Genomic DNA, 72,089 nt, shown 5'->3' on the forward strand with positions numbered 1-72,089 from the left:
TTCTTAATTTGAAGATCATAAAAATTCACAGCATCTATTTATTATTTTGTATGGTTTCCTCAAGCAGTATCTAGTTGCCTGGATGACAACAGAAGGAAAACGAGTATTTGGTTTCATTCAGGGTTGGCATTTTTCAAAATGGGTATAAGGAATAATAGAGAGGACGTGTTTGGCAAGAATGTTTTTGAAGTGGTAAACCCAATAATCTAAACTGGATAATGAGAGAATTAGTGAAAGGGGAGAGTTACTGAATTGGAAACAAGGAAAGGAAATTAGTCTAGGTACAGAGGCAGCAATTCACCAAGCCAGCTGGAGTAATAGGGGGTCTGTGAGTATAGAGTCTGAATTGAAAGGGTTCAGAATGGATTTTAAATAATGGGTTAAAGAGGAGTTTTTGTGGGAAGAAAGATAAAGATGCTCTTTGGACCATAGTGTTGACTGGGGTCGGGGGCCAGAGAAAAGTGAGATTAGTGATTTTGAAAGTGGAGCTGTTTCAGGTGATGATAAGTTCTAGGATGTGAATCTGAGAACAGGCGGTTAAAGCATCAGTTGGAAGTGATCATCAGAGTTGAGGAAGTCAAGAAGGTTGAGGACTATAGTCTGGATAAGTTAACCACCATGTGAATGACAATAAAGGTAGAAAAAAAGAGTTTTCAAAATATCAAAGTTTTTGATGCAGGACAGACAAGAATAGAACTCCTGAGAATAATGGTACCAGGAGAGGGGAAAAAGAGGAAAGTGGTCGAGTCAAATGACTATAATGACTATAGCTCTTCAGATAAGCTTTTATTTTTATTTTTTGGCCATGCCCCTGGCCTGTGGAATGGATTAGCAATGAGAGCCTGCTGTATACCACTTTGAACTATGTCTAGTCACTTACGATGGAGCATGATAATGTGCTAAAATAGAATGTGTACATGTATGTGTAACTGGGTCAGCATGCTGTATAGTAGAAAAAAAATTGTGTTGGGGAAATAACTATTAAAAAAAATCAGCCAAAAAAAAAAAAAAACAACCTGTGACACAGTATTGACCCAAGCTGCTACAGTGACACACCAGATCCTTAGCTCACTGCACCACAAGAAAACTTCAAAAGCAGCTTTTCATAAGAGTGGGAAAGAGCATCAGAGACTAACTAACTAATCCCATTTCTTCTTCTTGGTCACATCAGAAGACAACAGTTCTCATCTTCCTTTGCAGTTACATTGGGCCAGGCAACAGAGTTCTGGGCATTGATATGGAAAAAGAAGTGATATTGTCAGCCTTAACAAGATGATGAAATAACATGTCTCTCCCCTTTGATGTCTTCCTTCCATAAGCTTCTGCTGATATTTTCAGAATTAAAATAAAACTGTAAGATATAAGGACCAAAAGATAAAAATAGACTTACTCTTGAGTGACTTCTTAGAAGAGAAATGTTTAAACTGCATGTATTAGACAGGGCAATGATGTAACTAAGAAAAAAAATTTCCCAAAAGAAGCCAAGGCCCATGGAGACATATGGACAAGAAGTATCTCCCAGGGAGCTAGAATCATAAACCCTGTGGAGGACATTTTCACTTTGTCTTCCAGCCACCCTGCAGAATTGCTGTACCAATGAGAGTGGTGAGCTTTTTTTTAATCTCTAAAAGGAATACCTACTGATGATAATGTCCCTGTTCCTCTACTGTGTGTGGTGTGTGCACTTGGGTGGGTAGAAGATAACAACATTTTAGTCCAAAGTTGCTGGAATCAGGATTAACCATACTCAAGGATGAGAGAGGAGGCTGGACTTATCCTTTAGCCAGAAGGATGGAGTCTTTGGGTTATTTTGTTATGAGAAAGTATTTTGTATGCATATAGGCAAATATTTGTTGACCAGAAGGCTGAACTCTGGTAGAAATGGGTTGAATCTCATCAATTTCATGTCCTTTTTCTAGGAATAGAGAAGACTAGATTTCCCAACCTCCTTTGCAATTAGGAAGGAGTCATATGATTGGTTATGTTCAAGTAAATGTGGGCAGAAGTACTGTAGGCCATCTCCAGGCCTGAATTCTCAAACCAGTTGAAAACTCTGGCCCATTGTCCCTATTCCAAACTGTGTGGGTGGAAAAAGGATTCTGAGATGACAGGGACATGTGATAGAAGAATAGAGGGTCTGTGAGTGACACTTTGAGGGAAGCTCTCAGGAAATCTTAACTTTCACAGTGAGGCATGAGTGAGAGTTAAACTTCTATTATGTTACATCATTGAGTTTGAAGGTTTAGGTAGCTCTGTAGCTTTTATCTTGAGCAGAAGTTAATCGATATCACCAAAAGCAAAACAAAACAAACAAAAAACAAATATATGGCACTGGCTTACAGAAGGAAAGCAGGGATGACATACCATTGGAAACTTGGGAAAAGGCAGCTTGTGCTTTATTGGGGCAAAACATTTGGAAAATTGTCACTTTTGGTAACACATAGGAGACATTTAATTGGCCTGAGTTAGCAAGTGTGTGGAAGAGATTTGAAAGAAAATCATATAATTAATTTGAGTTGGACGTTATTGACTGCATTTGGCAAAGTGTTATAAGAGGTTACATGATGAAAAGTTGGTTTTTTAGCAGAAATGAAAGGGGATATATGGAATCCAAAAATATGGGCCTTGTTGGATCAGAAAAACCTCATTTTAGACTCCAAATAGAAAGAAATAGGATTAAACTTTTTGTCTTTTTTTTTTTTTTTTTTTTTGGTAAGGGCTGCACTCATGACATATGGAGGTTCCCAGGCTAGGGATTGAATCGGAGCTGTAGCCGCTGACCTGTACCACAGCCACAGCAATGTCAGATCCAAGCCACATCTATGAGCTATACCACAGCTCACGGCAATACCGGATCTTTAACCCACTGAGCAAGGCCAGGGATCAAATCTGGGTCTTCATGGATATTAGTCAGATTCATTTTCTCTGAGCCATGATGGGAACTCCAGAATTAAACTTTTTTTGAGTGTCAAAATCTAGTTCAACTTTTCATTTTACCGAAATGGTTAAGGGTGAAGATGAAATAAATTTTATGGTCTATGTTTGTATTTATTTCAAGAGAGCATCAAGGTAATAGTCTTTAAACATAGAGAGAGCCACAGATCAACAATTATATCTAGAAAGAACTTTGGGGAGTTCCTGTCATGGCTCAGTAATTAACGAATCTGACTAGGAACCATGAGGTTGTGGGTTTGATCCTTGGAATAATCAAAATTCCCCATAATCAAGAAGTTTTGGGTTCGATCCCTGGCCTTGCTCCAGTGGGTTAAGGATCTGGCATTGCCGTGAGCTGTGGTGTAAGTTGCAGACGTGGCTCGGATCCCACGTTGCTGTCGCTATGGTGTAGGTCGGTGGCTATAGCTCTGATTGGACTCCTAGCCTGGGAACCTCCATATGCCTCGGGTGTGGCCCTGGAAAAGACAAAAAGACAAAAAAATTAATAATAATAAAAATAAAATAGAAAAAACTTGGGATGTAACTATTGGGCCAACAGTTGACTAGAAAGAGACAAAATCCAAGCCTTACATGTTTTGAAAACAACAACAACAACAAAACTGTATTGCCAGGAAAACCTCAAAAATATCTAGTGTGGTCCAAGGTATGACAGCTACTTGCAGTTTCCCACAACTTCTCTGGTTCCCCATAATCAAGAGGCAGCCTTCAATGCTGCGTTGCCTCAAGGAAGTCACACTAACTAACCCTTATTTAGATGTGGCCATGTAAGATAGGGGGAAGGAAAACACTTACCAAAGAAGAACATCAGGTCATAGAGAGCTTTGTCCAAAAGACATCCTTCTACAGACTCAAACCGGTTCCTGGACTGTCAGCTGCCTCTCACACAAGGATCATTCCCATCACAGGACTTTCATGAACCTGTGACTGCTGTGTCTCCCATTATCTCCCTACCCATTTCTCTTTGAGTGAAAGTGTCTAATGTGGCTATCTTTCCCATGCTCCAACATTGTATATTGAAGTGAGATAGGTATTTTACCTAAATGAAAAAGCCACATGTGGACTTGATGTAGAGGACTGCGACTCACCTGGAGATCCTGATTTTGAGCTAGAAACAGGGACTAGATGGTAATTTGGCCTGTCCCTCTTAGGAATAAAGAATATATTCTATGTGCTGGAGAAAGGACAGAGTAGCTATCTGTTGACCAGAATACTGTGGTGTAGCAGGTACACAGTCTTATTTCTTCTTCCTGGGAAATAAGAAGTCTGTATTTCAAAGCCACTATTTTTGTTAGTTCACTGCCACATGACTGATTGATGCCTGATGAGATGTAAGATGAAATACCATGTCACTTTCTGGCTAAGGTGAGTGCTTGTATGTATTCTCCTCAATATTTTTCCCTTCTTGTTGGCTGAAAGATGCCAAGATGACCTTAATGTCAAAAGATGATTAGAACAATCGCAAAAAGCAGCCATTTAGAAGAAAGTCACTTGACCTCTTCAGACTGTTTTTTGAGCAAGAAAGAATTTTCTGTATCATACCCTGAAATTTCACATATCTTTGTTACTGAAGCTTATTCTAGCCTGTCTTGACTGATATAGGGGATTAACACTCTGTGAATACCAAGGCTTAATGTGAATAAAAGCGGAACAAACAAACAAACAAGAGGCTTTTTCTCCTCAATCTTGAACTTTCAGAGAAGACAGAATCAGCATGGGAAACCATACCTTTAGGAAAAAGTCGTATTTTCATAAAGCAGGGAAGTAAAGAAGAAGCAAAGGGAAAAGATCAAAGATAAAAATGAGCTTGTTTTTTATAGAGTAGTGTTAGGAGAGGAGAATGAAAAGTTTGAAAAGGTAAACAGTACAAACTGCTAATTAGAATCAAGGAAATATAGAGCATATTGATGACGGCAGCTCTTAAGACAAGACGGTCAGGGTGATGGGAAGACTTTCATGACAAGGATGAAAGGTTTGGTTGCCCAGTTTTATTGTTGGTTTAATTAAACAGTGTGGCTGTGAGGTCTAATTGCTGGAGGAATTGTGTCACCCCAACTGTGGTGAATGGCTGCCAGCTCTTTCATTCTTAGTACCCCTGAAGCTCAGAGTGGTGGCAGTCCCTGGAGCAGTTATGCTTGGACAGCAGTTAATGACAGCAAAAATAATTTTGATCCTTGTGTCTTACTTTCATCAGTTCTTGGGTTGACTGCCCCTAATCTTTCTCTAGAGGCTTTTCAAAGGTCAATGTGTCATTGAGATGGTCACTGGCTTCCTGAAGCATCTTCAGGCCAATTATCAACTTCTTTACCATGCCATTAGAATTTCTTGGTTGTGACAACTCTTTCCTGAAGGTACCATTTTTGATATTCTGAAGCTAATGAGTAGTTTTCAAAGAAGCCATGATTTCTTTCAGTCTTGTTTTCTTCCGAAAATCTAAAGTTGGATTTCCCTCAAGCTTTATACATCTTCCCTTTCTCTAGAAAGTTTGAAAATGACATTATTTACCACATTGAATGGGGCATGCTTCATGAGGGCCTGATATAGAAAGTCTCTATGATCTTGGTATGAGTAGAAGGTGCTTTTCCTGGGGTTTTATTCTGCCATAGATAGTACAAATCATATCATGTTTACCTATTGGCTAGAAAGCTTTCATGGGAACCTGTGGGTCATATCCCTTGCATGAAAATTATTTTGGTACTAATTTCACTTTGGGTTCATCTTTGCTTTCTTTCTTTTTGTTTTTTAAAACTTTCATTCGCCCACCCTTCCTTCCTTCCTTTCTTCTTTCTTTCTTTCTTTCTTTCTTTCTTTCTTTCTTTCTTTCTTTCTTTCTTTCTTTCTTTCTTTCTTTCTTTCTTTCTTTCTTTCTTTTTGTCTTTTTACCATTTCTTGTTTGGACTTATATTTTAATAATAAATCCTTTTTATGGGTGAGCGAATTCATAAGTTTTCAGAAAATAAAGTATGCTGTTGAAGCTTTGGGAAAAGTCCCAAAGTCTTTTTTTTTTAAATTAGTCTTAACTGAGGTAAAATTGATATATCAAAAACTGCACATGTTTAATGTATATAATTTGATGTGTTTAGACATGTGCATTCACTTATGAGTCTATCACCACAATAAAGTAATAAAATATCTATCATCTCTAAAAGTTTTCTCGTGCTCCTCCTTTTATAAGATAAGAGAGCCTTACATGAGATGCACCCTCTTTTTTTTTTTTTGTCTTTTTTGCCTTTCTAGGGCGGCTCCCGCGGCATATGGAGGTTCCCAGGCTAGGGGTCCAATCGGAGCTGTAGCTGCCGGCCTACACCAGAGCCACAGCAATGTGGGATCCGAGCCACATCTGCAACCTACACCACAGGTCACAGCAATGCCATATCCTTAACCCACTGAGCAAGGCCAGGGATTGAACCCAGCAACCTCCTGGTTCCTAGTCGGATTTGTCAACCACTGAGCCACAGCAGGAACTCTAATTTGCCCACCCTTTAGATTCTTTAGCTTTAATGTATTGTTTAAATGTTCTATGGATATATATCGATGGATTTAAAGCCTTACATGGTGGCTTTGGTGTTAGAAAGAATGAGGGAAAGAAAGAACTAGTTTAAGAAAGAAAGAATACCTACTGTCAGCCCTCTGTCCATATTCCGTCCAACTCTACTATTTTAATGAAGGCTGGCTGACTCCCAACTGCTAGTATCCATATCTGTGCTGAAGTCACTTCCTGGAAATGCAGAAGGCTGATGCTCATGAGCATGAAAGGCTGGAAGGAATTAATTACCCCTGTGAATATGTCTTTACCAGTGACTCTCAGGTTAGTATATACATACCTCACCTCCCTCACCCCTTGGTTTGGATAATTGCGAATTGTTTTGCATCATCTCCTGTTTTGCATCACTTCCCAGTTTACCCACTGGATTGAGCTCTAGTCACTCACTGTCGTGCTAAGCTGTCTTTTCTTCTGTGTATCATTTTTCCACTCTCCTGTCACTGTTCCCTTCTCAGAAATGTCAAATACTTGTGTTAGGTCTTCTAGGAAGACCCAAATAAAAGAGAGAAAGAGAGCAAGGGAGGGAGAGAGAGATGGAAGGAGACAGAAGTAGGGCAGAGGGAAGGAGAGAGAAAGAGAAAATGAGAGACAATGCATATCATATGAATAATATGTATTCATTTTGTTACCTGCAAGATCTTCACTCTTCTTAGATGAAGTGTTTTTATAGCTTTAAGTATGCATTTTTCCCCGTTGATGAAGAAATAAACTAAAACAATTTGAATCACTTCATTAGGTGTTTGAAACATTAGATGTTTTTGGCATATAAACGTATATACCAAAAGTTTCTCTAGTTTAGTAATATGTAACTTTAAAGGCTTATCTAATTCTGAATGCTATTCTTATTGTTTTTATTCATACATTTTTTCATAACCTCAATTAGAACTAACTTCATACCTGACCCATCTCTTGTGCACTCTGATAAAGTGATGGGCCAGATTTGGCCACCACTAAAAATATCATTCACCTTTGGCCTTGTCTTTGGTAAAGGCACAACTAGAACCATATTCCCTTAGCATTTGACAAATTCTAGGTAATAAAAAGTCTTAACCTGTGACATATACCTTCCAGGACCAGGAAAAATGTAACATTAATCCAGCTTTTTAAAAACACTTATTCTGAACAAAGCATTTATGCCTAAGGATACAAAAATGCATAGTGCATAAGCAACTTGAATTTAAGAAGGAAAGACATACCACTTATATTTATTTATTCATTTTTTAAAACAGCAGCACTGAATTGGATACTGTAAGCAATGAATGTTACTCTGAGCTAACTGGACTCTAGCTGTATGGGTGTGCTAGCTTCATGAATAGTTATTTATCCAGGTATACATTTCTGTTTTACGTCCTTTTCTGTGCTATACTATTAAGTTGTGCATCTGTATGTGTGTGTGTGTGTGACAGAGAGAGAGAGAAATCAGGCATATTTTAACTTTGAGTTCTTATCTACTAGGAGGGATGTGGTACATAAACCCATACTTTAAATTTCATGTTAAAAATATCAAGAACCATAAATATGATACAAGCTGAAGGTCCTAGAATTAAAAACAAGATAGAATTGCTTTTCCACTTGGGTAGAATCTGAAATGCTTAATGGAAGTAATGAATACATTTTTGAGATTAGCCTGGAAGGGAGAATGGAAGCGTCTGGTAGAGGAACAATAAGCAGAAATGTGCTGGCATGTTCTACAGACACATTTCCTATGTGGTCTGGGCATTAGGACATTTGGAAGATAAGCCAGATGAGAAGTTGGTGCTGGATGATGGAAGCCTTCACCAGTAGACTGAGGAATTTTAGTACGTTTTTTTGAGTGCCAGTGTTTTGGGGTATAACCAGTGCAATCAGAACCCTCCCTAAGAATTCAGTGAAATAACTAAGAAATACAAAAGGTTGGTGTGAGGGAATCCTCAATGAGGGTGGCCAGAAAGGACATATGGAAAAGATACAACTCACTAGACTTGACAGCTGGTTTAGGTGACAACAAAGGCCCCAAACTGAACCTGTTATTTTTATAGTTGATTAAGTATGGTTTAGAGAGAAGGAGATTATGTGACTCCATTTGGGGCAGATTGAGTTTGAGCGGACAGCAAGTTGTTTAGAGGTTGGGCAAGTACTTTGTAAACACAAGCCTGGAGCTCATGAAAAAAGCTGAAATTCGAATTTGGGAGTCATCTACATAAGTATGATTGAAGTGATCAAGGATCAAGTGAAGAAAAAAATAATAAACATTATGCTGCATCTTTGTAACTTCACATCCAGTGCTGTAAAGAAATTTAAGTCAAATTAGTAGAAATATAGCTAATTGGTCCACAGCAATAGCAACAACAATGATACTGTGTAAATTTCTTGAGTATGCGACATGTGTCTTGTTACCCATCGTATTTACCGTCCTTTCACAGGTCCTGGCCATTGTTGCCATTTGATGAATGTGTTTTAAGTTTTACATTTGTGTGTACATTTGCATAATGCTTTATTTACCATTTTTAAGTTCCATTATCAGTCTACTTAACACTTCAACAACTTCTGTCATTTATACCATAAAAACACTATGTAACAATTAAAAATTAAAATACTTATAAACAATATATATATATATATATATTAGAAAGGAATCATATTTTCATCACACTTTTCTATAGTTAATGAGCAACCTCCTCCCATTTATCCTGGCTCTAGTATAAGGCAAGTACATTTCACAGTGGCCTTCACAAGGGAAACTCTGTGAGAGAAACATAGCTGGTCCCACTTTAGAGAGTGTGTGTTTTGTCACACTGCAGACCAGTATCTGTTAAAAATTAGTGCAGTTTTTCTAAAAAAAGTTCCAGCAAGATGTTACACTGCAGTTTCTCTAGAAAAATAGCTGTAATTATGTGAACTTTACAGGGATATACTGAGGGGTCAGTGCGCTGGAGCTTGTAAGCACGGAGAGGAAATTCTTAAGCACCTAGGAGAGGTGACGCAAATGTTAGTTTTCTTATTACCTTTAGCAAGTCCATCAGTTACCTGGGCAACAGCAATAAAACTCTTCCAAGAATATCCACAGTAAATCCCCTAGTGGAGAAACATAAAGTTACCTGAAGCCCAGGGACCTAATTCCTAAATGGACCATAACTCTAGTGGTACAAGTTCTTGACCCTCCTTGCCTTTGGGATACACAGAATGTCCATCATTACACCTGCTTCTTGTTATTACCTAATGATAAGCGTGATTTCTCAGCAGAAGTCTGTTCTTCTCTTAAAGGTCAAACCTACAACATGAGTGTTAATAGCATGCACCTCATGATCTGATGACAAAAACATTCAGAGTATTTTTATTTACACTGACCGAATTCTTTTTTTTTTTTTTGTCTTTTTTGTTGTTGTTGTTGCTATTTCTTGGGCCGCTCTCGCGGCATATGGAGGTTCCCAGGCTAGGGGTTGAATCGGAGCTGTAGCCACCGGCCTACGCCAGAGCCACAGCAACGCGGGATCCGAGCTGCGTCTGCAACCTACACCACAGCTCACAGCAACGCCGGATCGTTAACCCACTGAGCAAGGGCAGGGACCAAACCCGCAACCTCATGGTTCCTAGTCGGATTCGTTAACCACTGCGCCACGACGGGAACTCCTACACTGACCGAATTCTAATCCCTTAGTAGAAAAAGAATAGCAATCTTGTTCTGGTCAATATTTTAAGTCATTAATTAGCCTTATAATCTCTTTGCAAATTATAACATGTCAACAAGAGTAAATGTCGTAGAACTCTATTCCAATTTCCATATTAATCAAGACAAACTAGAATGACAGCCATGAAGATGCCATTTTGGTGTTATGAGTTATCCTCATATCTCCTGTCCATTCCTTTTATACAGTCTTTTAACCTTCACTGGAGGTCTCTCTGTTCTTCTTCTGGGCTTCCTTTTATTCTGCCTTTATCCTAACTAATAAATATAGATGGATAGATGATTGGGTAGATAGATAGATGGACAAGCATATAAATATATGCATGCATATATAGATATATGTGCAATATATAACATATTTTGTACATAAATATTTTATTTTCATAGTTTTTAATTTGCAAAACAAAAAATTATAGATCATACTATTCTTAGAGCTATTAATTTTGTGATGGAGATAATTTTTAAGACTAGACAATTTATAATCTCCTTCATTGTTCTGAAGATTCTGAGATTTATACCACATATATTTTTCACATTTGACAGGTGAAAAGATGAGCGTTATAGATTCTAAATGACTTGGCTGAAGGTCATACAATCAGTAATGAATAACTTGATCTTATGTCAATAAGGGTAGTTTTGTAGAGAGCTAAATAAACCTACCTAAGCTAAATAAAGGGAAATATAAACTTGTTAGACTTGAAGGTGCTCACCAAAAGCTGAAGAATCCAGCTCATAAAGCAACTTACAAAGCCTCTTTGTAATCACCTCAAGAACGTTGCCAGAGCGAATGATTTCTGTTAAGTCCACTTTGTCTTCTCTCAGGATTCAGATTCTGTGGAGGAGGATCTTGCTGGTCTGGTTTAGGCGATGTGTCTACTTTTTCTGCAGAGGTGTGCTTGACACCTTGATGAAGTCCTACCACACTGTCACATAGGAGGAGGGTCCCCTCAAGGAGGTAGAGTAAATGCTGATTAGGTGCAATGGTGCAAGTGTCCTTAAAGCCTATAGTCTAGTTTTCTGTTCCCAATTCTAATACCTTTTCTGTGATAGCAATAGATTTTTACCCTTTGGATTCAGCAGCACAAAAGACACATACATATTGGCAGTTAGTTTATACAATTTGAGACATGAGCTAGAGAGTTAGAACTCCTTTAGAATTATGTTAAGATGCATGTACCCTGCTCTCATCAATAACCTCACCCCCTGACCACTGTTTCATGTTTGTGAGGACCAGTCAGATTGCTTTGGGTGGTCTCATTCTAGAGAGAATGAAATACAGGATAATTGGTAAAAGTAATAATACCACTGTCCCAGAAAGGATAAGTCATGTGTAAATGGTAAGCTGTATTGTAACAAGGTAATATGTTCTCCAGATTTAATTAGCCTGGAATGTGAGTTATAACTTCTTTGTGAAGGAGGGGATTAATTAAATTCTTTGCAGGAGGGAAAAAGCAATCTGAAAATTTTCAACACAAATAGTATTTTTTTCATATTAATTAAAGCCAGTTCTCATTATTTAAACCTTAGGGCCATCATTGCTAATCTTTATTTTTGCAAGTAGAAGACAAGGCAAATGGAAGGAGGAAATAAATTAGAAGAAGAAACAAAAAGATAAGGAAATACAGAAGATTCAATAAACTTTAACTTTCTGGCAGTGATATCTATAGCCCACCACTTATTCCTTCATAAGTATCAATGTGGGGGAGGAAAAATAATTTTCCATCTACCCTTTTAGGTTCTTGTCTAAGACACTTCCTGTAATAAATGACAGATTAATAGGAGAAAAATAAGGAGAAATTTAATAACATGTATACCTCCTGTCTGCATGGAAGAGACCCAGAAAAACTGAATAACTCTCCAAAAAATAGGCCAAGCTACCACCTCAAATAACATCTAAAGACAAAAGAAGATGTTGGGACTGGTGGGAGAACCAGTTATATGGGGGCTGTCAGGAAAGCACAGTAAACAAGGGTATGGCTGTTATGCGGAATTAAGTCCCTGCCTTCTCCACAGATAAGAGTTTCCAGAAACTTGATCATCCTCCTTTTATGGTAGAGAGAGAAAGATACCCATACAAATGAACATTTGCCTTATAAGTGTAAATATCTCTTACAAAAGAGTAAATTTTACTGGTTTTCAGAGCTTCTATTTATGTGCAATTTCTAAAAATAACCAACACAAGTAATCAGTATGCCAAAGAGGACCATTTGGAGTGGCAGTTTCTGTTCTCCTTCACCAATCAACAAGTTTTCTAAGGGAACCAAAACAGAAAAAATAATAAATGCCTAACTCTGAAGCTATCTGCATTATTTTACTTATTGAATTTATTAAATAACAGGTTTATTTGTTTCCAGGATTGGTGGTCAGAATAAATACTTTTTTTTTTTTTTTGGTCATACCCATGGCACATGAAAGGTCTCAGGCCAGGGACTGAATCAGAGCCGCATCTGTGACCTATGCCACAGTTGTGGCAACAAGGAATCCTTAACCCACTGCACTGGGCAGGGGATCAAATGAGTGCCTCAGGAGTGACCTGAGCTGCTGCAGAGACAACTTCAGATCCTTAATCTGATGTGCCAAAGCGGGAGCTCCTTAAATACACTAAATTTCCTTACCTACTCATTTGCCCAGACCCAGAAGTTATCATGGAATGGTAAATTTATATGACTTTGAAGTAAGATATCTGGTTCATTTATTTAGTCCTTGATATTTACATAGGCTTGGGAACATTTGTTAACCTCTGAGCCTCAGTGAAATCATTAGTAAAATAGTGATTATAATTCTGGTGATAATGATTTCTGTAGGTTTATTGAAAAATGAGTATGTGAAAACTTTCATACATATTGGGTAATTGCAAACATTTCTTCAAATTTGCTCATAGTGCCATAGGGAATACAGATATTTAAGACCACATCAGTAATTTAAATTCTAACTCAAAAATGAAATAACACAATGAATCAGTCAGACTAGACTCCCTTAAATCAGAAATTTTATCTAATGTAAAGCTTTATTAATAAAGTCATTGTATAGGAGTAACCAGAAAGTCCCTAGGACCACAGTTCCCCAGGTTCCTATTTTTCATTTCAGAGGTACAGTAACCTTGTTTTTTGGTCTCTTTAGGCCCACACCCATGGCATATGGAGATTCCCAGGCTAGGGGCTGAATTGGAGCTGCGGACACTGGCCTACACCACAGCCATAGCAGTGCTGGATCTGAGCTCTGTCTGCGACCCACACCACAGCTCACAGCAGCGTCAGATCCTTAACCCACTGAGTGAGGCCAGGGATCAAACCCACATCCTTATGGATACTAGTAGGGTTCGCTAACCACTGAGCCCTGACGGGAACTCCGATTAACATGAAATTCTTAAACAATATGAGTGGCTTACATCACTGACTCAGAAGATGTCTATCTCAGACATGAAAAATTTCCATGTTCTACTCAATGAAGTGGGTCGTATGATGTTTTCTAGGAAAATATGTTTTCTTTTACAATTGTGAAAAAAAATGTCAATAAATTAAAATTAAAATCTTCTGCTCTGCAAAAGATAAGAGAGTGAAAAGACATGCCACGGACTGGCATGTTAAGAGAGTGAAAAGACATGCCACAGACTGGGAAAAAAATATTTTAAAGATATATATCTGATATAAGACTTGCATCCAAAATATGTGAAAGCATCATAAAACTCAATGATAAGAAAACAACCTAATTAATTATGGGTGAAAGATCTGAATAAATACCCCACAAAAGAAGATATGCAGAGGGAAATATGCATATAAGAAGGTATTCCGTACCATATTTTATTAGGCAATTGCAAATTAACAAGAGATATCACTGTGTATCTGTTAGTGTATCTAAAAGCCAAAACACTGAAACACCAAATGTTGGTGAGGATGTGGAGCAGCAGAAACTCTGAACTGTCATTGCTGGGAATGCCAAATGATACAGCCACACTGAAAAACATTTTGAGAATTTCTTACAAACCTAAACATATTCTTATCATATGGAATATCAATTGTGCTCCTAGATATTAACCCACTTAGTTGAATACATATTTCAAAAAAACCCACAACTGCTTGTGTATATTTATTGCAACTTTTTATACAGTTGCCAAGAACTGGACATAACCAAGATGTTCTTCGATAGTTGAATGAATCAACCAACTCTGGTATATCCATTCAATGGATTATTAGTCAACAATAAAAAGAAAAATGCTATCAAGCCTAAAAGACATGTGGGAACACTAAGTAGACATTTCTGCAAGAAAGAATCCAGTCTTAAAAGGATGCATACTGGATGATTCAGATTATATGATATTTGGGAAAAGACATTGAATGAAGTAAAAAGATAAATGATTTCCAAGTTTTCAAAGTTCAGGACATGTGAAAAGATGAAGGACAGGGGACTTTTATGATGGTGAAACTATTCCTTATCATACATGTATCATATATCACAGTATGTATTTTGAAAATGCATAGAACTTTACAGCACAAATAATACACTCTAATGTATATGCAAATTTAAAAAATTATTTAGGATCTCAAGGTATCATAGGAAAAATGTAGACTGTGCCAAATATATCCATCTGTATTACAAATGTATGAAACAACCTCAGTGAAGAAGGTAAAGGGGCAAAAGTGCTGACCCAAGTAACTGGAAATGAATGGAACCTAGAATACTAAAGACAAAAAAATAAAATAAACTGCATAGGCTCACTATACCGTGGTTGACAAGATTGTTTCCCTTGGGACGAGGGGTTAACACTTCTGATTCTTGTGTACATGTATACTGGAATTGAAGAATTAAGCAAATGGATGGTGGATTGTGGGAGCCAGGTTTCACTCTGTGGTGGTGGGGATTTGTAGATGTGCAGGAGAAAGGAGGCTGAAATAATCCATGTGGTAATGCATTAGATACATTTTGTTTATATGTGTATATACATGAGTTAGTTACATATGTATTTCTTTCTCTGTCTGTTGAGAAGGTCTAGAAGAAATGCCACTGCAGTAGCAATGTGCGTACCTACTACCCAGATCTTTATTTCTGGTACCTTTTACTAGAAAAAGAGAACCAGTGGTCCCTGGAGAAATGACTGATTCTAGGCACTATGTGAGATGATCCTGGAACAGAGTATAGTGTCAGAAAATATGCAATTGTTCAAATAAAGAAACTGCACTAATGGGGGTGTATCAAAGAAGCACAGGCACCAATTGCAAGAACTCCTAAAGGTCAGGACTGGAATAACTTGAACAACAAAAATAAATGACATAGTATCGGGTTAGAACCCAAAGTATAAAATAAATATCCTTGAATCCACATAGATATAAACAAATACTTTACTAAATTTAAAAACAGGGGAGAAAGAGACAAATCTATGCAGCAGAATTCTAAATAAATTATGTAGATTCTCTGTCCTCAAAGAGAAGGAGCGCAAATCTCCAGTTTTTCAATGTGTATGGTGACTTGCTTCCAAAGAGGACACTATGGAAAAGGGAGAAACGAGTATTTTACAGTGCAGAAATCTGACAAACACTGCCTCAGTCAGATGATCAAAGTCAACCTCCACAGTCATAAAACATGCTGATGGTATGTACCTTTGATATGATAGGAATTAATGCATGAAAATGTATACAGTGTTTGAGCGCTTTTTTATAGTGCTGGGGCCAGCAAATTTGCCTTCATCTGTATACCATAGAATTCTTTTTAACTTAAGAAAAAACTATCACTTTGGACTAAGTGACTTTTCATTGTTTCCTCTCAATTGCATTTTAATGGCATACTAAAGAAATCCAGCATTTTTCTGTTCTTTGATAAGCATGCCTGTGAAAAATGTAAACTGCAGTTGGTCAATTCTAGTCTTCAGAAGCATAATTATGAAAACTGTCTTTATCTGCCATAAAGAAAATCTTCCTTAGCCTCTTTTTTTCTTCTTCTTTTTAGTAGAAAAATCTTTTCAGGTTAAGAGGATCATTTCCGTCTCATTACTCGAAACAGAAACAAGGTTCCGTGAGGCAATGAATTTCTGTTCTTTTGTTGCTGCTGCTGCAGTATTCCCATCTTCTAAACAAGTACCTGTCAAAAAGAGAAGATGTTCAGGAGTTCCCATCGTGGCGCAGCGGAAATGAATCCGACTAGGAACCATGAGGTTGCGGGTTCAATCCCTGCCCTTGCTCAGTGGGTTAAGGATCCGGCGTTGCTGTGAGCTGTGGCGTAGGTCACAGACGCGGCTTGGATCTGGCGTGGCTGTGGCTGTGGCGTAGGCTGGCGACTGTAGCTCCGACTGAACCCCCTAGCCTGGGAACCTCCATATGCTGTGGGTGTGGCCCTAAGAAGACAAAAGACCAAAAAAAAAAAAAAAGAGAAGATGTTCAGTATTTAATAGATCAGTGCATCATTGTATTGCATGCATTTGCCTTTTAAATACTTCCCTCTACCTGGGGAGATGCTAATTGAAGTTATGGAAGTGGCTGGGATTGTTATGTTAAAAGAGATTCTTGGTGTATCTCTGTACTTTGGGTTGAATGAGGAAGAAATAGCGGAAAAACACCTTTAGATAGTATCAAAGAACTGGAAGAGCACTCAGATAATGTAGTGTCAGGGCATCCAAGGGAGGCCAGCATTTCAACAATGAGGTCCTCAATAGTGAATACGTCAGAGAAGAATGAAGAGCAAGCAGGCTGCTAGATTTGTTGATGTGGAAGACAATGATGGATTTTGAGAGAGCATTTCAATGGTGGTAATAAACCACACAGATCCTAAAGTGTTAGTAAGAACCATTGGAAACTGAGGTAGTGAGTGAAGAGTTTACTCATTACTTCATGGTTGTATGTACGTGTGTAAGGTCATATATACTATGCTTCAAATATTTCTTGGCACACAGTAAATGTTGTTGCTATTCCTTATACATTATAATAATCACTGTTTCAAGTGTCTTGAATAGTTTAAGCTCAAAAGTGAGAACATGTACATTATATATTGTTCATGTAGTCTCAGTGGTCCTTCACAGCCTCAAGCATAGTGCTGAGAGTGCAACACACTTTTATATAGACTGTTCATTTCACTTGTCCTATTAATTATTCTATATTCTGATTCCCTTTTTCTTGACATCCACAGTAGTCTTACTTCTGCTGCAAAATAATGGATAAATTATACTTAAATGTATAGAAATAATAATTTGTATTAGAGGTTAACACCTCTATTTATTAAACAGAGAAAAATGTCACAGTAGTTTTGGAATAGTATACAATAGTCCAGAATTCATTTGTGAATCCTTGTATAGTTTGTGGATCACTTTAACTTTCATCATTTTAACAAATTTCACAGCAACTCCATGAGGAAGCCAGGTCTAATACTATCAATTTTTGGAGATGGTAATAAAGTTTATAATTAGGTTTGGATTTAGATAACTTCCATTATTATTCACTGTTTGTATGAGATTAGTCAATTCACTTAACCATTTCTAGTTTTAGTCTCTTAACCTGTAAAACAGGTGAGGAATTTTATGTCTACCTCATGGACTCATTGAGACAATTGAGTGAATTAATCAAATGCTCAAAAAACTGACCTATCCTTCTTTCCATTGCCATACCACGTGCAAGCAGATTCAGACAATTCTGAACTGACTAAAAAGAAATATGGAAACAAATAGAATATGAACTTGTAAAATATAGTAGCTGAGATTAAATTTAGTCCTTTGGATGCTGAAAAGTTTTTCTTGTACCTTCAGTCACCTCGATATTTAGAAGTGATAACATTTGATATATCCTGTATTTATTACATATTGCACTTGATTTTCAGGTTCCTAAATTTATTCAAAGGTATTTTAATAATCATTCTGCTGAAAATCTAATGCAGTTTAAGTCTCTCTAAAGGTAGATTTCTACCCTCTTAATAATAGCATAGAGAAATTACTCAGAAGCTCCTTTTATTCCACAGTATCTCAAAAATTGAGAACAGGTAATGAGAGTGTATTCTCAGTCTTAATGTAGTAATCCCCAGTGGAGATCTTCACATTTTTAATTATTTAACGATGTCATTTAAATATTATCTGTCCGCTATGAATATTTCATGTTCATCAAAAATTCCCTAAAAAAGTAAAAATAACCTGTACATTTGTTAAAGAAGGCAGTATCGATAATAGCATCCAAATGGTATTTCGCTGCCTTTGGCAAGGGGAATAGATTTTAATCCAATGGTTCCAATCAATCATTTAAAGTTTTTGTAAGAGTACACAGACTGAGGGCATGTTAACCAAAAGAATCTTGGAAATAGGGCTTGAATAATGAAATAGGACTGGAAATAAGCTCTGTCTCAAGATTGGATATCCTTCAGGAACAGGTAGAAGAATCTCTAAACGTCAGAGCTGAACCATCTCCATTGACATGACCAGTGTGAATATGTGTTATGGACTGAATTATATTCACCGCAAATTTATATGTTGTAGCTCTAATTTCCAATGTGTCTTTATTCAGAGATATGGATTTTGAAGAGATAATTAAGGTTACATGAGAGTGAGGTACTAATTCAGTAATGACTTGCATCCTTTATGAAAAAGAAGAGACATCAGGGATATGTACCTATAGAGAAAAGGCCATGTGGACACAGCCGGAAGGTGGGCATCAGCAAGCCAAGGAAAGAAGTCTCAGAAGAAACCACCTTGATCTTAGACTTTCAGCCTCCAGATTTGTGATAAAATAAATTTTTGTTAAGCCACTCAGTCTGAGGTATTTTGTTATGGCAGCCCTAGCAAACTAACACGACCTGTTTCCATGAGAAGGCATCATGATCTGTGGACTGTCACGAGCGGCAGAGTAAAGTTAAACAATCATGGGAAATATAGTTAAATAATGTAAGTTAGTATACATGGAACATCTAGTATGTGTTGGGTGGTTGAGACAGATACCTTTTATCTCCAGATCAAACCTTTTAATGTTGGTATTTTTAGTCTTAGGATGCATATGTGAAGACTAAATATTGGAAGAATCAAATAACTTCCTCAAATCAAATTGATGAAAAGTAATTAATAGAAAATTAGAACTAAAGTGATAACCTTGTCATTACATCATAGTTTCACTGTGTGAATTTCATGTAATTCTGGCTTTGGCTCAGTTTTCTTACTCTCTCCTCAGTCTCTCTTTCTCTTTCCTGCTTTCTCTTTTTCTCCCCACCATGCCCTCCCCTGTCCCCCGCATTTCTCTCTCTCTCTCTCATACTTGTCTCTCCTACTCTGCTGTAGTTCTTGCTCAGGCATTGTCTATGCCTAGGAAATTTAGTTCTAAGATGAATACCTCCTTCCAGTTTGCAGAGTGAGAGACCAAGCAGTAGGGAATAGAGTCAGGAAGGACTTTGTTGTGCCTCTTTGATTATTTCCTGAGAACAACTTACATCAACTCACCCTATAACCTATTTTGCCTGCTTCTAACTTTCTTTTCAGTTATTGTTTTACCTTGGCAACAAAGTCAGAAACTTTAAATGCATTAGTCTCATTGTTAATTTAATTAAAATGCAGCTTTTCATTGCGTCAGAAAACAATCAACTGACTCTCCTGTCTTTGAGGAAACAAGTGACAAGTTGGAAACAATTGAAAAGAAAACTATTGGCAGAGCTTTTGAGGGTTATCAGGAGAGGAAGGTGTTAGGAAGCTGTGTTTTTGGAAGAGAAAGCAGGCAGTTAATAGTGGGCATGTTGGCCTTTGCTCTTTCTACTGTTTCTCTCTTTCAGTTTTACCCCCTTTCCTCCTCCCTCTTCCCCGTCTCCTCTCCTTGGCCTCCTCTCCCATAAAGGTACCCCTTCTCTGGAAACCAGAGTCTTGGAATGCATGAAATTGAGCAATTACAGATGTGCCATCTTGGCAATTTTTTCAACATTTTATATTGTTTTGGACTAGAGAAATTTTGATGCAAGTGGCTCAAGATGCTTCTACTCTTTGACACAATGTTTACATGTATTTTCCCTTTTACTATTTGTAACAACCCAAAAGAATTGTCACATGGATTAGTCCCACTGGTCAGATGTAGAAATTGTGTCATGAAGAGATTAATTTACATGTTAGAGACCACATAACCTTAAAGGTAAACTTTAGTAGCCTAAATCTATAAATAGATTTGCTTCTTTATAGTACAGTTTGACTGATATGCAATTTATAATGCTCATTTTATAAAATGTGACAGTAACAACATCCTTCTTTTTTTTTTTTTTATTTTCCCACTGTACAGCAAGGGGGTCAGGTTATCCTTACATGTATACATTACAATTACATTTTTCCCCCACCCTTTCTTCTGTTGCAACATGAGTATCTAGACAAAGTTCTCAATGCTACTCAGCAGGATCTCCTTGTAAATCTATTCTAAGTTGTGTCTGATGAGCCCAAGCTCCCGATCCCTCCCACTCCCTCCCCCTCCCATCAGGCAGCCACAAGTCTCTTCTCCAAGTCCATGATTTTCTTTTCTGAGGAGATGTTCATTTGTGCTGGATATTAGATTCCAGTTATAAGTGATATCATATGGTATTTGTCTTTGTCTTTCTGGCTCATTTCACTCAGTATGAGATTCTCTAGCTCCATCCATGTTGCTGCAAATGGCATTATGTCATTCTTTTTTATGGCTGAGTGGTATTCCATTGTGTATATATACCACCTCTTCCGAATCCAATCCTCTGTCGATGGACATTTGGGTTGTTTCCATGTCCTGGCTATTGTGAATAGTGCTGCAATGGACATGCGGGTGCACGTGTCTCTTTTAAGTAGAGTTTTGTCCGGATAGATGCCCAAGAGTGGGATTGCGGGGTCATATGGAAGTTCTATGTATAGATTTCTAAGGTATCTCCAAACTGTTCTCCATAGTGGCTGTACCAGTTGACATTCCCACCAACAGTGTAGGAGGGTTCCCTTTTCTCCACAACATCCTTCTTAAATGTGCAGTAAGCAACAGATTTTCTAAATTTAAGCTATTCAAAATTGAGTTTATCTGTTCGCTTCTTAAATTTGGTAATACTAACTTCTTAGATACAGACAAATGAGTTTCTTACTAAATTTAGAAATATGGGACGCAATATGAGTATTAGACTATCAGATCCAAAAAAGAGAATATGGTAAATTTACTCCTCTTATTCGTACTTGACCTATATTATATTGTCAGATGTGTACGTGGCTGTGTGTATCTTCTTTTGAGGGTTGGGGGAGGAAGAGTTTATAATTAATGATTAAGAGCATACACTTTGGGATATAAATATCTCAGTTAAGTTAGTAGTAAACATTTCATCTTGGACAAGCTGCTTATCCATTTAGGTCTCAACTTCCTAATTGAGAACAGAGAAATTAATGGTACTTACAATATTGAGTTCTTGTGAAATTAAGTGATAGGATGCGTGTAAAACATTTAACACTTACCACATCTTAATTATTCATGAATAGTTGGCTATTTTTCTTTCCATAGCACTTTATTGCTAGATTGTTTATTCTGTGCAAAGGGTGGATAACAAATTAAGTTCTCATGGGAATAAAAGATTGTCATGCTTATAGGATATGTATCATTTAGATGCACTAAAAGTAATGTTAGTAATGTTTTGATTGTCAGCAGTTGGTTGTCAAAAATTAGCATTTCTTAGCAAAAGGCATTTCAAACCTTGGTTGTCAAGAGTTGTAAGATAATCAGAGTTTGAGTTGCTTGTTCTTGAGTTAGAAAGAAAACTACAAAGTATTATATGGAGCACTTCAAAGTGGCTTCCACCAGGGAAGATAATATTCCTGTTGAGGATCCATACTACACAATCTATTCAAGACTGTCACTCCTGTCTGACTACACACACATACATCCAGAGTATATGGACATATCAGTGTAAATAAAGAGGATATTTTCTTTATCTGGCTAAATAACATTTACATTTTCTGATTATGGAAGTTTATTAACTCCCTAGAATACATGTAATACACAGAAAAAAAAGCATAAAGAAAAAATTATCCATTAACCTTATCATCAAAAATTGTCTGTTGTGAAAAAAAAAGACCACCCAAATGAGAACAAAGACTAGCTAGAACTTTCTATAGCAAGGGAAATAGCCACTATCACTTTTGTTCAGTAGAAACTCAGAGACAGGCAAAGGGGTGGGAAAGCTTGCTAGCTAAAAATGGGAAAGGCATTAGGAATGCTTTGAAGAAGGGCTTTTGGCATGGAGAAACTAACTGTAGGTGAGCTAATTAGAAGTGGGCATCTTACGGGACTGGTTAGAGGTAGATATTTGGCTTTCCCTGGTTGGTCTCCTAAGTTGGAAGTGGGACTAAAAATTAGGGAAGCTGTCACTTATTAGTCACATCTTAGCTATGTTGTTTGCCAATTATGGTTGTTATTGTTTGGCTTCCTGGATTTTTGTCTGACCTTACAAACTGATTTGTAGATAAGTAGTCTGGTTTCCTGGCATGGTTGCTGCTGATTGTGGGCCAGATTTCTGGTTTTATATATGATATGGCCATTGTCCATCTATATATTCAGTCTCTCATCATAGTTAATACAGTGCGTTTTATTCCAGATCTCCTCATCCCACTGCCAGATATGTGTTTTATTGTGGAGTGACTAACAATTTTTATAGGTAGAAAAATGTGTATTAATCATTAAGTATTCACTTCCTCAAAGAATTATGTCAGTGGCTTTACTTATTGTATATACAGAACACCTATTATGTGGCAGGTTCTAATGGGTCCAATAAGTTAATGACGGCAGAGTTTCTTACTTCAGAGAACATAAAATTTTGTAGGAGTGGACATGATATGGGTCTAGATGTCCTTTTTGCTTAAACCATTTTCCACGAATGACGTCAAGCACTTATAGCTGAAGTAATTGTGTATTAATTTATGGTCTTTGACCACAAAATCATAGAGGGCTGTTAAACAGAGAAATATCCAAGTTGAGAATGTGTAATGCTCAAATTTAAATAAGTGTTTAAAAAAAGAACATAATTCCATATTTCAAACTGAAATAATTAGGTCTCTGAAAAAGTCTGTAATTAGGATATCATTTGAATTTGGAATTAATATTGCAGATAGCAAATTATTGCTTATTTCAGATGAATTTTAGTGGCTTAATCAAATGCAATTGAATTCAGTTGGATGTTCTCAATGTGCTATATTGTTTTTATTAATGAAGATTAATTTAAACTTGGATTACGTAATTTGCCTGTGTATACAAAGTTAAATTTATAATTGCTATTAAATACTGACTCAAGAGAATCATGAATGCAGAATTGCAAAGTAATTTAATTTATATAGACCCCAAGTTAAATCCTCACATATGTTAAATATGTACAAATATTTGTAGCATTTATGATTTTTATGTGGAAATCATTCATATTTATTTTGAATGATTGATGACATTAGTTCCCTGAGAATTGATTATTCTAGAAATCAGTAAATCCTGAATTAATCTCTTTGTTTTTGAGTTATGTAATGTTAAAATGAGTTTTTATCCTATAAGGTACTGTGTTGAAAATAAAATATGAGTGTGTGTGTCTGTGTGTGTGTGTGTGTGTGTGTGTGTGTGTCTGTGTGTGTGTGTGCACTCATATGAATGGTTGTATAGTATATATTTTAGGCTGGTATAATCTTTTATCACTGAGAAGATAAAATTCAGGGATATATATTAGCAAAGGTTATTTATTAACTTTGGAAGCCATTCTAGAAACCCAGGCTTTGACTATAAATTTTGCTGTATTTTCTATCCTTCACAAATTAAAAGATTTTTTTTTAAAAATCTGGACTCTCCTAAAAGAATGTATATGTATACACACACACACACATAATTTCTTGAGAAGAAACTCAGTCTTTTCAGTTGAGATGAAATATTTTTATTAAGTACTTAATTATAAATATAGTTATATTAATCTCATGTTATTCTTCCTCTTCCGCTATAATCTTTCAAAGTTGAGACATTTTGGTACAGGACTCATTAACTACATTATTATCAGTTAGTTTACTATCTTTATCTTTATTTGCTACTGCAAAGATTCACATAACTGTTAACATTTCCTTCAGTTGTTAAAATTTTTGGAGGAAACAGACATTTCAATAAATAGCTACAGCAGAGTTTCCTCATCTGTAATGTGGGAATATTAGTTGTGTTTTTATTACTCTATTATTTATCTATTTCTGCATAACAGATTACTCTAAAACTCTCTCCAAGTGTCTGTGGGTAAAGAATTAAGGCAGAGCACTGCAGGTAGGCTTGTCTTTGCCCCATGGTTTCTAAGACCTCATATGGAAGACTCAAAGACAGAGAACCTAATATTATCTGAAAGCCTGTATGTACACATGCTGGTGGCTTGCTATAGGCTTAGCTGGGATTGTTGGCTAGAATATTCCCATGTAACATTTTATGTGACCTGCGCTTCCTCACATCATGGTGGCTGGGTTCCAAGAGCAAGTATCCCAAGTGAAAGAGAACTGCCTCATAAGCGCTGCTGCAAGGATCAAATCAATTAATTACTGTAAAACAGTAAGATCATTATCTAGCACCTAGTGCTTCATGAGAGTTAGCTACTATTATTAATAATAATATTATTAACTGTAACCATGCACATGAAGTATGTTAGTCATAATATTATACATAGACCCAGGGTAATTTAATTCTAATGCATCAGGGGAAGGGTACTTCTATCACCTTGTTGATCACCATCCAAACAAATCTGTTGTTTATTTGGAGGCTGTGCCCCTATTCTTTACTAGTACTCCATGAGCTTCAGCAAGAGATTTTAGCTGACATTGAAAGAGCTAAACAGTGCATTCCAAGAGGATTGTGACAAGTTTTGAGTTCCAGTGAAGGAAAGCTGCCAGGAAGGATGATAAAGAATACTACCATAATCAGAGAAATAAGATAATTTGGGAATTCATGGAACTGTGTCACCAAGTCTCAATGTGGTGATTGAATCCAAGCCATACACTAATGCCTTCATTTGTCAGCAATTTTATTTTCCTGTGTGATGATCATTTCATTCAGCTTTGAAATGAAATTTGTTCCAGTATGTAAGAACATATAAACAATGATTTTCTTCAGTTGGAAGTTATGTATATAGTAGTAAAGAAGAGTACAGAGTCAGGGAATGGAAATTAGAAAAGACACTACTTGACCCATAACATAGATTGCTTTCATCTAATTAACATCCAGTGCATATTACAACTGAACTTGAGTGGCTGATCCCTTCCCAAAGAACTCTTACGGTGACTGCCTATATCTCCATTATTACTCGGGGAGAAAGACAGTGTAACTTGTAGTGATGGTAACTGAATAAATACTTTTCCTATTCTTCTACAAAAATCTGAAGCCATCAGGATTATCTCCTTGATCTTTGGTCAGTGAGTTAATGCTTACATTCATCTTAGTGACTGTCTTCTTTCACCCTGCAGATTAGTTCCGATTCCTTTTATAATGTCATTCACCTTAGGGTTGACAAGTACAGTATCAAAGAGTCCATTGGTCAGGTTTTGCAGAAACCAGTAGTTCTGAATTTGTGATCTCACATTAAGCCAGCATGGTCTAGGGTTTTTTGTTTTGTTTTGTTTTGTTTGTTTTTTGGCTGTACCATGGCATGTGGAAATTCCCAGAAAAGGGATTGATTGAACCCACGCTAAAGCAGTGACCTAAGCCACTGCAGTAGCAATGCTGGATTCATTTCTTTGGGCCGCTCCTGCGGCATATGGAGGTTCCCAGGCTAGGGGTTGATTCGGAGCTGTAGCCACCGGCCTACGCCAGAGCCACAGCAACGCGGGATCCAAGCCGCGTCTGCAACCTACACCACAGCTCAGGGCAACGCCGGATCGTTAACCCACTGAGCAAGGGCAGGGACCGGACCCGCAACCTCATGGTTCCAAGTCGGATTCGTTAACCACTGCGCCACGACGGGAACTCCTCATGTAACTTTTTTTTTAAGTAAAAAGGAACATGTAAGCAAAATAAATTGATAAAATGTTATTGAACTTCATATCCACAGTAACTTTCCTGAGCCTCTTCCAAAATGAGATCATAGATACTGGTTTCCACCAATGTCTTCCTCTGTGATTGAGATAATTAGCATCTTAAAAATGAGAACTCTAGCAGTGACTGCAGGCTTTTTTTTTTCCCGGGACCCAAATACTCATTATTTAGATACTGATGTACCATTAGAAGATAGTAGCCACTATGTCATCACTTGGGTGGTCTGCAGCAATTATAAGATGCATTTTAATTTCAGACATTAAAATATGACAAAGATGCATCTTAGAATTGATGAACTATGTATATGCCTGTGTAAGTAATTATATGATGATAGAGAAAGGTATGGAAGAAAACATGTTAACATATGAGGTATGTGTAGTAGAGCTGGTACGTGATGTGGACAGAAAAGATTAGGAGTGAAAAGAAGTCTGTCAGAAAGGGAAAAAAAAGCCATATTGCACTAAAAACACAGTAGCTCAACACAATATTGAAGGAGAACAAAGCAGACTGCCACTACTAAAATTCAGGACTCACTTTATAGCTACAGTAATCAAGACAGTGTATTGGGAGTTCCTATTGTGGCTCAGTGGGTTAAAGACCTGACATAGTATCCATGAGGATGAGGGTTTGTCCCTGGACTCATCCAGTGGGTTAAAGATTGGGCGTTGGTGCAAACAGCGGCATGGGTCACAGACGTGGCTCTGATCCGATATTGCCCTGGCTGTAGCATGAGCCTCAGGTGCAGCTCCAATTTGAGCCCCAAACCCTGGCACTTCCACATGCTGCAGGTGTGGCTGTGAAATAAAAGGAAAAAAAAAAAAAAGATAGCGTATTGGCTAAACAATAACCAAATAGATCAATAGAACAGAAGAGAAAGCCCCAAAATAGCTTCACATAAATGGAAGCAATTGATCTTTGAAAAAGGAGCACTGGCAATACGATGGAGCCCATACAGTCTTTTTAACGCAAGATACTAGAATAACAGGACATCACATGTAAAAGAAAAAAAAGGAATAATCTATACACCAATTTTTTTTTCACAAAAATTAACTCAAAATAGCTCATAAACTTAAATTGTAAAACACAAAGTTATAAAAATCCTGAAAGGTGACATAGAAGAAAACCTAGATCAACTTGAGTGTAATGATACCTTTTAAATAAAACACAATCCATGAAATAAACAATCGATAAGTAGGACTTTATTAAAATTAAAAACATAAGCTCTGTGAAAGACAATATTAAGAGAATGATACGGCAATCCATAGACTGGGAGAAAATACTTGCAAAAGACACATCCGATAAAGCACTATTAATCAAAACATACAAAGAACAGTTAAAACTCAACAATAAGAAAACAAACAGTCATGTAAAAAATGGACCTAAATCCTTAACAGACACTTCACCAAGGCATATATTCAAGTAGCATATAAACATAACGAAAAGATGCTCATAGATTTTTATTACAGTTTATAAAACAGTTTATAACAACTTTATTTATAATTGTCCAAACTTGGGAGCAACCAAAATTTCCCCCAATACGTGAACAGATAAATAAACTGTGGTACATCCAGACAATGGAATATTATTTGGTGTTAAAAATAATTGAACTATTATCAAGCTATGGAAAAACATGGAGAACCTCATATACATATTACTGAGTGAAAGAAGCCAATCTGAAAAGGCTACATACTGTATGATTCCAACCATACGGCATTCTGGAAAAGGCAAAACGATGGAGACAGTCAAAAGATCAGTGGTTGCCAGGGCTGGGACGGACGAGGCAAGGGGAGAGATGAATAGGCAGAGCACAGATGAATTAGAGGGCAGTGAAACTATTCTGTATACTATTAATGGTGGATGCATGTCATTAGGCATTTTATAGACACATAGAATGTACAACACCAAGAGTGAACCTTAACGTAAACTTGGACTCTGGGTGATTATGGTGTGTCAGTGTGGATTTATCAGTTGCAACAAATGTACCACTATAGTGGGAAATGTGGATAATGCGGGAGGTTGTGCATACATGGGGGTCGGGGGTTTAAGGGACATCCCCGTACCTTCCTCTCAATTTTGTTGCAAAACTAAAACTTCTGGGAAAAAAAAAAAGTCTGAAAAATATGTTCGTTAATTAATTAATTAATACAGTCACAATATATGTGATTACACTTTTGCATTACTGTAACATTATATTTGTTACAGATAAAAAAAAAATTTTTAACTCTTTAAATCCAAGGAAAACAGGCTGTTGAAGGACTTTACAATATGCTCTCTACACTGTATGGTTGCATGAGTTCAGAACACATTTGCAAGTATTAAATTGAGAAAGCATATGAGGTAGTTATAGCAGTTATTAATGTTATTTTTGTCATTGTGTGTGACAAGTAAGAAAATGTGATTTGCTTTTTTTCCCTTTAATTTCTAGGCATTTCTCCATTCCTATCCTGTTTCCCTGAGGGGTTCTGAGAACATAGCTATTTTTCAACACTATTTGTTGATAGAATGATCAATAACAGAAGTTGGCTGGAATCAACTTTTCCTATGGTGAATTTTGTAAAATGTCAGCCATTTAAGATATTCTGTCAAAAAAAAAAAGGCAGTTCCATGATTTTAGTTTTAGGAAAACTCCGATACTACATCTTCTTCTGCAGATTCACAGAGCTTTGCGGAACTTGTAGTAAAATGGTTTTATTGTGCTGGTAATTTTCCAGAACCCTCAATGAAAGAGACTACATTTATTATGTGTAAAGCTTATCATGGTCCAGAATTTTTGTGTTCTATGAAGTAAAAAGATACTGGTTTATAGAAACTGGTTTGGATTACTAAGATGAGCTGGAAGGGTGTGGACATATCACGTATTTGTTAGTACAAGACCTGTAATTTCCTTTAGTATTTTAAGGGCAATGATTTAGGAAGGAATTGGTGTACATTCCTGCACCAAAAGCGAAAGCAGCTTTTTTCAACTATATTTTTTGACATAGGGAACATGGTAAATGACAGAAATCATGGTAATGATGTGGATAATAAGGGAACATGTGTATTTATAACAGGGTTATAAAGTTGTAGTATTAGTTTCCATTTTAGTTTTGCTGTTTTCAACAAGTCTCAGGGATTCATTTGGTGGTCCTAGTAAGAGTAAGTTGAGTTTGAGATCCCGAGTGACTGACTCTCTGTGGATACAGTATCATTTGTGTTATTTGTGTTTTTGCAGTCTTGGCTTTCTTAAAAGAAAAAAAAAAAAGTCAGGGGTGGGGTGGTTATAATTGTCCTTTTGTGATGAGGATAAAGAAAGAAAAGTATCCAGAGAGGATAGAGTAGGGGAAAGCTGGAAACTTTCACAAATGGATCTTTTTCACTCCAAAGTTTTCTGCCCCATTGGAAGTTAGTCAAGCTCTCCTCTCTGAGAAAAGGAGTAGATGGCACTTTTTTGCTTTGGAATTGAGGGGAAAATGTGAAAGCTATATCCGATATAGCTCCTGGGGAATTAACCTTAGGGGAGGCTAAGGATTAAAATGAGAGTCCCAACACAGAGACATCCCTGAGCTCAGCCTCAACTGATTGAAGCCACCTTTCCTCACTGGTCCAGGGGGCTTAAATTTAAAAAACCTACTTTGAATAGCAACAGTGTGTCAGGGAGAGCAAAGGAAGCAATAGTCTGGGACTCTCCCTGATTGGTTCTGTAGGAGCATCCATTGCTTTTATCAGCCTTTGTTTGTTCTCTTGTTTGTTTCAATAGTGTTGGGGGTCCACTCCCCTCTTAGAGAAAAGCACTGGGTTTGCTACTATTCTAGATGCGGTTTTAATAATTATGATTTTAGCAATAAAAAGATGAGACTCTACTTCTACTCCATCTGGAGTGAAGTGGTTCCCATACTTATTATATAGACTGAAATGACCTGGGCAAAATGGCTTAACATTACAGATTCCCCAGAGTCTGGCTGTTTGTTTGTTTTCCCTAGAGAGGCTGATTCAATAGAGTGTGGAATCTATTTATTAACAAGCTTCCAGGTAATGATGAAATAGTTGACCAGAGTACTGAAATTTGGGAACAATAGTTCTGGGCCATTTGTCATTGGAAATGGGGATGTAAATGAAACATGTCCCATCCTCATAATTACTGTAGTTGGCCCAATGGTGGTCTGGCTAAGTATTGTTCTGAAAATTTAGATGGGGTCCTGTGATTTGTGAAAGCTCTAATCACTCTTAGTTTAAATGAGTGATCATGCTTACCCTATGTGTGTTATAATGTAATCAAAATTACAATCATCTTTCTTTAGCCATAGAGAATAAAACTATGTGTGAAACCAGTCTATGCTGAAAAAATTGAGAGGCATGTTAATTAATGAATTACTTCTTTATCATCAGTGTACTTGGGGTGGGAGGCAGCCAGGTATAGGGAAAAAGACTGGATTTTAGAGTCAGAAAGACTTGCATTTAGATTCTGACTCCAATACTTCCTACCTATAGACAAGTCACTTCACCTATCTGAAACTTGGTTCGTGCAGTTGTAAAATAGAGGTGATAGGACCTACCTAAAGAGGAGGCAGTGAGGACTGAATGGAACTAACCACGCTGTGAATTCCAAGAGACTGAATGAATCTTTCTTATTTGCCATTGACCACCCCAAACCCGCACCATGAAGACCATGCCAGACACATAATTCAGGCCAAAAGCACTAACTTTTATTAACATGATCATTATATTCATGGAGAATATTGTACTCACCTGTCAAAACAGCACCAGTAATGAAGTGCTTTCCTCTTCTCTGGTTTTAATGTGCCATAGGATTATGTTTTTGATCCCATATGTACTCTACTAACCACTCACTTGTTCATCCATGGAGATATAAACATGGCCGAGTAAATGTTAAAAGCATGAAACCCAGTAACACTAATGAGAATCATGTCATTCATTTTCTCAGTTCAATGTGGGCCTTTACCTCTCAAAAGTCAAAGGGGAATGAAATGAAAATCACCAAAACACAATCATTGCTCTTCTTCTTCTTCTTCTCTTTCCCAACTCCTTATAAACTACCCTCAATTAAAAATATACATATTTATATGAATGAGTAAATATTTCATGGTAACATCAAGCTTCAGTAATTGAGATCAGGAAACTAAAGGAAAAAAATGAAAAGTATTGCTTTCCTTGCCTTAGACATTGACACATTAGTATGATTAAAACACTGGGAAAATCCCAGGGTGTGAGGAAAAGACCAGGTAGCTTATAATTGGACACCTGGATCTGTGTGTATATTTATGACTGTATTTATGTTTATATCTATATCTATAACATCTCTATCTATATGTCAAGTTAGAGATTATAATAGTCTTTAATCATAATAATACCTAGTACACATACCTAATATTGAATAATATTAAGGACAATTGTAAGCTCTGAAAATCTATGTAAATTAGTTTGTGTGTGCATTTAGGCAGAATAATAATATTCAAAAGTAGGGTTTTCTTAGATTCCCTCATCTTTATTTAAGGTAAAGCTTTATGGGTATGCAATTTTCACCTTTCCTTCAGCCACTGACATATAATTAATGCCCTGAAACCAAAATATTAAAAATATGAGGGAATGGAAAGTTAATTGCTATATTTTGCTTATAATGGCCCTCAAGAAAATTGTGCAACCTGGACCAGTAGAAGCACAGAAGGTATGAGGAAGGGTGTTAGTTTTAGTATAAGTTCCAGAATAGAGAAGATCCCTTTCTTTTGGTCCTGGTACAGTGAAACTGTATCTCTCTCTGCTCTCTCTCTCTCCCTACCTTTCTCTGTGTCTGTTTCTCTCTTTCACACACACTCACATACAAACGCACACAATTGTAAGAATCAGGTGTGTAGAGTATTTCTTATCCCCATTATTTATCTCCCATAGTTTAATGCTTGACACATATTTAAGAATCAATTAAAATCTGTTGATTTTTAAGTGAGCTGGGTTAACATGGCATTATATCATATAAATAGATAGAACTGTGATCCACAGAAATTAGGGGATTAAATGATTTCCCCAAATGATACAGCAGGGTGGGGGTGGGGATCTAGATATCAGAGTGTAGTTACCTTTATCTGGAATGAACAATTAACCTTTCCTCTGGTTAATTGTATAGGCACAGGAAGAAGGACATATTCTGGCCCTCTCTGTGGCAGGCTGATGTGGGAATCTCCATGATCTAGCTTTCGTTATTTGTATTTGCTTTGTAAATAATAATGTAATGGCCACTAAAAATCTTCAAAAGTCTAGAGGGGTGAAAAATATACACATCCAAAGCTTACTATGGTGTTATATGAGAGATCTTATTGTCCAAAGCATTGTCACCTCTCTGAAGGATTGGGTATTTTACTTAGTGTAAAATACACACAGCCTATATTTTAATATAACCCCTTTTTCTAAATTCTTAATATGAAGGGAATATATACCTGTCCAGGTACTATATATGTACTATATATGTAGCTATAAGAATAAGTCTCACCAATAGAATGTTTCTTATGTTCCAGAAACTGCAGAAAAAGGCTTTGTGTTAGTTTAGTCTCCATAGCTATGGGGGTAGTAACTGTTATTAACTCTCTTTGGATGATGCGGTGATTGGGGTGAAGTTACAGACCCAAGATTATAGGAGTACTGAATTGTGAATTAAGAATAAACTGAGCATTTCAAATTGAACCTGTAAACCTAGGTGGTAGCTCCTGAGGTGCTCACTCTCAGAAAGGCAGCCTGGCCTGTAGATCAAAGAGCTTGGGTGTTAGTGCCAGTCCAAACTGGCTTCCACGTCTGACTGCAACACTTACTACCTGTGGAATACTGGGTCAGGATCTTGGTCAGTGTGATCCCCAGGTTCCCCAACTGGAAAAATAGATATAACATATCTTACAGGTTTCTTGGGCAGATTCAGTGAGCTAATGTATTCATTTTACTGACTATTTTCCTGGAACATAGTAGTAGATATACAAAAAAAGCAAACAAACAAAGAAAAAAACAAAAAAAAACCCCAAAAACAAAAACCAAAAAGCTTTTCTATATAAAGTTGCTTAGGCTTAAATAAACTCTACCATTTACTAACAAACTGTCCCTAGGCTTATTGAGAGATTTAAAGCTAGACTGCTAGAGTCCATCTACCCCAGGATAGAAATGCATTTCCATCCCCAAAGGATGGGCAATTCCTTATTCCCAAACATCTGTCTATTTTTTTTTTTTTTTTTTGCTATTTCTTTGGGCCGCTCCTGCGGCATATGGAGGTTCCCAGGCTAGGGGTCGAATCGGAGCTGTAGCCACCGGCCTACACCAGAGCCACAGCAACGCAGGATCCAAGCCGCGTCTGCAACCTACACCACAGCTCACGGCAACGCCAGATCCTTAACCCACTGAGCAAGGGCAGGGACCGAACCCACAACCTCATGGTTCCTAGTCGGATTCGTTAACCACTGCACCACGACGGGAACTCCCCAAACATCTGTCTAATTGCCCATCCTCTGTCAATAAAGAGACTCTGGGGGTCTGTGTCCATCTGATCTTTTACTGCTGCCTATGTCTACAACTCCCAAAGTGTGTGCCAAGGCACATTACGGTGCCACATCAGACTCACAGGGAAGCATTGAGACATCTTAAATTGTTAGGAAAACACAGTGATATTTGACTTTTGTCAGACACTATAGGGATTCCTAGCTCAAGGTACATACATTTCAAAAACAAAACAAAACAGAGAGTTCCCCTTGTGGTGCAGAGGAAGAGAATCCAACTAGTAGCCTTGAGGTTGCAGGTTCGACCCCTGGCCTTGCTCAGTGGCTCAGTGGGTTGGAGATTGGTGTTGCTGTGAGCTGTGGTATAGGTCGCAGATATGGCTCAGGTCCTGTGTTGCTGTGGCTGTGGTGTAGGCCAGCAGCTGTAGCTCTGATTCCACCCCTAACCCTTAGCCTGGAACCTCCAAATGCTGCAAATATGGCTCTAAAAAGCCAAAAAAAAAAAAAAAAAGTAGGTCACATTTTGCACAATCACTATGTTCCTTTCAATAGTGTCATGTCTTTGGGAAGCTGGGTTTTCAGCAGTTACTGAAAAAGAAAAAAAAAAGCAAGCCCCGTGTGAAAGTCAGTGTGAACAGGAAATGAGCATGGCAGTGCCTGATCTGATTCCAAGCTTTGAAAAGTCCAATGGTCACCAACATTTGTGGTAATTGAAGAAGGAAAAAAGGTAATTTTTCTTTCAGCTGATACACATTACTTTTTCAAAGAGCTAATAAGTTGTCAGAATGTAAATACTTAAGTTGTATGGATCTAACTGCCTATTAAGTGGAACTGTTAGGTATTTAACAGCAATTCTTCAAGTATGATTTGTGACCCACCTATACCAGCATGATCTGGAGAAACTTGTAATGAATACTCTTGAAACAGAATTTCTGGACTCTGCATTTCTCAGGTTCTCTGGTCAATTCTTATACATGCTGGAGTTTTAAAATCACATCACCTGGAATCCCCTAGTGGCTCAGTGGATTAAGGATCCAGCATCATCACTGCTATGGCTCAGGTCGCTGCTGTGTTCCTGGCCCCGGAATCTCCCCATGCCAAAGGCACAATCAAAAAAAGTGAAGTAAAAATAAATAAAAATAAATTAATTAATTAATTAAAATCACTTACCCAAATTCATATTTCTATCCAACATCTCAGGTTATATTTTTTTCCAAACCTCTTTTTTTGGAAAGATTTGTTTGCATCCTCAGGGCTCCCTACCACAGAATAGTTTATATTTTCTTTAAAACAATCCCACCCTCTTTTACCTTTCTGTCTTTAAAGCAACAGGAGTGGAGCCACCAAACAATAACCAGGAGTAATACCATTTGAAGGACCCAGCCTAGGTTCTCCCTATTATCATTGTTTATGGGAACAGTCAGGTAGTATTGATTTGTCACCTGGTGATGTTAATTACCAGCCAAGCGTTCAGATTGTTTCTTTCTCTCAGCTCTCAGCTTGATCCTGAAGTTTCAGCATGGAGTTGGGAAGCATTTAATGGAAAGTTAATCAGCCAAATCCTCCCAGTTCAGAAGTTATTCGCTGGTCCAGGCCCATGCCTGGAACACCAGGATATCTATGGACTATGGGTAAGCAATTATTTACGGAATGCTTCCCAGAGGGCCCGAAAGAGGTAATGACCCTCAACAGGGACCTTCTGGAGTGCCTAGGAGCCATTTATATACCGCAGAGAGAATGGCCTGACTCATTATATTTTAAAGATTTGTTTATTCTTGTCAAAGAAGGAAGCAAATAAGCAGAGGGTTGCTTGCTTCTGAAATGCCAACAAAGAGGATTTCTTTTTTCTTCTCTCTCTCTCTTTTTTTCCCCAAGCAACAGCATCCTATCTATGGTCAGTGGAGGGTGATGTTTTGTGCGTTAGAGACACAGGTAATCTGCATTTGATTTGCAGGTTAACTTTTCTGCTTTCAGTCAATAACTGTGCGACAATGTCTCTGGCTAAGCATTTTGGAAATTGATTTCCAGAGAGAATTTGCATTTGATCACTTAAGATATTTTGCACAACTGCTGGCATTTGGGGGAAGAAACAGAAAGTGGTGTGAATGTTATACAAAGAGGATTCGAATCCCCATGGATAAGAATGGTGGTCACTGCTAGAGACCACAGCTTCAAATGCCTGGGACATCAAGCCTTTGGGGGTGATGTCATGCAGTGGAAAGGGTAAAGCTGGCGGTCTGTCTGGTTTTGAGTTCTTATACTGCTCTTGGACAACCCACTTTCCCTCTATTAACCTTAGAATCTCTGATCCATGAATCAGACATAATGATACCCACCACATGAGGTGTTGAATCTCTCCTAAATATCTCAAGGTGTATCCACGTCCATCCTGACCGTCTCTTACCCCCTTTAGTACAGGCCACTATCATCCCTTCCTGAAGGATACATTCCTCCTAGTCCTCTCACCCACTTCTTCTCCACTTGTGCATTGCCCCAATCCCTCTTCTGGACTCTAACTGAATTCTGTGAAAATAAAATAAAAATAAATCTCTATACCTTCAGTGACTTGAAAACTCCCTACAGTGGTTCCTCTGAGCCTTAGATTCAAGGGAATGTCGCTGGTCCAGCCGTGTGGTTCTCCAGTCTCTTTTTCCACAGCTCCTAGCCTAAGCCTGCCTTCCAGCCCCAGCAGTGTTCTGTGGCTTCCCCAAGGGCACTGAAAACACCTTTTACAACAAACCTTCACCTCAGCTGTTTCTTTTTGTTAGAAATCTCAACCTCTGCTTCTTGCCTGGGCATGTTTCTCATTCTTTCAGTCTTAGAGAAAGTTACTCATTTTCTAAAATTTCTCTTTGTCCTTGGAGATTTTAAGTGCCATTCCATGTGCTCCTATGTCATCTCACATATAGAATTTCTAGATAAAACCTGTACATTAGAATTTACAGCTCTGTAATTGCCTTTCTTATACTTTAGACTCTAAAGTACAGGACTCAGCTTTACAAAGTACAGGACCAGCTTTGTGCTGTCTTTAATAAAAGGTAGATTTGATCAGTATTTTTCTCTATAAATAGAGGGTGCATCTCAATAAGATTTTTGTATGAATTAGATAAGGTATTAAATGGAAAATGTCTGCAGCAGATGCTCAACAAATCTGTTTCCCATGTATACTTACAGTGTGGGTTACTGGCTTATGTTTGAGTCATCCATTCATTCTTTCATTCATTCAAAAAAATGTATAAAATGCTACCATGTCCTGGTTACTTTTTCACACACTAAAAACACAGAAACAATACAACATAGCTCATCTTTCAAGCGTTCATATGATCATGGGAAGTTTTGGGCAACGTGGGTATGACTTTGTAGTTGGTTTTGTCAAGTACTACAGAATGCCTTTTTTTTTTTTTGCATTGAACAAGCTAAGTTTTACTGTTAAATATGCTTGACCTTCAAAGATCTGCTCTAGAACTTATCTATATTATCAAACATTTTAATCTTCCCTAGGGTCCTTTTGACCATGTTCTTAGCAACTCAATGAGCCCAATCAAAATTGAGCTGAGAAAGCTTGTGATGCCCTATCAGGGGAACTGGCTTATCCCTAAAGTGCCTGTGGAGGCTCTCTGCATCCCTGTGGGCTCTTCCATGTTTTGTGTATACTTCAGGAATTCAGGAAAAAGGAAAAGGACAGTGAAGAAACTGATGCCTTTTTCAGGGGGATTTTGAGCAATTGTGTGGACCCCAAAAATGTTTCCTCTTTGCTCTTAGACATTGTACTTTCAGATAGGTAATGCTCACTGATTTTCTTTCCATGGACCATCGACCATACAGGGAATGAATCTAATGGTGTCTAATTTAATTGGCAAAGGTTTATTGAGTAACTGCTGGGTACATTTACTATGGCTGAGGCTGGAGGTTATTGGTGAACAAGGCAATCTTATTCCTTTATAAAGCTTTCAGTTCATGGGAGACTTTCAGTTGAAAAGATAACTTGTAAAATACATATTTAGCCACAGCTTAAAACAGTACACAGTGGCAGATAACTGCAAGGTGCAAAGAAAAACAAGACAACACACACACACACACACACACACATGCATGAAATCTCACCTGTTCTGTGGATAAAGAAAGACTAATGTGCTTATTTGAGGAATCTCATTTTAACGGTGAAACCCAAAAGTTGGAAAACATCACTCAGGCAAAAGAAGAGTTGGAGATTGAGAGAGCCTTCCAGATTATGGAAGCATTACAGCTAAATGCCTAGCCATTAGAAAAGGCCTGCAGGGTTTGAGAAACTAAAATAAGGCCAGTATTGGAAAGGTGGAGATGAAATTGACAGCACTAATAACCTAAACCTAGCCAGAACACAGATTGGGACTTGAACCCATGTGCCGGCACTCGAACCCAGCCTAAACCCAATTTGGGACTCGAACCCAGCTAAACCCAGATTAGGACTTGAACCCACAGTTTTAAATTTGAATCATTCACCCTGTGTCTGAACTCACTAAGGTTCAGGTTCTTCATGTCTCTGTGCAGAAGGAATTCAGCAAGAGACAAAGTGATAGGCAAGAAATAGATTTATTAGGATAGGATGCCTGCGAGAGATGCAAGCAGGCAGGCAAGGAAGCTCTGCTCCAGGATCCTGTAGGCTATGGTTTTATCCCCTAAGGGCAGTGGGGATTGGAAAACCTGTCTCTTCCTTTTTGGGAGTAGCAGCTCCTCCTTGGTGTCCCTTAAGGTGTGTATTCAAATCGGCAGAAGGGCAGTCCTCAAACTCTTGCCCTAGATCTGAATCTGAATACAGGCCTCATCCCATCCCCCACCCAACGACCTGAGGCAATTCTCACACTTCCACTAGTCAAGCAGGCCTGCTTTGTTCTAAGGGCTTTTCTGAGCAATTTATTTACTTACAGTGGCTCCCAATGTCCCCTAAGTTTCCTGTTGTCTGTGATCCATTATTGGGCCTTCTAGAACTACCTGTGCCTACTCCATCCCTATCAGAGACTAAGAAACTGGTCCAAATGAGGCTGGCAGGAAAGACAGCAGTCAGCCTGTGCCAAGCCAGATCATGTTCATTTTAAGATGCTATGCTAAGTGCTTAAGTACTACCCACTTTAATTGTCATAACACTTGTACATGTTAATAGTGTTTTTTGAAGGAACCAAATTCAAGCAGCTTATGTGACTAGTCTGAGGTCTTTTAACTAAGAGGTGAAGGATTGGGATTCTAACCAGTCTATCTGATGACAAATTTCTTCTTTGCCTTCTTTCTTCCCCTCTCCCCCTCCTCCCCCTTTCTCTTCCTCCACCTTCTTCTTCACTGTACTGCACTGCCTCTATGCATATAAAACACAAATGGTTTTCACTTGTCCTCAACTTTAACTGTCCAGTAACTAAGGAAGGAAAATTCTTTCTCTGCTTTCCTACCTCACAGGACATCTGGTTTCTCTTCCTTTTTCTTTATGTGTTGTATCAGAATGGGGCTGCTTTGGAAACATACAGAGAAAGAGATATGAGTTCTCTGCTATACAGAAAAACACCTGGTACCCCTGGACCCAGGTGTCCAGGGACAGAATGGGCACTCTGCAAAGACAGCAGCCCCTCCCACCACCAGAGACTTTGTCACCATCTTGGATTGGGAATTCTTAAGTCATCTCTCCCTAAAATGGAATCTCTTTGTGGACATTTCACCTGCATTCTTTTTATATATTCAAAAATTGTTTTCTTTTTCACAGTCCAAGACTCCAGCACAAAACACACAAAAAAAATCATCTCATTAAGAAAAATTGTGCCTCATCCCCATTACTGTGTGACACAACCATCTCCCTAGTCTCAGTCACTTTTTCCTTTTCTCCTGTAAGTACAGCATCCAACATTTACACAAATTATAAAAGCTGTGCCTAGAGTAATCATTTCCATAAGCTCAGCAAGGCTATATTCTTCACTGCATTTGTGTTTGGAATTGCAGTCAAACTGAGTGAACTTCCTCCTTCTCTCTGACATAGCCGCTGCAGATTGTGAATTATGGCTAAATACCAAAGTGTTATTTAATGCAGCCAGGAAGGAATGGCGTGAATTATCGCCCATTACCACTTTACACCCAGAGATCATTCTCCAAGTGTGAGGCTATTCTCTTAGCCATGCCAGAAAAATTACACAGGCTGCTACTAGTTTTTATTCCCCCCTTAGGCAATGCCAGAGCGATAAACATGATGGGAATGAAGTCTGGCCATGTGTATCTAACAGCACCGAAGAGAGTGGCTAGCTCAGTGCTGACACAGCATCCAGCTTATGTTAAAGGTTTAACACATTGCCTAGCTCTCTTTTTGGGTATCACATTCTGGGCAGGAGCACGCTCTGTGTGTCTGGTCACCAGTCTCCTCATATATCCTGTTAAACAACTCAGCTCTGGCTCTGTCACTCTAATAGGAAAGGAGAGCTTTGTATTGCACTCAAACTGCAGTGATGTGGGGCTGATTTTCATGTTCTCAGAGCAAGTAGGGGCCCTGCATAGGCCAAGACTTATCTGCTATCCCACATCTGTGTTTTTGAGGTTCCCACCTCCAGCTCCTTACTCATGATTGTCAACCATATCTGATGCCCAGCCAGTTCTATGTGATCCCACCATCCACAGCTGAGTGGATTTTTCCCCCAAAGGAAGCTAGTTTTAATGTCTTACAGAGGGAACTGCATAAAAACTCTGCTGACCGATGCAGTGGAGATATACTGGATCTAGCAGATCCTCTTCCTGGAGGAATTATAAAGGTAATTAGAAGATTAGTAGAAGGGCCAAAAGCAGATATGACAAGCTATTCAGAGGATAACTTACTTAGGATAATGACAGCACCAGATGGGGATTAACAGTCTCTAGTTGTGTAGATATAGAGGAGTCAATGAGGTCAGCAGATATTTATTAAATATTGACCAACATTTTAGTTGCTAAAATAAGTTTTTATCTCTGTAAAGTGTGTGAATATATGGCCTTTCCTATATTTTTAGATTTCTGATTATGCATTTTTTTCTTATCATCTTGTAAGCTTGTTGCTGTATGGATGTCCTCAGTTTTTGTGAGGCTTGGTACATAGCTAAGATCTATAGTAATTATTTCTGCTGGATGCCTGCAACAATTTTTCTATAAAGTATTTGTTACTATTCAATAAATTGCTTGAGTGGCTTGAGTAACTCTCAGGTTTTTGCAACCAAAACTATCTGATTAACCTCATAAAAATTATGTGAGAAGATATAGGTATGCACACAACATACCTAGCACAGTGGTTCCTCCAGAGGGTCTTTAGTATGGAGTTTCGTGGTAATATTTGTCACCCAGAACCCATTTTTCTCTTATAATATCACTTCATTTTTTTTTGGGGGGGGGGGGAATAAGTGAGATAATCTGTCTGTACCATGAGATGATAAATAACCCTATTGACAAATGGGATTTCTCTGCTTTCATTTAGTTCTGATGAATTGACACACTAAACAAAGCCTTGATACTGAGAAGGACAAATAGGCACATATTAGGGTTCTCCAGAGAAATAGAACCAGTAGGATATAGATATACAGTTGTCCCTTGGTGTCTGTGGGGGATTGGTTCCAGGGCCCTCATGGGTCCTCAAGTCCCTTAATATAAAATGGAATAATATTTATAAATAACCTAGGCACATCCTCCTGTATACTTTAAATTGTCTCTAGGTTTTATCATGATACCTAGAACAATGTAAATGCTCTATAAAAATAGTTCCCTGCATATGGCAAATTCAAGGTTTGCTTTTTGGAATTTTTGGAATTATTTTTTCCAAGTATTTGTCATTTGGCAGTTGGCTGAATTTGCAAATGCAGTACTATGGATACAAAGGGCTGACTATATATGAGGAGATTTATAATGGGAATTGGCTCAAGAGGTTACAGAGGCTGAGGAGCCCCACAATCGGCCCTTTGTAAACTGGTGAACCAGGAAAGTCAGTAGGAGTCAGAAGGCCTAAGAGCAGGACAGCTGCTAGTATAAGACCCTGAGTCTGAAGTCCAGGAGCTTCAGTGTCCAGGAATAGGAAAATATGGATGTCCCAAATCAAGAAGAGAGAGGGGAAACTTGCCTTCCATTTGCCTTTTTCATCTATTTGGGCTTCCAACAAATTGGCTGATGCCAGCCCACATTGGTGAGGGCAGGTCTCCTTAATTAGTTTTCTGACTCAGATGCTAGTCTTTTCTAGAAAATCCTTTCTGTAACAGAAATAATCCAGAAATAATGTTTTACAAGCAATCTGAGCATCCCTTATCCCAGTCCAGTTGACACGTAAAATTAACCGTCACAACACACCATCACAAAATAATTATGTATAACTGAAGATCAGAGCAGAATGGCCATAACTTAGAAGTAGGACCTGACTGGTAGACAGATTAGTGATTCTAGAACAGCTTGAATGCCACCCTAACTCTATAATTCATCTCATAGAGTATGTGGACAGGACTCAGGTATAAAGGAAGAAGCTCTCTAATTAGGGGTCCAGTAGCGTTTCTGTGGCAACCCTTTGTAAAAAAAAAAAAAAAAGATGGAAGTGAGAAAGAAGCAAAAGCATTTCTGTTCTGATGAGGAAGGAGAAGACCTCTAGAGGCCCAATAGAGATATGGGGTGGCCTTGGGAGGTCAGAAACCTGGAGATTGTTGCACTATAGAGTCATGAACTTGTACCTCTGGGCAGCTGAGCAATGACTCAATGTGGGAGAAGAGTGGTAGCAGAAAATTGCCGCCCAAAGATATCAAGGCCTAACTGCGGGGAATGGTAACTGCTACAAAGGGTCTTTGCAGATGTGATTAAATAAGGGTTTTGAGATGGGGATATTAGCCTGGATTAGCTGATTGACCCTAAAAGGAGTCACAGTGTATTTTTAAGTGAGAGACAGGGGATGGGGTTTGAACAGAAGAGGAGAAGGCGAGGCAGAGGCTGGAGTGATGCAGCCACTGTGGAGCTATGACGGCAGCCACTAGGAGCTGAATGAGGCAAAGAACTAACTCTCTCCTACTAGAGACCAAGGGTTCGCTGTCCTGTTGACACCTTGATTTGTCCCATTGAAACTGATTTTGGACTTCTGGCTTCCAGAACTCTGTGGGAATGAATTTCGGTTGTTTTAAGCTACAAAAATTTCTGGTAGTTTGTTACAACAGCCCTAGGAAATAAAAACAGAGGGGAACCACCAGAAAGATGGATCAAATGTAGAATAGACCCTGAAGCAGAGGGATGGCACTGTCTGTCACCCAGGGGGGGTCTAAGGAAAGAAGGGACCTCACCTCTGATGGACAGACTGGTACATACCTCCTAATTCTTAGGAATATTTGGGCAGGAAAATCTAATGAAAGCCCTGACTTTCTGCTAGTCAAGCAAATACGGCTCTGAGTATTGATATTTGTGGAATTTCTGTATGAGCAGGTAAATTTGGGGCAATTGTGGAATATTGGGCTAATATTACTATTATTATCCTTTATAGATTTGCTGTTTAATTTATAGCTATAGATTGCTATTTTTATTTTTATTTTCTGTATTTTTTGAATAATGAGTTCATGGATACACACAAGCTTTGTAAATTAGGAAGTAGTTGAGAAAGTTAAGTGATTTTATTCAGGCTTCCTTACTGGTACCTGGCATTTCCCAAGTCAGGTAAATGGGGTTCTGAAGATGGAGCCACCTCAAATGTGACAAGTCCTTTCATGCCCTGACCTCTTCCTCCCATGTTGTTATTTTGCTCTTCAGGGCTGCTGGCTTCTCCCTAACCTTAGGCTGAATCCTTGCCCTTCCCGACCTAGCTTAAAACTCACTTCTTCAGATTGGCCACCCAATTTAAACTCTGCCTTCTGTATTCAATCTTTAATTGCACCATGCTCTATCCCTTCCAGACGTGTGGAATGGCTGGGGCTTATGCATCTGTAGATGGGGTGTTTGCCTGCTCTGTATGTTTTAGGACACCAGCCCTCTCCAGTACACGGAAGCGTCATTGATGGTGGGAACTCTCTGGTGCTTCGAAGTGTGTAAAGAAGGACAAGGTTTTCATATACTCAGAAGTAATCCTTCGCATTTTTATTTATTCACTTTCAAAATAACACATTTGTAATCTGGATTATTATGGAAATAAAATAGGATATTTTGGAAGGTGGGGACTATATTTTGTTCACCTTATAGGACCTCAGTCTTCACTTAGCCTTCTGTTGGTTTTAAGAACCAGTGTATGGTCCCTAAGACAAACTGTCCCCTACAGTTTGTCCTTTCAACCCTCACCCCATGTCAAAACACCCCAAAACCTCTGCTCTGGCCCTGGCATGTAGTGAGAAGTTCTTTTCAGCATATTATCCATAGAAATATTTCCTGCCTATTATACAGGCTACCACCTATATTGTTGATCAAAATACTTTTAGCATTCTTGGTGCCTAAAATAATGGCTGGAACCTACAAGGAAATCTGTAAATGTCTATTAAAGAAATCAGAGTTCACATTTATGTAGAACTTCCCAGTTTGCCAAGGACTTCTGAACCTCTTCTCACTGAAACCTTACAGGAGGCAGCACATGGGTTTTATTCCCTCCTTTGGTTCACAAAACATTTGTTTCCTGACACTAACATGGGCCATCAAGTTGCCCTATTTCTCTTTCCCTGGATATAACCTGATATACTAGCTTGTGGAGGGGTATGTCTTAGATTCACAGTCTGTTAGAGTTGGAAGGAACCTTAGAAATTAGTGCAACTGGGAGTTCCCACTGTGGCTCAGAGGAAACAAATCTGACTAGTATCCATGAAGATGTGGGTTTGATCCCTGGCCCTGCTCAGTGGGTTTGGGATCCTGTGTTGCTGTGAGTTCTGGTGTAGGTCACAGAAGTGGCTTGGATCCTATATTGCTGTGGCTGGGATATAGGTCAGCAGCTACAGCACCAATTCGACCCCTAGCCCGGGAACTTCTATATGCCACGGGTGTGGCTCTAAAAAGCAAAAAATTAGTGCAACTGCCTCTTTTGACACAAAGGAGGATAAGTGGCTTCAAGAGCAAGAAGTTAGTTTTAACCATAGAAACAAAATTGTGGCCACCTTCCCTTCCTCTAATGCTGCCTCTCTAAGATCATTCTTTTATCCCCATAATAATACCTATGGGTATTTGTCAGTAAATACTGTTGGAGACAATGATGCCTTTTGTTCACCTGGGTCCTATACCTATCAAGTGATTGTAAGATTCAGAACCTTTTTATCTGAATCCTTTCACCTCCCCAGTCTATTACTTTAGAGGTCGATATTTGCCTTCCTATATACTTCTCTTCTCTCCTCCATAACGTTTGAAGTCTTTGAGGTTTAAATCTTAATTAAACAATAGTTTTCCTCATTGTGTCCAGAGAATGAGTCCAAAGGGACATAGAAGAGCTGGTGAGGGAAGAACAGGACACAGCCTAGACACTATGACCAGAGGAATAAATTGTGACAGTCACTGACACGACCAATGTCACAATCATATCACTTACATTGTGCTTGTGGTGAAGAGATTTAATTGAAATATATGGGTCTATGTTGAGAAATACCTTTCAATTTACAAAATACATGACTTTCCCTTGTCCTTTTAAAAGTGTGACCTATTATGATACATCTGCCTGAACTACAGTGTTCTGAGCTGGAAACCCTTGAGAACATTTAGCAGAGGTTGCATAAGCCTAGAGAGGAATAAATAGGATGGTTATTCAGTCTCAGAGAGTCACCCTGAGTATAGCTGAGGTAAACCATATTACTGCTTCTTGAGGCAAAAGGCTGGGCTCAAAATAAAAAGTCAAATAAAATATTCACTTTTGATGTCTCTTTTAATTTATCAACTTATTTGATCTATATGTATCATATTCTTCATCTGTAAAATGGACTTAGTTGTCTTGGACAGCTGATTTGAGGATTAATTAGATGAATATAAAGATTGTAGCATAAGGTATGGAATATAATGAATGACTAAGAAAAGTTACTCACCTTCCTTGCCATATCATGTTTCCTTTGCTTCTCCTCACCCCTTTCTGTGAGTTCTTTCAGACACATTTGCCTGGAGTGGTGGTGGCTGATGCAGGCTTTTGGCTTCTGGTTAAAGTTGCAAATACCTCTACTTCTCAGAAGCCCTGGAGCCAGGAAATATGAGGATCTTCCTAGAAGTGTGTTTCCCCTATGCCCACTAATTTACTCACAGCTTCATATACCTAGATTATGCATTTTCAGTAGCTCAATGAAGACTTTCCTTCCTTTCAACAACATAAATAGAAAGATGTCCAAAACTCACTTAAGTGTGAGGAAGATTATCAAAGAGGAAAAGAAATACAACAGCTATAAAAAGTAATACCCAATGAAACAATTAATAGAACAAATAGTGAAAAATCCCTAGATTTAATTAAATCATTTATCCTTAGAGAGATTCAAGGACGTATAAGGTAAGAGCAGCCTTCTATGAATAAGAAATAGTAGAAATTAAATAAGTTAAGAATAATATTGTCATATCTAATTAAGTACTGTTATACAAAATGTACAAAGAACTCTTAAAATTCAGTGATAAGAACACAAACAACCCATGGGCCAAAGACCTTAACAGACTCCTCACCAAAAAGAAATATAGATGGAAAATAAGCATATGAAAAAATGTTCCAAATCATGTCATCAGGAAAATGCAAATTAAAACAACAATGAAGTACAGCTACACACTTACTGGAATGGCCAAAATCTGGTATGACAATAGCAAATGCTGACAATGATGTGAAGCAAAAGTAACTCTCATTTATTGTTGGTGGGGATGGAAAATGATACAGCCACTTTGGAAGACAGTTTGGCAGTTTCTTATAAACTTAACATACACTTAACCATACACTTCAGCCGGAGTGCTCCTTGGTATTTATCCAAAGGAGTTGAAAACCTATGTCCACAGAAAACATGCACATAAATGTTTGTAGCGCTTTACTTATAATTGCCCAAACTTGAAAGCAAGGTGTCCTTTGGAAGTGAAAAAAGTCAGTAAACTGTTGTACTTCCAGACAATGGAATATTATTCAGTACTAAAAAGCAATGTGCTATCAAGCCATGAAAAGACATAGAGAAATCATACATGCATATTACTAAGTGCAAAACGCTGATGTGGAAAGTCATGATTTCAATTCTATGATGTTCTGGAAAAGGCAAAACTGTAGAGACAGTAATCTATAGTCCATTAAGTTTTGTTTTTATTATTCACATGGCCATTTCTATATCACTGGAGGAGTGGTTCTCAACTGAGAGAGATTGTGCCTCCATGGTGACATTTGTCAATATCTGGAGAAATTCTTTGTTGTCATAACAGGTGCTACTGGAATCTAGTGGATAGAGACCAGAGATGTTGCTAAATATCTCACAATGCACAGGACAGATCCCTACAACAAAGAATTATCTGGCGCCAAATGTCCATAGTGCTACACAACAGCACTTTAATCCTGCTCCAGAGTTAATTACATCTGTAATGTTTGCTCTCTAGGTCTATATAAGACATAAACACCTCTAGTCCTGTTGGACACACAGGCTTAACCCCACAAAGAGCTGCTTGTGTAATAGAGCTCTTGACAGAAAATTTAATTGGGATAGATAACTTTAATTGGGATAGATGAAATAAAACCCATCAGGCAATTTGAGAGTCCTTCAAATTAATGTGACTTCAAGCCTCCAGACCTGCATTTGGCCTGACTGAAGGCAATTTGCATGTCCATATCCAGATTACACTCTTCTTTGTAGTACTTGGCATACTTGTTGAAATAATGTAGGATTGTTACAACCAAGGGCTGTAGCTTCTGACGAGTTCCTCTCCCTTTCTTCTCAACCTTTCCTACTGGAAGATCTCAATTTTACCCAGGCAATACAACACAGAAAATCCTAATACTGTTCTGGAATATTAATTCCATCATATTTATTTGCTGTGGAAGTTTATATTATGACTAGACTCTATAAACTCTTTAAGAATATTAACTAATTAGTTACTGCAAAATGCCGATGCAGAGGTACTGATGATTTCGGAGATAGCAGTGAGATGGCTTGAAGTGAGATCTTAATTCTCTGCTCAGGAATTGAACCTGGGCAGCCTGGTTGAAAACCAGGAATCTAGCCACTAGACTAGCTAGAAGCTGAAAGTGATTCCTGCCCCCTGTTGAAAGCAAGAATGTTGCAAGGAGTCAAAGACTATAAAAACAGGTATAGAGTTTATTGTTAGAAAGACAGTACAACATGTGGGGGAACACACAGAGGATAGTCTATCTAAGGCAAAAGTAAAGCAGTAATATACTCCCAAAGGAGGGCTCAGGCATCCCCCTGAAGAGGAGCACACTGGAGAGGTGACTTAAGCCACTTATATGAGGCAGTTCTTCCAGGTCTTTGTCTTCTTTTGGCTAACTATCTTGTTTTATCTTTCACACCTGACCAGACCCAGGGCCCTGCCCTGATCTGCATATGCTCCTTTTGGGGAAGATGGATTCTAAAGCACAGCATGGTGGGAAGCTTATCTAGACTTGTTATGGCCTGGCACCCCCTCCCTTTCTGACCCATAGGGGTCTCTCTGGTGCATGTGTAGTTGGGGTCTCTCTGACCTTGAAGATGGGGAGTACATGACCTCTTGGTCTTTTGTCCAAGCGGGGCTCAGGCCCTCTTTTGATCCTGTCATTACTGTTGTTTAACAAGTTCACAGAAGACAAGTGCCAGTTAGTTGCCTTGGGGCTATTGTTATTTCTATCTTGAAGTATAGATAGGTGGCAGGTTGTAAATGTTTGTCCTGGAGCTCACCTATCTTCTGTCTCACCACCATATCATCTCTTATTTAACTATGAGGGACCTGAGATTAAGAGAGGTTAGGTGACTTGCTTGCTTGGGATCACAAAGCTAAAAGACCACCAAGACAGTCTGGCTGAAGATTTTATACTTCTCATCCCTCTACATTCTTGCTTTCTGGGAGTTCCCGTCGTGGCTCAGTGGTTAACGAATCCGACTAGGAACCATGAGCTTGCGGGTTGGCTCCCTGGCCTCACTCAGTGGGTTAGGGATCCTGCGCTGCTATGGTTGTGGCATAGGCTGGCAGCTGTAGCTCCAATTGATCCCTAGCCTGGGAACTTGTATATGCTGCGGGCACAACCCTAGAAAAGACAAAAAAAAAAAAAAGGTTACATTCTTTCTTTCTTTAGCAAAAGTAATTAAATTAATAAGATTAAAAATTAAATCCATTAATGTGGGTGTCTAGGAGGAGAAATTGGGTTATTTCTTTTGGGGGTTATGATTCTTTTTTCATCTATGTATTTTTATCGTCTAACGCTCACTTGCAGAAAAAGTAGGAGGATCATAAACAAAATCTTCAGAGGTAAGAAAGCTTAATTTAAAAAATATTATCCATTTACTAAATTTTTAAGTGTGAAACATGATAAATATTCTTTTTCCTTTAGCTGCAAAACAGTTTTATTGCATAACCAACATTAAAAATTATAACAATGACCATAATAAATACTACATTACCATTTTATTTTATTGTCTTTTTGTCTATTTAGGGCTGCACCTGCAGCATATGGAGGTTTCTAGGCTAGTGGTCCAATGGGAGCTGTAGCCGCTGCCTATGCCAGAGCCACAGCAATGCAGGATCTGAGTCGCATTTGCGACCTATACCACAGCTCACGGCAATGCCGGATCCTTAGCCCACTGAATAAGGCCAGAGATCCTACCCGCGTCCTCATGGATGCTAGTTGGATTCCTTAATGACTGAGCCACAAGGGTATTACCATTTTAAAGATGTTACTATGTGTTGGCTACTCTGCCAGCCACATTGTATACATTCAAGTTGTGCATTTGATCCTAATATATGAAATATAAACCCTATTTTTTCCATTTTAGAAATGAGGAATTTAGGATTATAAGAGGAAAATTAGCCTAACATTGGCTGGTTTGTAAGTAGTAAGACAGGATTTAGTCTAAATGTCCCCACTCCCCCTACAAAGCCCCTCATGTTTTTCACAGCAGCAGCAGCCTTCAAAATTTTTGTATTCTGACCATACTTTGTGATAGCTAAAATTACTTTTCTAAGGCAAAATTCCCCATCTCCCCCCACTGGAATCCTTAATTAACCAGAAGAGATACTTAGAATGAAGCCTGTTCTAAGTGAACGTATTCCCCAAAAGCAATTTAAAGGGATTTGAGGAGGTGGTGGACTTTGTTAAAGGAAGACCATATTCTGAAAGCATCTTCTGTTGGAGTAATTCCAAGACCTTTATTTATTTCTCTATCCATTCCTGGGATTGAGTAGAACCTGTATAAAATCTTGATTTGATGTAATCACTGTCAGTATTTATTAAGCATCCTAGCAAGTGAAAGCCAAATTCATTGTTGAATACCCACACATCTGTTAAAAAAAGGCAAATGAGGGCCAGCATCTGCCCCTAAACTTTGATGTCACTCTCACAAGCCTTGTTTCGATTTCAGATGCTCCAATTTCTGTGAATGATCATTGTTAAATAATTAAAAATATATAAGCATTCACAGATTGGAATGCTGAATTCTGGGACTTTGGGGTTTGTTGCAAGATTCTGTGGGATAAAACAACTTCTTCCATTGAAATTTGTTTAATTTTGCTAGTTTATCTCTAGTCTCCATCTGTTGAAGCTTCAAGAAGGTCCTAGAAGAGATGCTGGAGATTCAGATTTATGCCTGAAGTGATGCCCTGGGTGTTAGTGATTGATTGGCTTGAAGGCCAAGTTAATCTGAGACAGAGTAGTGAAAAACATGGTGAGGAAGAAAGGTGACCTCAAAATATTAGGACCCAGGCTATTTGACAAGAACAGAGGATTTGCAGATACTCTTTGAAAGTTGGGAGCAGGTTAATGGCTTTGGCTGAATTGCTGAAAAGAACTGAGGCAAGCATTTTATTTTTTTATTTTTTTTAAGGGCCACACCCATGGCATATGGAAGCTCCCAGGCTAGGGGTCAAATCAAATTGGAGCTATAGCTGCTGGTCTCCAAGCCGAGTCTGCGACCTACACCACAGCTCACAGCAAGGCCAGATCACTGACCCACTGAGCAAGGCCAGGGATCAAACCCGCATCCTTATAGAGATACTAGTCCGATTTGTTTCCACTGCACAATGATGGCAACTCCTGAGGCAAGCATTCTTTAAAGAGGTCTAGTTAAAGCAAGAAAGAAAGAGAGAGAAAGAGAGAAAGAGAAAGAAAAAGAAAGCAAGAAAGGAAAATAACCTCTATAAGAAAGCATTAGCCTTGGAAGGGACTTAATCTTGCAAATGAAAGCAACAAAGTTATTAAATGTAAACAGGCTCTAAGCTGTTTACAACAGCATTTGCTCCCTTTATATGAATCTAATAGAAGATGCTACTTTCTTGTTGTTTTATGATATACTCCATACTCTTGTAAGAAGTTTAGCTTTGGGTCTTTTTCATTCTGGTTCCTTAAGTGTGGGGGTGTAATTTTGCATTAAAGGAGGTTTTTCATTTAATTAAAGAATGCATTCTAGAGCTTTCCTAGTAATTAAAATCTAACATTTACTTAACGTGGATGGGTTAATAATTATAGGGAAATCTTATGTATTTTTTCACACTTCATGATTTAGTTGCTGTTTTGTATTCCTAATATTGTAATTAATGTATGTTGCTGTATTTGTATTTCTCTTTCATTTTCCACTACCTATAAAGAAATTTACCTAGTATAACTCTGTTACTCTGCATGATTATGTAATGGCCACATCTGAGTTTTCTACCAAACTGATATTTGTACCTGAAATGTCATCTGCTCTTTTTCTAATAAGCTAACTATTTCACACCATTGGTATCAGTCACTGTTAAAATTTATTTGGTAGGCCTAAATTAATAGAGGTTTTTTGACCCTTGGGGTAAATCTTAATTATAGAAATAAAAAATACAAGATTATTGTCCCAAGGAGCTCACTGTCTGGAACAGACAGACAAGTGAAATAAGGCTTTAGAAAACCATGTACTGTATTGCAAGAAAAACACAAGCTATATACTTGAGGAACAGAGGAATGGTAGGTTTAGAAGTTACCTGAAAAGTTTTATCAAATTTGCTCAGTGTACATCCCATCCCTTCGTGTGACTTATTCGCCACTTTATAACAGTGATTTATAACACAATCTATATTCCATTTCTTATAATTTTGTTTTCACAAACCAGTCAATTGATTGTAATTGAAACATAGGTTAACAATTATGTACTTGTAATTTTATCTAATAAAAGAAATAAATACAAAGGCATATGGCTTATAACTAATTAAAAATATTTAAACTCAGCTATTTTATGCCATTTTGGGGCTCGTATGTGAAGCCAATATTTGAATGAAGAGCAAATAGTCATGGCAACAGATGCTGCCTAGGAAGCCTATTTGCTGCACAATCAGTTCATAAAGTAAGGCAGTCTCTCTAGGATAAGGAATGGTTTTTGTATAAGGCATAAGAACATGAGAGTAAATAAAAATAACTTTTAAAACATTTTTGGGGGAGGGTGAACTTTTTGAAATGTTAGTTGGTGGGAGTGGTGTCCAAAATTTTTTCCTTACTTGGCAAATAAGCATGCTGATGCACCGACTGGAATAATACCTGCCCTTTATCTTGTTGATACTTGATCAAGTAATTTTCTCTCTGGAAGTTGGTCAGACATATGGGAAAAGCTGTTTGTCTAAATTTCTACCTTATAGCAGAATCCAGAGCATGTTAATGGCCTCTAGATGTTTTTATGTCATAGAATGTTTATCATGTTTGTAATGCAAAAACGGTTAAACGTTTTCTTCCAAACACACACACACACAAAAGAAAATCCTCATAGGGCAAAAGCTAAGCCTTCATACTTTTTTGACCAAAAGAAAACTTCTTAGATTTAGGAAAAAGTGTTTGCAGGTGAGGTTGAGGAATGTACTTGAGGGGAGAAATGTTCACAGCATTGTCATGTCACATGAGTAACTATGATATTTGTGGTTATGAATAAAAATATTCTTGGAGTTCCATTGTGGCTCAGCAGGTTAAGGAACTGATGCTATCCCTGTGAGGATGTGGATTCAATCCCTTAACTTGTTCAGTGAGTTAAGGGTGCAGCATTGCTGCAAGGTGTGGCATAGGTCGAAGATGCAGCTTGTATCTTGTGTTGCCATGGGTGTGGCATAGGCTTCAGCTGCGGCTCTGATTAGACCCCTGGCCTGGAACTTCTTTGTGCTGTAGGTGAGGCTATAATTAAAAAAAAAAAATGTTTTGGCAATGTCATTTATGATAAGAAATAATGGAACACATCCTTGGGGCCTAAAGAGAGAATACTGTTAAGCTAAACTACTCACTCACTCACTCACTTGATAATTATATAGCTATTTAAACTTACACTTTGTAAGAATACTAAACTGCATATTAGTTTTTTTTCTTAAAGGTAAGTGGAAAAGAACTGAAGAAATATGGTATAATTGCAACTTTGAAAAAAAGGAAAAAATAAAAAGAACAATGTTATGCAGAAAATGTAGTACAGAATGAAATATTAACTCATCCATTTATAAATCATTCATCATTTTATTCACTTATCCATTTACAACTGATATTTATAAAGCTATAGCAAGTACATACTGAGAATATAATAAAGGGAATAAGACAAACTTTACAATTATGGAACATACTCTTTAGCCGATTCTGATTGTAGACTATGTGTAAAGTTTTATTTATCTATTTACTTAATTATTTATTTTTAATTGTTTGGCCTCATCCATGGCATATGGACGTTCCCAGGCCAGGGACTGAGTCCAAGCCACAGCTGTAACCTATGCTGCAACTATGGCAATGCCAGATCTTTTAATGCACTGCTCCAAGGGTGGGAATTGAACCCTTGCTTCTGCAGTGAATTCAAGTGCTGCAGTTAAATTCTTTTTATTTTAACTCAGTGAATTTTATTACATTTATAGTTGTACAATGATCATCACAACCCAATTTTATAGCGTTACCATCCCAAACCCCCAGCCCATGCCCACCACCCCTTAACCTGTTTCCTTTGAAAACCATAAGTTTTTCAAAGTCTGTGTGTCAGTATCTGTTCTGCAAAGAAGTTCCTTGTATCCTTTTCTTAGATTTCGAATGTAAGTGATAGCATATAACATTGGTGTCTGCAAATTCTTAAACCACTGGGCCACAGTGGGAACTCCCATGTGAAAAATTTTAATATTCTTTCCTTTCTACAAAACATGCAAATTTATCTTACAATGGAAAAATCACTAAGGTGAAAACAAAAAACAGAAATATTAGCACAGTATCATAGATATTTCTAAACCTTGATTTTGAGCATGACTAAATGATACTCTGTGGATACAGCTGAGTCTCGTTAACACTGAAAGGGAGAATAAATTTTGTTGTCAGTTAAAATCCCAGAGGAAACTCCCTGGCCGCATCTAATGACCTAACCTGAAAAGGGTCCAAGGTGACTGCACATCTATAGCTTAGCTCTTACAGAAAACATACTAGAAACTTAAAAATCCAAAGTAATGGTGGTTATTTAACCACATAGATCACACTGAGCCACTAACATATCGTTCATCTGAATGATACCTCACCTAAAACAAAACAAAACCTCAGTTTATCAGCATCAATATACATCTTCACTCATTTGCTCTGCTGAGCCTACATATTTTTCGATCATTTGGTGGATAATAGTCACCAGCTCATTTATCATATCATAATCTCAGTCTCAGTCCTGTTCTATTTCTAGTCTAGTCAAATAATAGTTCAAAGAATACTCAGGCACTTGCTAACTAACTTTTATTCCTGCTCATCCAACTTTCCCATAAATATCTCAAGCCAGGAGTTCCTGTTGTAGCTCAGTGGAAACAAATCCAACTAGTATCTATGAGGGTGCAGGTTTGATCCCTGGCCTCGATCAATGAGTTAAGGATCTGGTGTTGCTGTGAGCTGTGGTGTAGGTTGCAGACACGGCTTGGATCTTGCATTGCTATGGCTGTGGCATAGGCTGGCAGCTATACCTCTGATTAGACCCCTAGCCTGGGAACTTCCATATGCTGTGGGTGTGGCCCTAAAAAAAAAAAATCTCAAGCCTAAGAACACTGAATCTCCTTCTAGAGGATACCCACTGTCTTTACCCTATTTGCCAGAGAGGTTTAACAGTTGTCTACCTCATTTCCCCTAGGCCATAGTGACAGCTAGTACAGAGCCTCAGCGAGCTTCCTGAATACCTCCCTGCCATCATCCTTTCTTTATGCCCAGGATTCTGCTATTTCCTCTCTGTTATCCTCATGTTTCCTGAGGCTTCACCTCAGTTCTCAGGACACTGTTATTCTAAGACTACAATCTTAAGTTCTAAATTTTAACACCCATACGTCAAAAAACTATGGGCTAGAGTGGAGTTTCTGTCTCCTATCCATCTAGGACTTCTCCATGCATTGCTTCTTTCTTTTTGTAGAAACTCTCGCCTGCTTGAATTTCCATCTTGGTAAGCTCTTCTGAAGTTTACATCCTATGTATTAAGCCAGCTGCCAACTGCCCAGGAGAGTCAAATAAATAAAAACAAAGCCATAGGTTTCTATTCCTTCCCATTAGGATTTGCTTTTTGCTTTACATTCTGCAATATGGCTAGGGGGTAGAAATTTTTTCCACTGAGTGAGCTTTGAGTCAGGTCAAATAATGACAGTGCCTTGTAAATGGGACTCTACTAAGAGGTTGTGAGATGTGTAAAATAGTAACAGTGCTCTGGAGATGAAGTCTTTTGATGAGATCCCAACTCAGTCTGTCCCCTCTTGTGATTTCTAGACTCCTGGTGTTTGAGACTACCATGCAGCTGGGGATAGAGGGGTGAGTTTAGGTCAAATTAAAATATTCCAAACCAACACTGTTTTACTGAGGTCTAGCACTATTTCTCGGATAAATTATCTTTAGATTGTTGCACTCATTTTGTTAATCTCCAGAGTTCTGAAAAAGTTGATTTGGACAATTTTGCCAGCATTTTGTTTGCTTCTATGGATAAATGGATTTATAGAGGTTCTTACTCTACCATTCACAAAATCCTTCCCTCCAGTTATAAAAGCTTTCTAGTTTCTGGAAAAAAAAAAATCTTTCGAGTTGAGAATTTAAACCTGTTTGGCACACTTATGAGTAGCCAACCAACTTCATAGATTTTTATACTTTTTTATATATACTGAATTGTTTTAAAGTCTCTCAAAATTTTGTCTTTGATAGATATTTGATTCCAGATAACTATGGGTGAATAATTTAAATGACTGTTTCGCTTTTAGTGAACTACCAACACTCCATTTACTGCCAGCACCCATGTCATTAGTGCCTTTAAATCTAATGCATCCGAGAACCAATTTTGGACTCCCATCTTTAAGATTCTATTATTCTGGCTCCACTTCTAGGATCAATATGAGTTATCTATCAGAGAAACAGAGGCACCATAAATGTTATTGGATAACGTATTTTTTAAAGGAATTAGAAACATAAATTTGAGGGGGGATGATGGTCTGGAAATATTGGAAACATTCAAGCATTGCCAGAGGAACGGTGAGCCACAGCAGTCTGGGAAATGGTGATCTAAAGAGGAAATAGTGATGCTGTGACCTGAATCTAGAAGGGAGGTGACACAGGACAAAAACTCCAACTTAATTTCCTCCTTTCTCCGAATTTACCAGATTTTACAGAATCTAGATAATTGAAAGATAGACCCTGCTGTTGTGCTTATGGAGCTAACAAACCAGGAGACATTTGACTTACGTAGTTATTGAGTCATTTGCTTCCATTCAGATATGATTTCCTGGAGGTTATTAAGGGTTGATGTCATATTCAGCATTGTTATCCATATTTACCATGTAGTAGCTTTCCAATAGATACCCCAAGAGATATTTACTGAATAGTAACTGTCCGTTTGTGCTGTACCACTCATTTTTCCCTAAGGCAGGGATGGGCTACTTACCTGCAAGGCAGTGCCTTTTCACAGAACCTTGTGTTCTGGCTCTAAATATCAGAACTTCTTGGCCTCAACCACACATTGCAATGCTAGGCATGAAGGCTGTTTCCCTCTGGTGTTGTGTCAATTCCACTTTATGCACACCTCCAGCGCTAACCCAGCTTGCTTGGACTTTAATTAAATAACCTTCAAGGATGAAGAACCACAGGGGGCAAGGTCGCAGGGAAGCTACAATTATTTCCTGCAGCTATTGATTTTACACTAATGATCTTAAATGATGCATAGCTCTGGATCTAGCAGTCTCACTCGGAATGGCAGGTGGGGACTTATGCTTTGGTTCCCACAAGGGACCAAAGCAATTTGGACAGATTTAAACTTGTGGATGCCATTTTCTAAGGGTGAAGCAGAATGAAAATCTGAAATTTGGAGTTATGTGAATGTAATAGAGGGTATAATATTAAGATGAGAGACTTTGGAGACAGAAAGAACTGAGTTCAAATTATAGTTTTTCCATAATTGCTAGTGGATCTTGAGCAAGTAGCAGGACTCTGCGGAGCTTTGGTTTTTGCATCTGTAAAACATTTCATATTTTTTTAAAGAGTAGGAAATCACAATTTTAAGTCATTAAGCACTATGCTGCAATAATTGCTGCTTTCTTTCCCATTTTTATTTAAGGCACTATATATATATATGTATGTATATATATATAATTTTTTTTCTCTTAGGGATATTTATCTTTTAATTCTTGGTGCACCAAAAACCCTTAAATACCAAATAAATATTTCTCTAATGATGGAATTAGAGACAACACCTTAAGTCTCTCATGTAGGAAGAACACTTATACTTCAAAGAACTAGGTTTAGAACTTGGTTCTACCCTACTATGTAAGCAACTTTTTGGCCTCTCTGAGCATCTTGTACTTTCATAAAAGTATGGACACTGATAGACTCCACACTGTGTTGTTCTAATGATAAATCGGATTAAAAATGTGAAAGCATTTGACTGAAAGATAAATGCTATAAAATACCATTAGACATTATTCCACAAGTAAGCCTTAGTGGTCAGAATGCCTGAAGGACCAGGACCTCCCTCCTTCTCCCTCTTTCTCCCTCTCTCCCTTCCTCTTTCTCTCTCTGTCTCTCTAACTGTGAAGGTTACTGTACTCCTTCACTTTACAGCAGAGCATCTCATGGTGAAGAAAACTTCCTATGTGGAACTGGTATTTACTCATTCCAGTTTCTCATAATATTTTTTAATCTTATAATTTCCCAAGACTATTTCTCCAATCCTTTAGGTTGAAATACTCACATTCCGACTCTAATTTACCATCTCTGAAATTCATGTATTCACTTGTTATCTTTTTTTTTTTTTCCAGCAAAGATCCATTTCGTACCTACTATTATGTAGATCCTATGGGCTAGAAGGTATTGGAAGCCCCATCAAACCATTTCAAGTCATTTACAGTTGGAAGGGGTGTTACATTCTTAAAGAAAGAATGACGAATGTCACAATAGTGTACAAGTAAGAAACTTAACCCAGACCCAGGATGTCATCCAGAAAGAAGTGATGTCTAAGTTGAGAACACAGGGGTAAGGAGGTCAGAGTAGTGGTGCCGGGGAGAGGAGTGTGCTTTCAGGGCCAGTCTGAGAATCTGTAATTAATGTTACTCAGAGAAGGGAGAATAGTAATACATAAATGAACTGGGCAGGGAATATGATGAATGAGGAATACCTCGTGGTGGATGCCATGATGTCCTCGTGGGCTTCTCTCCAAGGGTTTATTTTCCTATATGTTGAGAGTGCTGTTGGCCAATAGCCTTCACTGTCAGGGAAGTGACATCTTGCTATTTGGGTTTTGGGTCACCTGCAGAAACCACTTTTCTGACAGGTCACAACCTTTTTATATGGATAGCCCATACAAAATAGTTGGTCAGTGAAGGAATATAAAAATCTGGCATGCGCACCCAACTTGGGACCACTTTGGGCTGTTCTAGCTCCAAAGCTTACCATGAAGTTGGCTGGTATGTCCCCCATTCCTGTACCACAGCTCAGCACCCCACCCCCCACCCCCCCAGCTATCTCTTGCTCCCTTCACTTCACCTCTGAAGGTTTTGATCTTGAGGACACTGCTTAATAACTCTTTCTCAAAATCCACCTCCCAGGGATTTCACCCCACTACAGTCATGGCCAGATTTGTGGGAGTTAGCTCATCATGCAGTCCAGCAAGCCCTCATTTTACAAATAGACAATTGAGAGCGACACATAAAAAAGTAATTTTTTCAAGTAATTGTCATTAGTCATTGGTTGAATAGGTTCCAGAGTCCAGGTATCTTGGGCCCCATTCAGGCCTCTTTCCCTGTAATCAAACATTGCCATTTGTTTGCAACTTCTATGAAATGGAGAGAGAAAAATTTTCAAGTCGATCAAATCTCTCTTCACCATTGTCATCTCTCATCACTTTTCTCCTCACCCTCTGTGCTTTAGTCACCTTAAAATAGTATTTTCCCTTCTCTAAATGTGGGTATATTCCATTCTTTTATCTGTGTATAATTCTTCACTTAAGAGTCTCAGTATCCCATCCACTAGCTGCCTGACTATGCATCAGAAGCCAGAGTTTTTCCATGGAGGCTCTTGCTTCCTCTGGGAAGACCTAGACAAATTTGTCAGCTCCTTTATACCCCCATAATGCACATAACTCTAATAGAATATACTTTGCATTTTCTTGCATTTTCCCATTCTAAGCTTAAAATTTCTTTTAGCCTTGAAACAATTTTCCTTCATCTCGGTATCTGCAGGACTTAGAACAATGAATTTGGGGAAAAAAATGAAGAAAAATATTACAAAATTGCAAAGGCTTCTGGGCATATGTGTCTTCAGAATAAATAATGGTTGTGTTTATAGTAGCCATAGCAATTACAGTAATCATGAAATCTGAAAAACATAACAACATTAAAGAACTTTAACAAATTTCTACACTATTAGGAAATATTATCCAAGGTAAAGGATGACTCAGTGTATTTTCAAAATTATATTGGAGTATTACCTAGCAGGTCTGCCTAAGAATCATTTAGTTCCTCTCAGTTAATGCATTTTTGATTGACATCATATTTACTATTTATTAGAACCAGGACTCTGTAAAATAATATATTTCAAGATGAGTTTTTCTGATAGACATGCAAATTACTTCTGCCCAGTAGAAAAAATATCTACAATGCTTATGAATTTATTGCTCTGTGGTTATCTTACTCAAACGTTCTTTCTTTCAGTACTTGTTTTTACTCGGTTTCTCTAATTCTGCCTTTGAACTAGTTTTAGGATTCTGTTGTTTCCTTCTTTAATGACTTAAATGAATCTTTGACATGTACTCACCATATGTTTATGTATTTTTTTATTTTTGGAAAATTATACTTTGACAGTCCCTAAGGTGAGATGGGCAAAATAGAGTTACCTATCGTAATTTTATAGATGAGAAACAGGCTTAAGAAGTTGAATTACCCCAGCACAAGGCTTTAGGAGTATGTGGTGATGGTAGGACTTCAGAACTTGTGCTCTGCATTTGGGAATCTTGGAAATGGTTGCGAATGCGTCAGATGATAGTTCCCAGCAGGGAGTTATGAGAGCGTTGAGATACATGTTGCATGAGTGTGGTTTTGTCAATTGTTGGTCCTGATAAATAACCTAATAAACATTTCAGGATCACATTCTTTCCATTGCCTCTACCTTTTTAAGTCCTAGGCCACTGTGTTAGTGTTAAAATTTAAAAACTTTTCTATACCATTCTAACAATGGTTTTGGCATGTATGACTGTAATAGGAAAGTAAAAGGAAAGAGAAGAAAAGAAGGAAAGAAGGAAATGTATGATCTGCCTTCTATAATAATACTGTATTTCTATTGCTCTATTTTTCCTGTAGGATCATTTCTGTGAATGACATAGAAAACAAAGGATTGTGCTGTAAGTGAGATTTGTGGGTTATAGACTGGACAGAGTGATTCTAAACTAATTAAACCCTTTTTTGGGGGGGGGGATAATGGCTTTGTGTGATTAGCTCTGTCACTTGAAAAGAAAAACAAATCGTGATTTTGTATTATATCTTTGATCTGACTGAAGAGATTTGTGTTTACAAAATCTATTCCGTGGGGAATAGAGTAGGAAGGAGGTCTAAGATGTTCATGTAATTAATAATAGATACATGTCACATGCTTTTAGAAGTGTAGAAAGAGTTTTTCAGCCAAGTAACTCAACATCATTTCACATGCATTTAATTAATATCCACTATGTAAAAGATGCTACAGGGAATAACAACTCCATGCCTTGTGCCTTGTGAAGTACTTGAAACATGGTATTCCATTTAATTTGTAGAACAATATCAAGAAGTAGTGGGAGTAATTCTATCTGAGCAGTGATTGAATTGAGGCTCAGAGTGTTGTGTTCTGTACCCCTTCAATAATTATAAAACCAGAAAGGGATGACACTGACATGTGTTTATCTGATACCAAGCTCAGGAAAGTTCACATCTTCCTTTGCCGAGAACTCAGAATTGGAAGGGAAGCCCGTGGAGAAATGAAGAAAGGAGAAGATATCCTAACAAGTCATACCATCTGAAGTGACCTAACGACTTCACATGGTAAATGATGTGTATTTTCACATCCTCATTTGTCTCAAATCCACACTGGATTCCTTCCTGTGTTTTAACAAACACTCACGCAATGATAGTTTATTTTCTCATCATGCATGGTTCACATGAGCAATAGGTGCCAGGCAATGCGAAATAATAGAAGTTGTGTAGAATAAGTTCTATGAAATAATATGACAGTAATTTGTTAGAACACACTGAAAACAATAGAAGCCAAATATGCGGAAAATGAATGTTTGGAGAAAAATATGCTAAGAAAATTATAATCTAAAATTATTTAACAACTTTAATAACGTAAAATAAAATTTAAGGGAAATTTATTGTGCACGAAGAATATTATTTTTCTACTGATAAAAAGAATGCATAATCCACAAATAATCATGCACATGTACCCACTTAAAAATATAGGATCAAATCAATACAAGGAAACAAATAGTGAATATATAGCAATAAATTTACAGATATAGTGAGGGATTTAACACACATTCCTTGGCAACCCGGTCAAGCAGAAAAAAGTATTATTAAGCATACACATTATTTGAAACACATAATAGTAATTTCATATGTCATGTAGAACCTATTCCCAAAAAACAGCAAAAAGTGCTGATGTGCAAATTAAGTCAATGTAGTGTTAATAGAATAATAGACGGTTTTTTGTAGTCTTTTGGAAGAGAATAGGAAATCTGTGAATACATGGAAACCCGATAATACAGTAAAAGTGCTACAGCAAATCAATGGGAACAGGTATATTTAAGTGCTGGTGTTGGGAGATTTGGCTATTTAAGAAAAATAAATAAATTTGTACTTATATAGCATACAAGCCAAATGTATATCCCAGATAGATTAAAAACCAAAGTATAGAAAATGAAACCAAAAAAAAAAATAGCCAGAGCCTTAAAACTTGCTGAAAGATTTAGGAGAAAACATACTTGACTTCAATGTGGAAGTATTAATGAAATTAACATATTGGATAATTTTAAAAATGCAAAAAACATGACACATGAACTAAAGGACCGACAAATTTGAATGCCTGATTTTTAAAGATGCATTTGCAACCATTTACCAGACAAATCTTTAGCATTTAGAATATGTAATGCACATTAATAATGACAAAGTGTCCAACAGAAATGTGCAGAGTATCTGAGTAAGACATTCATAGAAGGGCTAAGAAAATGTTCAATAAATGTATGCAACATGTTCAAACTTACTAGGAATCAGAGAAATCATTTGAGATATTATTTTTCATCCATCAGTTTAGGAAAAATATAAATGTCTGATTATATGAGTGTAGAGAAACCATAACTCACATTAAGTGCTGGGGAGAGTACAGACCATAGAAAGAGCAAATCGTGTACAGTGTTTCTTTTGCCTCTGTCCCTATATATTTCTATTTTAGGGACACCATAGAGATAGAATTTATTCTATATCGCATACAAGTACAAATATTTCTTGTTCTCCTGACTACAAATGCCATTTTAATCATATTGAAAACACTCATTTCTGGAATTCCCATTGTGATTCAGCAGGTTAAGGACCTGATATTGTCTCTGTGAGGATGAGGGTTCGACCCTGAACTTGCTTAGTGGGTTAAGGATCCAGCATTGCCATAAGCTGCAGCGTAGGTTGCAGATGAGGCTCAGATCCAGTGTTGCTGTGGCTGTGGCACAGGCTGCAGCTATAGCTCCAATTCTACCCTTAGCTTGGAAGTTCATGTGCTGCAGGTACAGCCAGAAAAAGAGAGAAAAAAAAAAAAGTTTATTTCAAACAGTCAAGGTATGTGCTAAATATTAGAACATATTTCTTTAAATTTAATTGCCACTAAATATTAGAGCATCTTACTTAAGCCCAAATATTGTCCCATGCCTCTCCTTTCTTGTATGCGGAGTTTTATGTGTATATATATTATTTCATATATACTATGAAAATGTTATATTCTCATAATTATATTATTCTATAATAATATATTACATTTTAAATATTATGTTTAAATATTATTTTGCATATAAATTGTGTATATATTATGTATGCATTGTGTGTACATGCATGTGTATGTGTGTATAAATGTATGTGTCTATTATCTATCTTACTATCCGTGGCTTGCAGTTTTTTTGGTTTGTGCTTCTCGCACTATTCTCACTGGTTCATTTATCCATCTTTCCACCCATTCCTCCATTTCTTGTATAAACAAATTTTATCTTTTTCCCTCCTCTCTGAGAGTCACAACATTTTGGACACTCTTCATACATTTTTTTCCCCTCCCACCGGTATCCAAGCACCAGTCTACAGACTTTCTCATTTAGAAAGATATGGCTTGTGATCACTTTAGGGAGATAGTGACAAAAACAACAAAGTTGAGGAAGTTACTGCTTAAGATATCTGACTGAAAATTTCGACATCTCAGAATTTGATTCATGATGTCTGGTTCCCTTTCTGTGATGCTATCAGGGATTTTTGTTGTCATTTTGCTGTGTTGGGTTGTTTGCTTTTGACAAGGAGCATCTACTTAACATCTTCCTGTTCTGCTCTGATCAATAAGAGAGTAAAAATCACACTTCTGAGGACTGTAAGTCTGGTACTTTTTTCCATCAGATTCCTATCAGCTATTAATTTTTCCAGCAGTTTTACCGAATGCTTTCTATTTGCAGGATGATAGGCCCAGTGGTAATAATAGGAATGGAATAGCTCCAGCTGCCCTGTGCCCTCCATGGGCTAGGAGTTCAGTGGGTTAGAGATACAGAGTAATAGAAAATAATAATTTTTAAATGTGAAGCAGAGAAATAATACCTAAACCAGAATGGGCTAGAGATGGGCAAGGTCAGGAAAAGCTTCCTTGAGAATTTGCTGCCTTTTTGCCTTTTTTTTTCTTTTTTCCTGAAGGAAAGGTATCTGCTACTTGGTGGATAAGGCATATGAAAGGCATTATATAGGTATGGTAGTTGATAGCCTGCCATTATCAAAGTGTTAGAAAATCAGCTCAGGTTATATGTGTTTTTCCTCACTAAATCTCTTATCCTTAGACTAAATTTACCCTGATAAATCAGTCCCTACATCATACACCTTCTCTGAAGGAGACCCCAAAGACACAGCTGTAGCCCCAAAGTCTCCCTCTTCTGTTGATTACCCAGCCAGCACCAGAATGGGGATGGGAGGTTAAATTCTTCTCTGGTTATTTGTCAGTCTTCCTGGGAAGCAAGGTGGAGGAGTGACAAAGTTTTGACTTCTACTCTCAAGTCTGTTCAGATCTTTGATCTTGAAGGGTAGCTTGTGATTGGAATATCCTGCTCAAGTCTTGGATCTCATGCCAGGTTATTTTAGGGTGGAAGATCCATATGCCCCTAACAGGACTAAACCTTAATGATATGAGCTCTAGAAAATAAAGACGATGGAAAAATTATTTTTTTCAAGCAGAGGAGGATCTCAAAATACCCACTCATTTTCTTCACAGATATTATTATTATTATTAGATATATTATTGTATGTATTGTATACATATATACTATATTATTATTAGATATATTATTGTATATAAAATTGTATGTTGTATACAACAATTACTCATATTTTGTACTCTAATTTACAAGGCACCCAGAGCTTTCACCTAAGTGATCTCATGCTATATTTATAGAAAACCTGGGAGCAAGTCTTTGCTACCCCATTTCCAAATGAAGAGAATGGAGTTTATGTAAAATAATCAATTAACTCAGTGCCAGCCACATAGCAAGATGTAGTTAACATCTTGAATCTTCAACCCTAACTACTTTTAGTCTGTATCCCTGGGCAGTCGCATATTTCTTTGGAGTAATCCCAAAAAAGCTAAACAATAATGAGTTTTTATTAGACAATTTTAATTTGTCCTTGAGAGAAAAATCCAATAAATTTCAGAAAATGTATGATTCTTTTTTTTCTCATGATTTCCATGTGTAAACATGGCCACTGATAGCACATCTTCTTCAGTATTTCCAAACAGCTCTCTGGAAGGTGTAATTTGTTTTCCTTTATTATTTTAGCATATCTTGTCCCAACATGAAAGCTATGTACAGTTTATATATAAACATATAGACAGTGATATTGTCCGTGCAGCAAAAGGATTCTCAATGAGAGAGGAAATTAAAAGCAACAGGTGATGAAAACAGAATGATTACATCTCTCTGGGCATAAACACTGGCAACACCTGATAATCTTGAAAGACATTTATTTCTTTTTAGTATATATTTGTATCTGTCCAATGGAACCATTTCTTGTTATTTCTAAAGTAGTCATGACCACATTTTGCATGTAAATAAAGTTAATGCTTATTAAGAAAAAATGAATTCCAAAGCTCTGGATTCACAAAACTCTGCTAATTGGCTTTCTTTAGGCTCTTGTTAAAGCTGTAGGACCATATTGATCAGCTTCTCTTTGAAAATGTGACCACTGCAACTCTTGACACTACCCCCTTGTACCCAAAAAGAAACATTAACAACCTGGCTCCATGTAAAGGAGCCTTTAGACTGAATTCTTTGTCTCACTTTCCTCATCTATAAGACAAGGGTAAAAAATATACTTTTCAGGTTGTATATAAGCATGGTTATGATAGGTGTATAGGCTCTAGCCCTTTGTCTAAAGAACACTTACTAAATTCAGTATGATCCAGTAGTCACCAAAGGGAAGATGCAATGAAAATGAAAGATAATGCAATGGTGCGGAGGGGAGGAAATCATACCATGTTCAAAAAACATGCTGTGTTACTCATGTTTTATTTCTAAGTATAGAATGCTAAGAAAATATAGTTAAGTTGCTTTTGCATATGCTTTAATTATCTAATTAAATAGTAAGTTCCTTAAGGGAGAGAGATGTTTTGTGCTTCTGCTTAGCATACAGAAGTTTTATTTCATTTTCATAGTGAAAAAAGCAAATGCTTTGAAGTAAGAATGAACTATATGTGAACAAAGTATACATTGTTTCTTATCTGAGGAACCTTGAACAAAATGCTAAATATTCTGAATTTCAGATTTCTTACTTGTGGACTGGAGATAGGAATACATACCTCAGAAGGCTGTTTTATGGAGTTAGAAAGTTGTTAAATATACTTGGCACACAGTACGTGCTCACTACATGACATAGTAGTAACACAGGAATATTAGTAATGATCATAGCAGCAGCAGTAGTAACAGTGACAGCAGCGGCAGCAGCAGTAGTAAGAGCAACAGTAAGGGTAATAGTAACAGTAGCAGCTGCAGCAGTAGTAGTAAGAACAATAGTAATGGTAATAGTAACAGCAGCAGCAGTAGTAATAGTAGCAGCTACAGCAGCGGTAGTAACATTAGTATTAGCAGTAGTGTAGAGCAGCAGTAGTAGGAATAATAGTTGTTGCATTACATTTAAATATTTAATATCATTATCTGTACAGCAGGAGATCTGTACAGATTCATCATGAAAAAGCCTTCTAGTGCTTACTCAAATCTTGCTCCTTTTCTTCCTGCACTCCTGGAGTAGTGTTACATATCCCCAACACCTTGTGATTAGGCAGGACAAAATGCTACTTTGGGCCAATATACTATGCACAGAATCTATGTGTTTCAAATCTAGGCAAAAATACAAAAGAGCCAGCCCATGACCTTTCAGTTCTCTCTTCCCTTCACTGATCACTAAGGACCTATTCCAGATGGAATAATGAAATCTCCACCAGCTTAGATCCCAAGTGGAACAGAGTTCTGGAAGATGTATGTGGATAATATGTGAGAAATAAATATACTTGTAATATGATGAGCTAGTGAAAATTGGGGTATTTGTCACTACAGCACTACCTAATTTATACTGACTAATACATTTAAGTAATAGTTAATTCTGATTTTCAGAACAAAAACAGTTATAATAATTCCTTTTCTTAGAAGGTCTTTATAGACAATAAACATAAAATTAAGGCAATAAAATTCAACAGCAAAAAAGAGAGGTGTTTCTTTTTCTTTGAACCCTAGAAACATAAGACAGTATATGTGTAAGACTTGATAAAGCGTTCAGGTATTTTGAATAGATTATTATAGATAAAATTGAGTTCAGATGGCCTCTTATTTTAAAAGGCTGGGTACTTCAGATTTAAAGGAATTACTCTCTGTGTGTGTTTATGTGTGTGTGGTACTTGATTATTAATACAGATACTTAGTTGGCTTTATTGAATAGTTATCTCAAAAGCAAAAACAAACAACCCAGCAACCTAATGGAAATGGAAATTGAAGTTACTTTCTCTTTAACAGACACTTAAGTACATAGTGGGGTGGGTGTGATGTGGTGACTCCCTGGAACCTCTGCATCTGAGAGCCCCTAATTTGACACTATCCTCTTGATGAGTGTCTTTAAACAGGTAGTTACGTCATAAGACACTATTGCCTAGGGCTTAAAGGCGTGAATCTCAAAGCCAGACTGCTTAATTCAAATGATATCTCTCTGACCTTAGGCTATTGACTTAAAACCTTTATTTCTTATTTTTCTTATTGGTAAAACATGAGTACTAGAAGTAAATATTCTGTAAACTAGCTGTGCAAATTAAATGTGATAAAACATCTACAGCACTTATAAAAGTACCAAGCATGTTAGTTACTATTAGCTTTTCAAATTATCTATGTCTCTCTGGGACTCTGTTTTTATTATTATTACTACTATTTATTTTTGTCTTTTTGCCTTTTCCAGGGCCGCTCCTGCGGCATATGGAAGTTTCCAGGCTAGGGGTCGAATTGGAGCTGTAGCTGCTGGCCTATGCCAGAGCCACAGCAATGCGGAATCCGAGCCGTGTCTGCAGCCTACACCACAGCTCATGGCAAAGCTGGCTCCTTAACCCACTGAGCAAGGCCAGGGACTGAATCTGCAACCTCATGGTTCCTAGTCGGATTCGTTAACCACTGTGCCGTGATGGGAACTCCCTGTTTTTATTATTGATAAAAGAAAATAATTGGACTAACAGATCCACTCAAATCCTCTTTTTTTTTTTTTTCTTCAAAGGATTAACATTCCACGAGTGTAGGACCTAAGACTGTATTTGTCCCATTTTATTCCCATAACTGAGTGAATTCCAATACAAAAGACATTCAGTATTTATTTATAAGTGTATCAATGACTTTGTAATAATAGCTAGTGTTGGTTAAGGATTTAAACATGCCACCCACTGTTCTAGAGTCTATTACCTAAAATTCTCACAACGATCCAATAAAATACGTACAATTAGTACCTCATATTTCAGATGAAGAAGTGATGTAAAAAGATGCTAGATGACTATTTCAAGGTCATACAATATAATGAATGAAGAGCAGTGGAAGAAGAGCAGTGGAAGAATAAGACTTGGATTTAGATGTCTGATTTCTAAGTTTTTAAATGAAACTTTCTTCCTTAGGTATTTCTAGGAAGACAATTTACAATAAAATTGTGGAGCTGGTAAAGAAAACTGAATTTAACTGTTGAAATAATGCTTCTGTTACCCATAGCTCCACAACACGGGGGTCATCTCTGAACTTACATGTTCTACTCATTAAGGGATGCCTTTTTTTTTTGAGAACTAGGATTCCTTTTATCTTGTCTTAGCACAACACTTCACACATGATAGGCGTTAAGAATATATTGATGGATGAAGAAATTAATAGTAATTAGAAACCTGATAGTTGCTGAGGGAGACTTTGATGGGTTATATTTCGCATTTTGCTTTATACGAAATGACCAATGTCATGATTTGATTAGACTCTGTCCACGTGTCTTATATATTTTATTTGCTCAATATCAGAAAAACATATAAGATGGAAAAACTGTTGACTAATTTTATAGAGCCGCAATGAACATGCAGGTGCATGTGTCTTTTTTAAGGAAAGTTTTGTCTGGATATATGCCCAAGTGTGGAATTGCTGGATCATATGGTAGTTCTATGTATAGATTTCTAAGATACCTCCATACTGTTCTCCATAGTGGCTGTACCAGCTTACATTCCCACCAACAGTGTAGGAGGGTTCCCTTTTCTCCACACTCCCTTCAGCACTTGTTATTTGTGGACTTATTCATGATGGCCATTCTGACTGGTGTGAGGTGGTATCTCATGGTAGTTTTGATTTGCATTTCTCCGATAATCAGTGATGTGGACCATTTTTTCATGTGCTTGTTGGCCATCTGTACATCTTGGAGAAATGTCTATTCAGGTCTTTTGCCCATTTTTTCCATAGGGTTGTTGGCTTTTTTGCTGTTGACTTGTGTAAGTTGCTTGTATATTCTAGAGATTAAGCCCTTGTCAGTTGCATCATTTGAAATATTTTCTCCCATTCTGTAAGTTGTCTTTTAGTTTTCTTTTTGGTTTCTTTTGCTATGCAGAAGCTTGTCGGTTTGATTAGGTCCCATTGGTTTCTTTTTGCTCTTATTTCTGTTGCTTTGGAAGACTGACCTGAGAAAATACTCATGAGGTTGATGTCAGAGAGTGTTTTGCCTCTGTTCTCTTCCAGGAGTTTGATGGTGTCTTGTCTTCTATTTAAGTCTTTAAGCCATTTTGAGTTTATTTTTGTGCATGGTGTGAGGGTGTGTTCTAATTTCATTGATTTGCATGCAGCTGTCAGAGGATATTAGCTCAACCAAGCTGATAAGTTTTTTAAACCCTAACTTCTAATTGTTTCTACCACGTCAAATTAGCGTGCAGAGGGTTTTTTGTTTTCGTTAAAGGAATTCAATAGTTTTCCCCATTATAGTAACTCTCTTCAAGTTTGTACACTTCTCAGGAAGGTGAGGGCATAGAGAGTTGTGGTACTGAGAGTAGGCAATGACCAAATATGTAGCTTCATATTATTATTATTATTATTATTATTTATTTATACGTATTTTTTTTCTACTGTACAGCATAGTGACCCAGTAACACTTATATGTATATGTTCTTTTTTCACACATTACCTGTTCCATCATAAGTGACTAGACAGAATTCCCAGTGTTACACAGCAGGAGCCCATTGTTAATCTGTCCCGAAGGCAACATTCTTCATTTCCTCCATTCTATTGTTGAGCAAACCTTAAATTAATCATTTTGAATTAGTTGAGTTGAAATAGACACTCGATTCATTGCCTCAACTTACCAGCCTCCTTGAGCTGTTAACATTTTATGTTAGTGTGTTTCAAGGTTCTTTCATTGAGTAATTGTCCCAGAATATCTGTGGTGAGAGACTGTGTAAGCTGTGTGAAGGGGCTTGTGTGCTTTACAAAAGCTGTTCAAGGTTACCTTTTAGGTAGCTGAGGTGGTGCTCATAAACCAAGTCTGTGGTATCATCCACATTTTTGCTCCAGCAGTTCTGCCCAGCATAGTGACAACTGACAGGAAATCAGTTATCTCGCAGTTATCTACATTGAGTGGATCGATGCTTTGATTAAAAGCTTAAGATGCAAGCTAGTCAGGGTGGTCAAAATGTTTAGTCCTATTGACATTCTCCTGTAAACCACTGAAGCATTTGGTCAAAAGATTCTGGATTAGAAAATAATAATTATGGCTGGCCAATTGGTAATGGATTCTCTCAACCATCTCCCAGGGAACTTGTTGCACCATTTTAAAGCAGCACAATTGGAAAGCTCCACTCCAATGCTTCTGAAAATCATTCTCGGAGCGTGACACAATTTGGCTTAACATTGAACAGAAAAGGCACATTAATTTGGAATCATTTTCCTGGCAATAAATGTACTTTGCAGGAAAAAAAAATGGCAAACTGATTTTGAGAAAAGATTTACAAACTATGGATAAGAGATGAGAGCTTACTTTTTTCCTTGTTCTTTTCAAACAACATATTTTGTAATTAAGGGAGAATACAAATACTGATTACATTTTATAATATGTTTGTCATACTGTCCCTTTGCTTACAATCTATTGAAAAGCACTAGCATTTCTTTTTCTTTCTTTCTTTCTTTTTTTTTTTTTTTGCCACATCTGCGGTATTTGGAAGTTCCTGGGCCAAGGATCAAATCCAAGCCACAGCTCTGACGTATGCCACAGCTGTGGCAACTCTGGGTCCTTAACCCACTGTTCCAGGCCAGGGATTGAACACACACTGCCTCAGAGACAACACTGGATCCTTAACCCACTGTACCAGAGTGAGAACTCCCAGGAATAGCATTTCTAATCTTTTAGATATTATGTTTCTAAACAAATCATACATAGTCTGGACTTGGTTTATATATAAAGCTGAAAAATTTCAGCACCAAGTCTCACTGACTAAAAATCAATATAATATATGTTTCTGCAGGAATTGTTTTTTCTTTAATCTTACCCTCCTCCTTGTATAGGCAGAAAACATTTTCTGAAAGCTGGACACCAGTTCCCTAATATGGTTTGAGACTATCTCAAAGCGTAAAAGACTCAAGTATGAAGGGCCTGTCTTCTCTCCCTCTGGCCATTCAGAAACAGAAAGATATTACTCAGATTCTGGAAGTAGATGTTTCTTTATATCAATCTCCTTTCAAGAAGATCTTGAGGCAGAATGAAAAAACATGGGGTAAATCGTAATCAAATAAGAAGAGTATTATTTAGGTACAGAAGTAGTAAAACGAGGTGCAAGAAGGATTGGGGATTTTACTACTGTGCTAGAAGCTTTTGAAAAATCATTAAAACTCAGCGGAAATTTTGCTGTGAGCTGCTAACAACCAAAGCAAAGTTAGAATATCCCCAATATGTGTAAGATTAAAACAACCTGATCTCAGCTGAAGAAAGAAATATTAAAATTACAAAATCACCTTTTCCAACAGCCAGTGTTATAATTCATTTAAAAAATGTTATCAAAAACTATTAAACCCATTAACTAAAATATCTTTAGGGAGCAGACTGTTTATTCACATGGTATCAAAGACTATTAAACCCATTAACTAAAATATTTTTAGGGAGCAGACTGTTTATTCACATGGTATCGAAGTATCTCTCCACAGTTAACCTAATACTGCCAAAGAATGAATATCCCTTTATATGAA

This window comes from Phacochoerus africanus, chromosome 4 (genome assembly GCF_016906955.1).
Source record: "Phacochoerus africanus isolate WHEZ1 chromosome 4, ROS_Pafr_v1, whole genome shotgun sequence".
In the NCBI taxonomy this organism is placed as follows: Eukaryota; Metazoa; Chordata; class Mammalia; order Artiodactyla; family Suidae; genus Phacochoerus; species Phacochoerus africanus.